Source organism: Callithrix jacchus, chromosome 2, assembly GCF_049354715.1.
Source record: "Callithrix jacchus isolate 240 chromosome 2, calJac240_pri, whole genome shotgun sequence".
In the NCBI taxonomy this organism is placed as follows: domain Eukaryota; kingdom Metazoa; phylum Chordata; class Mammalia; order Primates; family Cebidae; genus Callithrix; species Callithrix jacchus.
In genome coordinates this window covers 92020189-92092277 of record NC_133503.1, presented here as the reverse complement: position 1 = coordinate 92092277, position 72089 = coordinate 92020189, and the positions used below count along the sequence as shown (strand labels likewise).

At 35.1% G+C, this 72089-nt stretch overlaps 1 long non-coding RNA gene and 1 pseudogene across 2 annotated transcripts; one reads left to right on the top strand and one right to left on the bottom strand.

The window, feature by feature from the left end:
- Positions 1 to 16973: 16973 nt before the first annotated feature.
- Positions 16974 to 66989, top strand: LOC118148833 (uncharacterized). 2 transcript variants are annotated; one of them, XR_013532386.1, is made up of 7 exons: positions 16974 to 17190; positions 30598 to 30663; positions 41114 to 41246; positions 43261 to 43324; positions 48926 to 49132; positions 65732 to 65811; positions 66743 to 66989. It is a non-coding gene; the product is annotated as an uncharacterized LOC118148833 (long non-coding RNA). The 2 variants fall into 2 exon arrangements; XR_013532387.1 differs by lacking the exon at positions 41114 to 41246.
- On the bottom strand, positions 56924 to 58706 carry LOC100392507 (receptor-type tyrosine-protein phosphatase S pseudogene; annotated as a pseudogene).
- Positions 66990 to 72089: the final 5100 nt, after the last annotated feature.

Below are 72089 nucleotides of genomic sequence, written 5' to 3'. Positions count from 1 at the left end.
AACAGCTTATCAGCCAATGTAACTTTTTTTTTAGGGCTGAAGCATTATGTCCTTTAAACTGAGTAGATTAATGTTGATATTCATTGTAATCCTACTTTAAAATGTCAAACTAGGATCAAAAGCTAGCTCTCTCCTTTTGGAGATTCATTCATAGTAACATTTTATAGTATAATGGTGAAGTAGTTAACAAGTCATTAATTGCAAGTACTGTATATTGAAAAGACATACCAAAACATTAAACTGTTTTCTTAATAGCAAATAAATGGAAGAAAAACATTCATGCCTGGGACATTTCCTCTGCATTAAAAATCCCTCCTGTAGAACTTTGCCAGAGTAAATATATTTCATTCACATGCAGAGAAAGGTACTGTGGCTTTGTAGCTGAATCAAAATTTTGAGTAATTTCAAAACACAATTTAATTTTCTCTGCCTTTTCATTTTTGACTTTATCTCCAAATCTATTTATATCGATTGAAGCTTTAGAACGGTTTCAATCATGCTCCAGATCCTTAAATGCCTCCATCTGAATCAACGTCAACGGAAGTGAGATATAGCCCCTGTTACAAACATCGCCAAGCCAGAGCTTTTACCACGTCTTGGATTTCCTTTAGTGAAAACAGCCAAAGGAAGATTTATCCAGACCCTTTTATTCCCAGCCACTAAAACACAATTCAGGTTCTTATATTCCAAGACATTCTTTACCTCCTTCTCTCTAGTACATGACTCTTTCCTTCAAGGATGGAAACTGAAGAATTTTAGGAGCTAATTGTCACCAGCACTTAGAAGTCTAATAACAATGATAAAGAGGTATTGTTTGGCCTTTACAGTTTTCTAAAGTGCCTATACTGAAAGCATGAAATATTATCTTATGCATGCCAGAGAATTAATACATGTTTTTCATACTTGATCCAAATGAGGCCTTTTTAGATCTAATGCTTAATTGCAAGATTAATGCAAGCTATAATCAATACAGTCAAATTTCGGCACTTTCCTGATGTTAATACTGAAGGTCCAGAAGGGAAAATAATTGTACATTTAAAAATACAGAGCAGGCAATAATGCTTTTTGACAGCTTATGGTACTGATCCCTAACCATTATGGCCTGACAAAACAAATACAATTTTACTTAAAACTTGGGATCATTATCTCTCCCTATAAAGATGAAAGGTATTGTCATATGGTATTCCAGGTTCTAGCATCCACTAAAGTGGGTAGCCAATCTGTTTATAGTTGCCTGTAAAATATAACCCCATGGACATAACCCAATGTTCTATTGGTATGCTTTGTTTTCTTGCTGATTGTCATGAACCTTTCAGACTTCAGGGAAGACTGAGGCTACAAAACAAAGCTAGACGATTCTTGGGAACAAAAACAGCCAAGTTGCAAATACACTGAACTTTCAACCGAAATCTATTCACATCTGTTTATCAATGTAGAAATCCCTTTGAATCAACATGTTACACACAGACTGGTTGCTTCAGGTCAGGAGGATCTCCAATCACATGTTATGCTCAAGAAACTTTTAAATACATTTTGGGTTTATAGAAGGTCCTCAGAAAAGTAGGGACAGCAGTTCAGGTTAAAAGAAAGGAAAGGCTGGTCTTCGAAGTCCATCACCATGGTTTTATATCTTAGCTGCTATGGTCCAAGTGTGTGATCTTGGGTAACTTACTATTCTCATTGAGTTCAGTGTCTACATCTATAAAATATAAAATGAATATCTAATATAACTAAACTTTCATGAAAAGCTTGTGAATATTCAATAAGTTAAAGAGTAAAAAGCACCTGGCTTGATAAATGGTCTTATCAAAGCATCAGAATTTTCTTAGAATTGCTTCTAAATTTTAAAAACAGTTCTCTCTTCTTCCTTACATTCATCTTTCCCCACCCTACACACAAAAAATGATCATATTAGAGGCAAGACTAATAGATCGCATAGGGATGGGTAGATGTATGCTTATTTTTGGGTTCTGTGTCAGCATCTCTTATTTAAGACCCTAGATGGTCATCCCTACAAAAAAAGTAAAATTCTCAATGAGAAATAAATAAGCCTAGTTCTCCACTGAGAGCAGCAAATTCCCTGCCTGAGAGATTTCTTTGGCTTCCAGAAAAAGATGCATGCTGTACTTTTCTTACAAAAGGCCCCCATGAGATAATATTTATCATCTTTAAAGCAAAGAGGCTATGAGCAGCTGTGCCCATTCTACCACTGAGCCATGGAAAACCAAGCTTTGGAGAACACTCTAAAACCACATGCAGTCAGAGGGCACACCACAGGCTTTTAACTAACATTTTTAAAGGCTGTATGCCAAGAGCCAGTTCCAATTGATACCAAGTCATCTAAACAATTCTACACCAATATGCCCACCTGTTCTGTTATGCAATAACCATGAAAGTTTCTCTTCATTGCAGCAAAAGTAGAGTCCCATGAAGCTCTCCCAAACCATGCCTGTTTTACATCTCAGGCCAACAGAATGATGTTTTATCATTACATTCTTAATTGAATACTCACCAAATGCAATTGAATCTCTTCTTCTGGAGTGTTTCACAGCACATAGCTAAGTGGAGAAAATTCTGTTTATCTCCATTCCCTTCTTCTAAATTAAAATGTTTGCATATATATCAGTTTTAGGAATGTTCAGTATTTAAAATGTTCATTGGCTATAAACTTCAATGTGCTTTGTGAATCACTCTCATCAGGTCAATAACTGAACAAAATATGAAATGCTCTAACATTTATTTATTGCAAGAATAAGTAGAGGATTACATTTATGGTGAGAAGTTTTACAGAGTTGGTGTGGTTCTGCTATTCTGATCCAGCGAGATCCTTCCGATTGGAAGGAGCCATTTGAATTTTGAGATGATTGACACAAATTTCTAATAAGACATTCTGAAAGGAGTATTAATATTCTAAACGGCCCTGATTTCTCAGTTCAGAAACTCCCATCTGAGCCAATTAGCTGGAAATGATTGCACATATATTGGAATTAATACCCTGCATTGGTTTTCCCAATCACGGTATAACTGCAAAGGTCGATTACAGTTGGTTGCTAAATGTTCCTAATAATATAAAAATGGAAGTTAAAAATGGTATCACCTATTTGTTTTTAAAGTATTTAGTCAATCATAAAGCATTCATAATGCTTTATGAAAAAATCTTTTAATGTAAACAGTCTTTCAATATGTTAAATAACTGAAAAAATAAATAACCTTGGGATCTTGGAGGTTTTTACACTATTAAATAAAATTTACAGGAGGCCATTGGTTTGAATTGAGCTCCTGACTTTCAAAAAGTCAGATATACAATTTCAAAAAAGTCAGAGAAAGAGAATAGCCAAATTCCCAAGCAAGCCATTCTTGCAGCATGATGAGGAAATCCCTTCTGTTTAACCTTTACAAAGAAACTTTGAAAGGACCAATCCACTTTTTGTCTTCTGTTTCTGTTTCTTCAGCTCCATTTTGTCTATAAAGCTAAACATCTCTATTCAGCTCATGGAAACACTCATTTTTCTTTATAGAATGTGGTGTTGCCTGATTCTAGGATTGCAAATAAAAGCCAAATAAGATATTTAAACTAAATTTTTGTAATTTTGTCTTTGACAACACCATCAAAACGTTTTAAGTAAAACCCACTTTTGCTAAATTTTCTTGCAGAATTAAACAATGACTCCTTTATATTTTATCACAGGTAAATGTTCTAAAATTATTAAGTCCTTCCCAATTAGACTTACTTGCCTAATGAAATCTTAGTGCCATCTTAAAAGAATCATAAAATATATTTTTTTCTAAATGATTTATTCTCAGTAAATTTGCAAAATATTTAAAGCCTAGTCTTTCATCTAGTTTCAACAACTGCAGTGAAACTTATGGAGAAGTAGAAAAAGGCTATATACTGAAATTTCTACAAAGAAAAACATATTTCATGTTCTTCTGACTTAGTCAGTGGTTAAATGCAAAAATTAGCAATCACCTTAAGAAAATTATTCTTTATCAGTGTGTGGAAAGGGAAGGGGTTTATAATTGCTTGGCCTAGAATCAAGAGTTACATACACATCTTCCCTCGAAGAAAGCAAGCATTCCTAGTGCTAATAAATCAATCAATCCACAAGGAAATAACAGAAAAAAGTTTGGAAATTTACTGTTCTTTTTGAGCGTGTCTGCCAGGTGAACTGTTGCCTTACCTAGGCTGCTGAGGTGGGCAGCTGTGAGAAGGGATGGAAGCTTCTTGTGCAATTTACCCACAGTTCTTTTCAATAGAAGGCAATGAGTAACATTACATTGCAAAGACATTGACTGAATATTGGGATGCATTCAAACTTAATTTTTCTTAACTTAATCATACTGTAATAACGTACCCTGCGCTAGCATTACTGACTCTATTTTAGCTGTAAACTCTAACCTGGCTTCCCCCTCCTTACCACAGCCCCTTTGGGTGCATAACTGGGTCCTGCTGCACTTAGAAGCACTGAAGCATCTGTTCTTAACACTTGTAACCATTGTAATCACACCCTGATTGGCATACCTCCCCACTGCTATTGTAAGAAAAAAGTTTCTCTTTAATTATTGTGTAGAAGGAGCCTGATTGCCCTCCTTCTTGGTAATTGTATGGAAACCACCTGTGCCTGAAGTCCCTTCCTCTAATCTGCTTTTCTACTTCTGTAAAATTCTTCTTCAGATAGATACTCCCCTCCCCTACCTAAATCAAGGTATAAAAAATAATCAGGCCCCTTCCTTGGGGCGGAGAGAATTTTGAGTGTTAGCCGTCTCTCAGTTGCTGGCTAATTTATAAAGGACTCTTAATTTGGAACTTAGAGCGTGGCATGTTCCTCCTAACTCAGTGGGTTACAACTATACTGATCATCAAGGTATAGATTTAGTAAGATAAAGCAAGAGTTCTTTAAAAACAAAACCGAAAACCAAAGCTCTGGCAAAACCTTCATTAATATCCTTCTCTTAACCAGTTATTTTACACACACACACACACACACACACACACACACACACATACACACGCACTAGCTGTGTATACTGAAAGTCAAACCCAGGGTTTTCTTATAAAATTTACTTGGAAATGTATACACATAAATCTCAAACATAAACTAATAATTCTAACTGTGCTGTTAAACATTTAAGGATTATCTATCACAGACTCACAGACTCCCTAAATGTATACCCAGCATTTGGCAGGATACACAGTATGTAAACAATAAGTTCCTTTCTCTGATTTTTTTTTACCAGAACCAATTTTTTAAAAAGTAGTTTTGGGTTTTTTGGAGGGGCTGGGTTTTGAAAAGAGTGTCTTGTTGTTGCAATTTCAAATGTAAAAGTAGTTCATCTTCTTACCCTACAAAATACTATTGGATATATAAAGACTCGATAGTAGAGAGAAAATATGAAAGGAAATGCTTAAAATGGCCTATAGTAAATATTAAAAAACAACTGAGTTCTTACCAAAGAATAATTCAGCAGGTTAAATAATTGCTGTAACTTACATGTATCTTGGGCTTTTTGTTGGGTAAACATTCTCTTCATCCTATTACATGTAAAATGACCCCATAAAATTTTTCAGATATTACCTATTTCCAAATACCCAACCTTTATATTCATATATTTAGCTTTACATGATAGAACTCAGAATGTTAACTACAAAATTAAGGTTTGAAGATTGATTTATTAAGCATTAAAATGAAGTTATGAAAAGTATCAAAATATTTATGCATCAGAAAATTTCTGTAATATCAGTAATTTAACAGCCTATTTCTATTTTATACAAAAGAATATCAGCAATTGTCAAAGCTGATATTGGATCAAAAATCAGACATGGCTCCTGTGATTATATTTTTAGATAGAAAGAGAGAAATGCAAATTTAAACATATTTATAAACTAATATTTATTCTAATATACAGAATTTTGGTCGCCAGATTTTCATATGTTCTGTAATTGGAGTTGTCATTAGAACAGCTATGTATTTACCATGGAGTTTTATTTTCCATCTAGGAATGCAGTATTTCAGGCATGAAAATAATTTTGGATTGTGGGAATATTAACAAAGAGGGGCACTGGAGAGTCATGAAATTTCAACAAAAAAATTCAAAATAATTTTAGAGGCTGTCACAGCAAGTATCTTACTTTGGATTCTTGGGACCAGCTTATTAAAAAAGACCCCTTCTGATTCTGGGCTTCATTGAAACATTTTATTGACTACTTTTAACAAAAATAAAATAAACATTTTTATGACATATTTTAATGTAACAAAGATCATTACTTGATTGAACAAGGACTATATAAGATGGCTTTAAGTTCTTTAAGATGATCTCATGAATGTCCTTATATTCTTTCTACTAAGTGCTGCTTTTCACAATTGACCCCTTACTCTAGACATAGCCAACATAAATGTATGAATATTAGAAAGACTAGAGATCATAAAACTCTTAATGACTTATAAAAAGTTAATCAAGTGAAATAATGCAAAACCAAAGGAAAACTGAGTGTATATATGTGTATATAAATAGATAGGTGGATATATAGATACATGATTGATTGCTCAATCAAACAATATGATGATAGTTAACATAGAGATATAGTTTGTTTCACTTTCAGAGAACTTCGGACAGTGACGTCCTCTTAAAATTTCATTTCCTAGTTATTAACATAGCTGGGAAACTTTTGAAACATTTTAACACTTTTTTGTAATTAGAAAAACAAGTCCTTCTTGTTCCATAAAATCTGCTATAGTTAATGCCCTTTACAAGGTATTGAAAGATATTCCCTTCAAAAATGCTTAAGAATTGTAAAAATATGCATATATTCCTGTGTATTGGTGTGGTTTTTTATATGTTCACATAACTAAAAGAATGATGAATACCAATTTCACAACAGTAGTTACTCCTGGGAAGAAGCTGGGGGATGAACTGATGTAATTGTCATTTGCAATGTGTCTTTACACCTAAGTGGTTGAATTAATTCCTTATTAGCTAGTAAGTAGACACTGCCCCAATTCATTCGAGTGTTCCCTCTATCCAGTCTCCCTTCAGTCCATCTTCTGTGCACCACTGTCCTAGCAAGGGAGACCCAGAACTTGGCTTTAAAACTTTGGCCTGTATCAACTCCCTTTGTGCTTCTGTGCTTATCTCTGTAATGAGATAATATGCATATCTTTGTACATTTTCTGTATACTGTTTCCTGGAGTGTTAATTCTTGGTTTATGTTATGGAAATATAGATGTTTTTATATCATTAATTAAATATACAGCAAATAAAAAGGGGAGAAGTGAACAAAAGACAAGTGGATAATTCCACCAAACAATCTTCTGTTTGTGACAATTTTTTCCTAAGCTTTGTGATGTACTTCATAACAGGCTTTGGTTCCTTTTTTTTTTTTTCTGTGTTTAACTGGGGCCCAGCCAGAAAATTCATCCTGCATGCTTCCCTGGGAGATGTAATACTCACTGACATTATCAATACTGGGAACACTGCCCAGTGAGTGAGATTCAATATTAATTATTATTACTTATCGAGCACTGACTGTATACTTTGGATTACTAAAAACACAAGAGACAAGGTCTCTGGCCTGAGGGTGTGCAGAGAGCTTAAGTTAGTGAGACAGGATAATTCAGCTGATGGATAGACAACAGAATCTGAGCTCAGTTGTGTTCCCTCTGCTGGTCACCTCGCTGTTACCACTCACAATGGGAAAACAACCTGGTCATTATTAATCCTGATCGAGATCTCACCTAAAGACTTATGTTTTTTTTCTTGTTATTTTTGCCTTTTATTATTTATTGGTCTGGTTTTAATGCATTCATAGATCTTTACGTATAGGCAGTTTGTAAGGGATATAATTTGAGGAGTGCTAAATGATCCCAATGTACCGCCAATAAAAATGTTTGCTAACATTTATTTCTGGCTATGTTTCTGGAAATGTGCAATGAATGTATTATCTTATTTAATATTTGATCATAAGAAAACAAAACCTTTGGTGTAAGAGTTTGTAAGAGTAAGAACATTCAAGTAGTTTGAAATGGTAGAGTGAGAAAAAAGCAGAATCCTTTTTTGGAAGAAAACACATTTGTTAATGGTCATATTTAGATATAAAAAGTTATTTTTTTAATCTATCCAAAACACTAAGAAATGTCTCTAAGGAAAGTATGTCACTAAATTCTTCTGTCTCTGGAAGTAACAAGGACCTGAAAGATTTCTGAATCTGGAAACTCTGAGGAATCTGGAGCTAGAGGACCTAATAACTGAGGTAATTTAAACTTGGCAATAAAGAAATATAAGAGGGGGAAAAAAAGGAGAAGAGATCTCAAAAACACTGAAGCCTAGGCCTGGCTGAAGAACACATTAATTATGAATTACCTAAAGGCCAGAAACAGCCAAGTTTTTTAAGGTAATGAATCTAACATTGTAGTTTTAGCTACTCTGTGTGTTGTGTTATAGTCTTCTCTGCTAACCCAGACTTTAACTAAAAATCAATTATACACTCCTCATGCTAATGACATGTCTGCACACAAAGAGATGTGGTGGATGGAATTTCTAAAATGATCCCTCAAAGATGTCTCAGCCTCATCACTAGACTCTATTTGTATACCAATATATCACACTCAGGATTATGTTATATTATATGGTACAGTTGACCTAAGCTGGGAATTTACCAGGTAAGCTTAATCTAATCACATGGGTCCATCCATAAAAGAAGAGGGTTTTCTCTAACTAATGGCAGGAAAAAAAAGTCATAAGACATGTGGTCTTGATGCATGGTTGCTTTGTCGAGGATGAATGGGATCACGTGAGAAGACACATGGATGGCCTTAAGGAGATGAGAAAGTGCCCTGACAACCAAAAAGGAAATGGGTCCTTAGTCCTACAGCCTCAAGGAACTAAATCCTCCCAAGAACTTGAGTTAACTTATAATAACTGAGCCCAGCTGACACCTTGATTTCAACCCTGAGCATAGAACCTAGTCAAGTTCACCTGGACCTAAATAACTACCACGATAGTGGGTATTGTTTTAAGCCAGGAAATATGTAATCATTTGTTACACAACAATTGAAACTCATATCAATTATCACCATTACGAACTAAAAGCAAGTGCACAAAGGAAGGGAATCATGAAACAAGATCAAGAGCATAGAGGAGGAATAGGTCAGGGACAACAGGTGGAAAGAAACATGTAAACTCCCTGAGAAGTCTCAGCTGCATTAGGAGGACTCAAGATTTCCCACTTGGATGCTCATCAGTTTTATTTGATGTTAAACGTGTGAATCTTCCAAATGTTCTGATTTGGGAGAATATCCTGTGAAAGAAATATCAAATCACTGTTCCCATTTTATGAAAGTGTTAATGAGTAGGAAATTTTAGTGACCTGGTGCAGGAGGGATGTTAGAAAATCCCTAACTGTGGTGAATACATAAAACTGTATCCGATCTTGGATTATGTTTTCACATGGACGTTGTAAAAGTTATAAAGTGTTAAAACCATAAACTGTAGTTAACCATTGAATATTTCACAGGAAGCAGAGATCAGAGGTCTTTTGTTTGCTTCAAGGTGTTATTAATTATGTCTACAAATACAAGTATACTCTAGACTATAAGGGTATGACACTTGCAACTGGATGGCATTATACATATATTTTCTTTGTTTCTTTTTTTTTTTTTTTGACATGGAGTCTTGTTCTGTCTCCCAGGCTGGATTGCAGTGGCGCAATCTCTGCTCACAGCAACTCTGTATCCTGGGTTCAAGCCATTCTCCTGCCTCAGCCTCCCGAGTAGCTGGGATTACAGAAATACACAAATATTTTCTAAAGACTTCCGGTTAAACACAGAAAACTGATCATTCATTTTCATTGGAAATCTCACCTGAAACAGCATTAAAATATCAGTTAAAGAATTTTTTATAGGTAAAAACCTCAAAGAATAAAGAAAACAAAGGTGGGAAGTATAGCAACACATTTTTAAAAACCAGAAAACATTAGGATGAATTGTTACTGTCCTATAAATGGTTACTACCATCCAGATGCAGGCACATTTATGATATAGCACCCTGGAGAAGCTCAGGAATTGATGGTACCAGGTACATCTGATAGAGAGTAGGTAATGCTAAAAACAGATATACTGTTTGCATGTCTCTCAAATCACACCTCACACTCTATTGAATTGCTTATTCCCCTTTCTTCTTTACAACCAAAGACTGTGAGGTACTTTAAGCTCAAGAACATAGGTTCCAGCTGAGGAAGGGGAAGGGTCATCATACTGAAAAGAAAGAAATTTAGTAAAAGACAACACATTAAATGGTGAGGTCTTAAGCCCCTGTCTTCTACTAGATTCTATGCATAATGGCAGTCAAATTTACAGCTTATGGCAAGAGACTAGAGTAGGGGTTTGAAACATTGTCCTACTGCTTGTTTTTATAAAGTTTTATTGGTGCATAGCCATATCTTTTGTTTATGTATTGTTTATGACTACTTTTGTGCTACAATTGGCAGAGTTAGCCAATAAGGCATAAAATATTTTCTACTGTCTTTTACAGAGTCTTTGCTGAACCCTAGACTAGAAACTCCTTTCAAAGAAACTGGGACAAGTAAACTATCTGTAGATACTGAAAACTAGAGTTTCCAAATGAAATGGCTCAGCAAGCATATCCTGCAATAAATCTACCGCTAGACAAAACCCATCTATGCAAATAGAATTTGCAAACATCTTTGCAGTGAGTGCTTAGTTTTCCTTTAAATATAAAATAAAAACCAAGGATTACCAAACATTTAAACAAAGTCTACAACATGAACTACAAAGATTAGAAATAAAAATAGAGATTAGAGTTAAAAGAATCAATGAAGGTAGCAGAAGAAAAAAAATGAATAAATATACACATATATATGCAGTGTCCTTGGATAAATAGATGGCATCAATTAAATGAAAAAGGGTTATGCAAAAGAAGTATTCAGATACGACATTTTTAAATTAGATGTACAACAACTGAAAATAATCAGATGAAATTCTGGAAGTTCAAAGAAATTTAGGAAGTAGAAGAACAAAAAAGGAAAGTAACAAATAACTAATCTCAGAAACTTTCTACAATGAAAACACTATTGTTTCCAGATTAAGTGGTGAAATTTAGTGCTCACCACGATGTTAAGAAAATCATCTATATTTCTCCTAGGGCTCTGATACCAAATTAACTGACAAATCTCAGCTTTTGAAACTGGCAGAATTTATATTAGACTGGTGCAAAAGTAATTACTATTTTTGCCATTAAAAGTAACACATTTACTTTTGTTGGTTACATTGACCATGTAATTGTCAATTACATTACATTAATACAAATTACATTACATATAATACAAATTCATATTCTGTATTGAATTTGAGAAAAATGCTAATATATGATCAAATTAACCAGTTTTTGTTCAAGTAATCTCATTGTAGATGTTTTGTTTATCACAAGTCCAGATTCTTTTGCAAAATGATTCCAAACTACCTAGGCTGATGCTTCACAACTAACTTAATGACTCAACAATCCATATAACATTTTAGGACGTTCAATTACAGTACTGTCCCCTCTGAAGCAGTACAGTTGTTTACTCCCAATTAGTCATAGAAGTCTGACATTTTCAAAAGTCATCCAGGAGAGTCCATTTGGGGGAAAAAAAAGTGTTTTATAGGAATATCTATCTATATATTTATATATCTTTCAAAAATGCTGTGGGGGAAAAAAGCATTAATAGGAAAAGTGATTTAATGTTTTTTCTTCCTCATCTTTTTGCACCTTACAAATATGAAATTTGAAACAGATCTTTAACATCTTTATTGGACAGATTTTAATAGGCGTATCTCTCTATATTAACGGAGAACTTCTGAAAACCAAAATAGAACTATGCACTGTTTGCATAAGAGTTCAGTGCCTGGCTCTTAGAAGGTAATGAAAATTTTAGAAGATAATCAGAATTTTAAGATTTAATGTAAGAGTTTGAATTTTATTCATGTGTTTAAATTCAATAAGAAGTAAGACATATCATATGTTCACATTTTTAGCTAATAAACATAATTTAAAACTAATTTCAAAATGTCTCCAAACTTAGGTTTGGTGACTTTACCAATATAACTTTAACATATTCAAAATTAATTCATAAACATAAATATCCATTCATATCAGATTATAATCTTTGACTTCTGTCTTAATGTTATTGACTGTACATCTTCATGGGCAGAAAGACATGAAGTCTTATAATGAATCTTGGAATCTCTTTCTAAACCTTCCTTTCCATCTGTTCAATTTTTAAGTCCTGCTTAATTAAAGTATATCACACATCTATCTTCCTCTCTACAGCAATAGCTGCTACTCTAGACCAGGCTCTAGTCACTTATCACTAGGCTAATATAGTAGAAATCCAACAGGTCGCCGGGCGCTGCAGCTCTCGCCTGTAATGCCAGCGCTTAGGGAGGCTGAGGCAGTTTATTATGAGGTAAGGAGATCGAGACCATCCTGGCCAACATAGTAAAACCCCGTTTCTACTGAAATACAAAAAAGTAGCTCGGCGTGGTGGTGCATGCCTGTATTCCCAGCTACTCAGGAGGCTGAGGCAGGGGAATTGTTTGAACCCAGGAGGCGGAGGTTGCCGTGAGCCAAGATCATGCCTCTGCACTCCAGCCTGGGTGACAAAGCAAGACTCTCTCTCTCAAAAAAAAGCCTCTTGTCTAGTATTTTTCAGAGTAGTTGCAAGGAGTTACTCCTTGGCTCAAAACCTATGAGTGGATTCCAGGGCATTCAGAAAAGTTCAATATTTAGTGTAATGATAGCCAATAACCATGTGACCTGCCATCAATCTCTAATTCTTACCCTATTATAAATATAGACACAGACACACACGGATACAGAAGTATACCATCCTCTCAGTATTACTGATTTTGTCTTGTTCTTCTTCAAATCACTTTCTTTTCTAGCAAGCTCTCTCTTTTATATTTTCTTATACTAATAAACATCTTCCAAAGATCCAGATATAATACAGAGATTGCAAATAGGTGATTTGGTGATTTGCAGGTCAAAAGTGGGCTTCAAATACATTTTGTTAAACTGATTGTGTGTATATAATATGTGTAGGCATATTTGAATTTATGAAATATCAGTTTATATATTATATATAATTTTATAAAATACAAAAAGTATATAAATAATATATAATATATAAATACACTTTAAAAATTTTAAAAGGATGAAGACTGCACATAAAACTTTTGCTTTGTTGCTTCTCTTGAAAAATCAGAAGTCTTTGCCACATAAGGGTCCTTATTCCTAGAAGGTAATAATTAACTAGTGCTAAGGAAATGTCCTCTTTAAAAGGATATACACTCTCCAGTTTCCCTTGGTTCCTGCCACTCCCATTTATATTATAAATGGTTCACTCACTTTGTTCATTTATGTCACTCTCCTCTCCCCTATAGACCTTTACGTCTGTAACCTCTGGTTACTATCTCCTTCTCCATGAAAACCTGATTACTCTATTGACTTCAGATCCCTGCTTTCTCTGCAGTCCTACAGATTTTTAAAGTACTCCTTTTTCTTTTTATTAACGACAAAACAAACATATAAATACAAAAATCTATGACCAAAAGCAACATTAAATGCCTTTCTCCTCTAATACTTTTTCGACTCCTTGAGAGTTATATTCTCATTTGATGTTTTTCCTCTCAAGAAATTTAGTTCAGTAAAGAAAAAATATGTTGCAATATTCTTTTTCTTAAGAGGGTGAATGAGTAAATAATGAAGCTTCCCTAAAATAATTTTCAATAAATATAATTTGTCACTTTCACTAAAATTGCAAATAAACAGCTATAGCTCAATGAGGTCACTGACGTACATAACAATCATTAGGAGTTGCCACTTAACTGTTTCTTTTTTTGTATTTTACTTTACATGGCTAAATAAATGTGCCATTCTTTAAGCTCTGCATTTGGTAGTCTCATTTGCACATGTGTTTTTCTCATGTCTTCTACAGTTATCTTAATGGAATGCTTATTTAAACCCTCATAGATCTAGCCATATGGAAACAAGTTATTTGCTATGAACTTACATCATTACTTCAGCATCTCCGCATGCTTTTGTATCCAACGTGCAAAACCCAATCACATTAGTGGTAGGTAGAGTGATTTGTTCAAGGAGACAGGGTAATTAAATCTCACAGAGTCGAACAATTAAGGCCAAATTATTTAGAAGACTGTAAATGTAGAGGCATTACACTTCTTTTTAAGTTGGGTAAAACAGGGAGTGTGGTTCCACGGACTCTGGATCTTAGATTTGTTTGAATGATTTGATTATCTGGTTTCAGGGAATTAGAGAGTGGACTCATATTTTAAAAACTGATTAAAATGTGGCTGTTAGAATAAAAATTGACTAATGGGTTACTTGAAAATTGACAGCACAACTCCTGACAGATTAGAAACTCTAACATCTTTACTATCATTTGATCCAGGAGGAGAGAAACATAAACAATCCCTCTACTACTTAAATCTGGACCTTCATTTAACCTCTAAATTCTCTTTCATTTTGTATGTGTTGGCTCTGGAAAATGTGAATGATATGGTCATCAAGAGAATTAAAGTACAGTTGTTGCATATTAGTCTAATGGAACTGTCAGGTCTCTTTAATAATAGGAGTGTATCTTTGCAATCAATCAGCTATTCATTAATAGAAACAGCAAAGTGGTCTTCATTTTTTCAACATACCATTTAGTTAGACTGAGAGAGACTCTCCTACATGTTTTATAATTGTTTTACAAACCCTTTTAAAATTACTGTCATTTTTGCTTTATTAGCAGGGTTCATTTATGTCATCTGTATGTGATTGCAACTAAATCAGATTAAACTAAAAAAATTTAATTTGGCTCATTCATATAACACTAAGTGTTTTTTGTTTTTGTAAATCAAACAGTAATGTTATCGTTTAATATAGAGGTATTCTCTATTACTCATCAGATGTATGTATTAAGGAATAAAAAGTAAGCTGCTTAGATGACCGCATCAGCATTGCCAGACAAAAACATCGAACTTGGATTTAGTATCCCCTTTGACACTCATTTCCTTAGACTTCTGAAAATCTATGCTGAACCAGTGAGACGATGAAGCTAATCTCTTTTCTTCTGCCTGCTATCTTTCGAAGAGTGTCAAGAAATATCTTTTTTCTTCAAGTTGCTCCCTGCAGAATAGGAAAAACATACAAATTTAAATAATTAAAGATCAATTGAGTACAAAATGCTGAAAAGACTAAAATATAATTAGCTTTGATGTCTGCATGCCTGTTCTTTTAAACATGATTTTTAAAATATTTAAAGGTTATTGGCATTACTCACCATTTTGCTATGTAAATAAAAAGTGTATGGACTTGGCATCGTTTTTCAGGCTGTTTTCTAAAAAAAAATCATTAACAGTTTCTTTAATGTACAGTTAGTCGACATGATTAGAAAACGTCTCAATAATGTGCTTTTATTTTTCCTTTCAGGTAAATTTTTGTTTCAGGCAAATTTGTGCTAAATTGTAATACCAAATAAAAAGGCATATAAATTACAATTATATAACTTTTTCTGTACAATTGTAGACAGAGTGAACACAGCTATATAAACAGTACTCAGATCAAGACACAGAACATTACCAGCCTCCCTGAAACCCTCTCATATCCATTCTTTTCTTTTCTTTTCTTTTTTTTTTTTTTTGTTTTGAGACGGAATTTCGCTCTTGTTACCCAGGCTGGAGTACAATGGCGCGATCTCGGCTCACCGCAACCTCCACCTCCTGGGTTCAGGCAATTCTCCTGCCTCCGCCTCTTGAGTTGGAATTACAGGCACGCGCCACCATGCCCAGCTAATTTTTTGTATTTTTAGTAGAGACGGGGTTTCACCATGTTGACCAGGTTGGTCTCGATCTCTCGACCTCGTGATCCACCCGCCTCGGCCTCCCAAAGTGCTGGGATTACAGGCTTGAGCCACCGCGCCCGGCTCTCATATCCTTTCTTAGACACTGTCCTTCCAAAAGTAACTACTATTCTAGTTTTAACATACAGATTAATTTTTTCTGCTTCTTAAAGCACAATATATATACCCTTTTGGCTGGCTTCTGATTGAGCTCATTTTTTAATTCAACCATGTTGTTGTTTGAAGCAATAGTTTGTTCTAATGATGTAGAGTATTTCATCATGTAAATACAACAAAGAGTGTTTGGTTTGTTTCTCTTTGAGGTTTTTATGAATAGGGATGTCATAACATTATTAAACATGTCTTTCTATTGGGCAGACACCTAGGACTAGTATTGTTAGGTCAAAAGGTAGGCATATATTCAACTTGAGAGATATTGAAAAATAGTTTTCCTAAGTGAAGTTTCTCAATTTGGAGTCCTATCTCAAGTCTCATGTTAATTTAACTATGAGAATTCCATCTCTTTCAAAACCTTGCCAACACTTGGTGTTGACTGTCTTTTTCCTTTCAGGCATTCTGCTGGCAATATAGAAATATCACGTTGTAATTTAATTTGAATTTATCTAATAATGAATTAAGTCAAGAATCTCATCATATGTTTATTTGCTATGCAGACTAGTATTCTGGGAGTTTGAACAAATTCAAATTATTTCCTTATGGCTTCTTAGCATTAGTGCTTAAACTGTCATTCTGTGAGACTGAGGCTGTGTTAGTGGATCTGAGTCTACATGCCACTGGGAATAAAATCATTAAGCATAAACATTCCTCTTACACCCCTCCCATCTCATCATGCCTATACTCAATTCTTGCAAAAGTAGATCAGCTTAGGGTGAGGGATGATTAGGTAGATATAAAAGAGATGCCTAATGGAGCTAAAGATACAAAATGTCATGGCATTCATAATTTTTCTATTGTGGAGCATATATTTAACCTCAAAAATGTCAATCAATCTAACAAACCAAAAAAGGAACACTGATTACATCATAATATAGAGCACCCATGATGAAGACTGAGACTCAGATGAGGCAGCACACAAGCCTTCCCTGCATTCTGTGGTCCATATTGTAGGAAACAATCCTCTCCTGCCACCACGACTGCCCCTTCCTGCATGCGATCCATTAGATATCAGCTAACAAAGACTGTGTTAAAGGAAACTTGAAGCCAATGTACAAGCAAAGAGGATTTTCAAAAAATAGCAAGGGCCTTAAAACAAGAAAACACCAACACCAAAGGTAAGCAAGAGATAACAGTAGCAAGGGCTATACAAAACAGAAATAGAAACCGTTCCCTTGGCCACGTTAATTCTAGTTCCTCATCATATACTTAGCAAGGAGGGTTCAGAAAACTATACAGAGTGGAATCTCATAACATTTAAAAAGGGTCTTAAGTATGAAAGGAACAGAATAGACAGAGGGGGGAAAAAACTTGAAGTGATTGCATTCTTTACACAAATAATCTTTGATCTAATTTTAAATATAGGTAAATTTCTCAAATGGCCCAAGTGAAGATGTTTTTAAGACAGAGTAAATTAAGGAAGGGTGAAAGGGAAGAAAGTTAACTGGGACAGGTAATTTGGAAAGTGAAGAAGACAGAAAGAAAAAAGCCAACAAATACTGGATACCTTTTTTGTTCAGAGGTAGGAAGTGAGGTACTCATTTGAAAACAAATCTATGAACTGCGGGAGAAAAATCAGCCCAGGAGCAAGGATTTCACACTTCAGTCCTTGGAGGGACGCTGTGCTCTATGAGGACCCAATCATGGTGTCATGCAAATGTTGCCACTGTGTACTCTCTCCTTCTTAATCTTTGTCAATCCAGTCTTTTCTATGGATTTGCAATAATTGATAGGACAATCATAAAGTTGTTTTAGTTTCTTTTCTGTTTAAAACATGAGCATGTAACCCAATTTCCTGCCTTTTGTCTTATGAATGGATCGCCTCTTTTGGCATTTTGACAAGGGCAGTGTTCCCTTTGCATTCTCTTCCTTGCCGTGCTCCTCTTTGTCATACCCATCTCCTTTCCTCTTTTTAGAGAGTTATGCATCTCTCCATTTGTTTTGCAAAGGAATCTGGCTGGCTGGGAAGAAAGGGCTATTTTTCCCATTGGCATACGGTCAGGCATTTGAGGCATGTTGCTGTTGAGACTGTGTGTTTATTTTTGCATCGTATATCAGTCTAATTTAATGTGATTCCTGCATAAAACTGTCCACCCATACACACACATTTATATATTTTATTTTATAGTTAGGGAATAAGGATTTTTCACCTCTAAAAGAACAACTGGCAGGCTGTGATTGCTGCCTGCCTACTGAATAGTTTATTGAGAGCATAGTTAAATTAACATGAGACTTGTCATAACACTTTAATTTATCTTTGGAATAGGAGCAATGATTTGGCTGACACTTTTTTTTTCTTTCTTATTCTTCTATTTAATGTATTTTCATTCTATGAAGCTCAGGGTAGGCTTAACTCAGTCACTTGGACTTGACATCACACCTAACTTTTATTTTTTAAGAATTTGGGTTTGATAAATAAAATTCCAGATCTGATGAAAGACTGCATGGTGTTAAATTTGATAACTATTTCAATATAGTACATAAAATTAAAAAAGCTCCCATGTTTTCCCTGCTTGTCAGAAAGCTCGAATGGCAGGGCAGTCCACCTGCCTTTATGAGACAATGTATCTCCCATTTCTCCATCCTGGCTCTGGCAACTTTGTATTCTCATTTATTTTATTTTGCTTATTTGAGATAAAAAGGGATAGGTACAAATAAATTAAATCACTTAAGATCTCAGAATAAAATTGTACTGTAGGACATGTTAGCACTTACCAGCCTATTATCTGTATTCTACTGTGTCTCTACACTATATAATTATTAAGTTTATTTTGATACATACAAATCACTGTTCTGTGAATAATGTGACACCCTGAAAGTATTAAGTAAGAAGTTCTGCTGTCTCTGCTATTTTAAATGAGCATGTGTAGTTTCACTTCTCTTCCTCTCAGTTGACTCCTTCCAAAAGAGTATAATTAACAATAGCTTCTGGGCTACTGTATCTATTTAGGATGTCAGTAAAGACCTAGAGATCAATGGGCAACATCAAGGCAATAGTCCAGGTTTCATGAATAAATTTCCCCAACCATGAAATTCAAATCGGTTCTTCCGGATGCCACATAGCAAGCTGGAATGTGATGCCTCCCAAATAGAATCCCAGGGAGTGACTTCAGTAGGGAAATAATGGTCTGGCAGACACTGCTCTCCATGAGGGGTAAGCAACAGCATCATGAAGCTGGAATCAAGACTCATTACAGGAAACTCTGAACAGTTGCCTCAGATGCTACCACCCTGAGATCCCAGGCTTTCTGAGAGAATGAGTCCAAATGAATACATCTGGGACATAATAAGCCAAACCACAGAGATTTTGCTCTGAAAAATAAAAAGCAGTAATGCTGGAAGTGAGCCAAAGTTTACAATAAAGCTTGATCATATCATATACTATGGATTGTCCAAGATGAAATATGGATGTGCCCATGTTATGAATGACATATGGTCAAAACAGAAAACACACTTGCCCTTTGACATTAAGTTATAGGCATCCATACATGGGAGACATTTCTATAAAGGAAAATGTGCTCAAAATTGGAAGACAAAGCCATTGAGAAGTAGATGTTGATGGAAAGATGAGTTAAATAGCGACAGGTTGCCCTTATAAACAAAAAGATAGACAAAGTTATACAAGATCTTGAGGAATTTGTTCTCTATATCTAGAAGAGTTCCTGACACATGGATAGTATTCAATATATATCAGATGAATCAATGGCTTTCAAATACAAACATTACTATAAAGAAGTTGTCACTGTGCCCTATAGGAACATACAACCACAAGATATATTTAATGTTTTTCTTTAAATGCTTGAGAAGTAATTCAAATGGAGTAGATTCAGATATTCTTTCTAACCTCAAGACCAAGCTTATGTGCTCTCATAATTCACAAAGGGAAGGTGAACTTTTAAATAAAGCCAACAAGCAGCACTCTCTTGAATGTGGGACATTCCAGACCTGTGCTGGAGCCTTTACAGCTGTGCCAGCATTCATAGACAGAAGCAGAAGCTTTTCATTGATCACATATCATAGATTCTCCAGAAGAAATTGCAAACTCTAAAAGCATGCATCCCATCTGCCACCTAGTACCCTGTTCTTGCTCATATTTAGATGTATAAATGAAACTTGATAAGTTATGTTTTGCTGTATTTGAGGATTTGGGGCTTTGTCTCAGCTTTGTCTCAAATAACTTCAGCAATAGAATTATACTTTAAATCTTGGCCAAATTTTAAATAGCCAAAATATATTCATTGTATGGCTGCAAACATGTAATGTGGTATGCACTTGCTCAAATCTTTTAACAAATTGCAAGAAAAGATATATGTTTCCCATATGGGAAGTCAGAAATGAAAGGGCAGTGCTTATGATTTAACACTGCAAAGTTTAAAAAATCTTTCCTGGTAAAATTAATTCAGGATTCTAGCCCTGTAGAGGACATCAAAAGGAAAATTATAGAAACTGTTGCCATGTTTTACAGATCATCTGCAGCAAAAAAACAAAAAACAGTAACTTCTATGGGAAGATCAAGATGTGTGAGCACTGAGGCTTTATGAAAAGGTGCATTTAAGGTCTTTCTTTTAATAGAGTTTGAATGGTTTGATAATATGCATATTGCTCACAGAGCTTTGGGACATGATGACAGAGTCTATTTAGTGTCCACCCTGCTTCTTCTGGCTAATGTTAAGTATATACAGAATAAGAAATAAATGTAAGAAGATGTAAAGTGGATGACTGGAAAATAAGCATACCAACATGTGGATGGGCTTTCATGTAACTGGATCACCTCCTGCTTCTAAGTAGTTAGAGTCCTTCATGGTTACTCTTAGCCTTCTATTGGTTGAGACTATCCTTCAGTTCAATCCCAGATGAGCCCTCAAGTGCAATCTTCTCTACACTGAATACCTGTTCTATGCAAATTAATTGTTGAGGGTTAGATCGACATTAAATGCAATTGTTAATTTATGGAGATAACGTGGAAGGAATACAGCCAGGAAGAGACACATATCAGATCATTTCAAGATCCCAAAATGAAAGAACATCATGTGGGTCCTCTACTGGTTCTTTCTATCCCATTTTGTGTTCCACAGTGGGTAGGATTGCTTCAGGTCACATTGTTTTTATGTTACTCTTCTTTTTAGAAGTTGGCAATGAAGCCCTAGTCACAAACCCTGTGCATACCCTCCTTGTCCTCTGCAGAATTTATCTAGTTGTTCATTTCCCTTTTCACTGGATTCCAGGCCAACGAATTTCCCTATTCCTGCCATGTCTCTGACTCTAACTTGGGTGCTTGCTGTTCCTCTCCTTTACATTTAATGTAAATTTCCCACAAGATTTGCCTTTGGCTGTCTTTTCTTTTCCCTTCTAGAGTTGATCTTTCATTCATGCCTTCTGCTGAAGAATCCTAAATCAATAACCATGTTTTTCACTCCCCCTAATTGCAAGGGACATCAGCCAATCTCCTCATAAATGTCCTGTCAGCACCTCCAATTTGACATGCCTATAACTAATCATCTACTTTCTCCTTATATATGCTACACTACCTCTCATCATACTCTCAATGCGCAGAAGCTACTGCTCCAGTCGGACAGACTCAAAACCTTTGAGTCCTTCCTGTAGTAGGTCTGCATTATAAATTTAGTGCTAATCATGTAAGAATGTAAGGAAGTAAATTGCACTTTACTGTCTTTCACATGTATCCCTTTCCTGTCTATTATTGCTACCAATCATCTAGCTAACAACTGTTTCTCTCTCATAAACAATATCCATAAGAGGATTTGTCCTACTGCAATTTATTCCTTGAACTTAGACTTCTGTTTATCACACAAGCATTACGATTCCCATTACCATTATGTAGAATGGTAAGGAAAGTATTACTGAAGCAGAACTCTCGTCCAGGTATCCCCAATTATGTAGCTTTCAATGGTTTCCAAGTACTTCCTAAAAAGTATAGTACAAGAAAAAGTACAAGGGAGACTAATTCTAAAGCAGAAAGTCATTGGATTATATGAAAGGAAGACTGAAAGTAGGAGCAAAGGTAATACCAAATATTTGTTATGCATAAGCTGAAGAACTGTGGATATGTGGTGAGTTATCACTAAATTATGCAAAGAACTATAATTTGCTTGTTCAGATAATTACTCTCTTAGACAACTTCCTTTCCTAGACTCCTTAGTATTATTCTATAGGTGTACGTGTATAAAATAAATGTACTTCCCAAGGATGTATTATGGAATATGATCAGTCTTATGGTTGTAGATATGGGGCTAGGAAGACAAGTGAGGAGCATGTGGGATGAGGCTTGTGGCTTGGGGTGTGACCTGTGAAAGGCTGAACAACTCTGAATTGTGCCAAGTCTAGAGACATGCTGCTCTGATACATCTCTAAATATCGCCAGGTCTCTTTTCTGTCAATGACTAGCTGTGACACCCAGAAGGGAGGAAATGATACTAAGAGTTAACAGCTCTCCCCTATCTGTACCAATCATATTTATTTCTGAAGAAACTCTTTGCTGTTCTGAAAGCTCTAGAACAAAAAAATTACTTTCTAAAAGGTTCCATTATAACTAACTGAAAATCACAAATAATCCTTCAAATCCAAATACAAGTTCGTTTTCCATAAAGCCTTTCTAGTTGTTAGAAAGGTTTTGGTCCTCTGTATTTTATAGCTATTTGTCTGAATCTCAGTTATACTCTATTAAGTCAAGTATTAAATATATTAGAAATATAATCTCAATGTCTGGAATGCTCTGCTTTAAACCCCCCCTTTTTTTTTTGAGACGGAGTTTCGCTCTTCTTCCCCAGGCTGGAGTGCAATGGCACAATCTCAGCTCACCGCCACCTCCGCCTCCTGGATTCAGGCAATTCTTCTGCTTCAGCCTCCTGAGTAACTGGGATTACAGACATGTGCCACTATGCCCAGCTAATTTTTTGTATTTTTAGTGGAGGCGGGGTTTCACCATGTTGACCAGGATGGTCTCGATCGGTTGACCTCGTGATCCACCCACCTCGGCCTCCCGAAGTGCTGGGATTACAGACTTGAGCCACCGCGCCCGGCCTTAATGTCTTATCTCTTAATGTGCTCTATATTCCTCAATGGCTACAATGGAAGGAGAGACTATGAAATATAAGTTCAAAAAAACAAACAAACAAACAAACGTGTGTTCAAGGACCATCTCTGGGATATATGAGTTTTGTGATGGACTTTGAATGAGGTCCATAACCTTTTTCATACCCACTTTCATAATCTGCAGAACAGAAACAATAATAATATTTTCTCAAACAAGTGGTATACAACTCTGCTGATTAATCTACAGGTACTTTGTAAATGATAATGTGCTCTGCAAATATTACTTACTATGCACATCCTACTCAGTGCCTAACCAGAATTGTTAATATATGAGGCACTCAATAAATGCTAAATGCCTGTAGAATCAAATTGAATTTCAACCCTTCAAGGTGAAATAGAAAATATTAAAACAAAATTTAGAAAATATACTTTATATACACAGATTATTTTTATAGATTAATGATTTCCCAAATGAATACCAACAAACAGGAAATTGTATTGGCGGTAGCTCAATGTCTGGAATGCTCTGCTTTAAACCAGCGTGTATCTTTATCATTTTTATTTGGCATTATCTAGAAAACAGAATGTAGTCAGGCTTGATAGCATTGCCTTAAGATCTCAAAGACAGAAACAGCCCATTTATAAAGGAGAGACAAATAGAAAGTGAATGAGAAAAAGGGAGATTAATCATGGGGGAGAGACAGGGAATATGTAAGTTCAGTCTAATGAATGCTATGATTGCACTTCCCTGCTTTCACATCAGTGGGGCAAGTGAACATCCAGAATAACAAGGAATCACTTTGCTTTATAAAACTTATGATCTTTACATGAAGCATGAATGTTTTCTGAAATCTGGTCAGACCTGTATATACCTTAAGTTTGAGGAGAAGACATGAGTTTGTTTTAGATGCTAGATACTCCAAATTCACCATAGAATGAAGGTCTTTCAACCCCTATTTTACAACTGAGAAATCTAAAACACAAAGAAGAGATTTCCAGTGATGCTTAATGATAATTTAAGAGAGTCCAGAGTTATACTGCCTTTGAGCCTAGGAGACAGAGTGAGTGCTGCCGATTATAAGATCCATATTCTGTGCAGAAACCAGTGTGTTCCAATTCATCAATGTCAATCACCACTTAAGGCCTTAATGACATTCACCTCTTAGGGACTGGAGGGTAACATCTTGGTTACAGATAGTGTTTAATGGAGGAACCCACCATGGCTTTCTAGAGGCCTGTGATTCTTAGATGGCTCCTCAGGAAGATGTCCTTAACTAGAGAGTCAGAGAAAGCAGAAAAAAAGCAATAAGGCAGGCCTAACAGCAATCATAACGATAGCTAGCATTCTCTGAATGTTTACTATGTGCCAGGAATTATGGTGCATTATAGCTAGTTCCTTGCTGATTCCTCACAATGACCCTGTGAGGCAGATACTCTTATTATTCCATTTTACAGGTCCAGAAATGGAGGTAGAAATAGCCACTTGGCTCCAAACACTTTGCTCTTAACAACTGAAAGTGCCTTCGTGCTACACCAACCATGTGAGACAACTGAAGCCAGCAGAGTGTTTTTGAACGGTTGTGTCAGATAATTCACTTGGGAGGAGCTATAAACAATAGGATGAGTTTGAGAAGGGAATTAAGGAACTATGTGAATGAGTGGGGACCTAATCCTCATGGATTTTCACTGCTAAAGAAATCTAAGTTTTCCAGACCTTAGTAGACTGAAAATTACAGCTAGAGTTGTAGTATTCTGGATACTTGCAAGATGCTCATGGGACTCACTCCTTTCAGAAAATTTCCCTCAATTTTCTGGGATCTTTGGATAGTGGAAAAAAAGTATTTCTCTGATGCTGTTTTATTCTAGTTTCCCGGTTTGTATCTTATCAAAGCTACTCTTACCACTGTAAATCTTTTGGTTCAATCGTAGTGTATTTTGTTAGTCCCATGGACAACTGGATGATCAAAATATGTATCAGAGAGAAGGAAGTGGAGGCTAAACATGTAAGGTGGAGAAGAAAGGCTGACCTTACAGTGTGTGTCTAAAGCTGCTTCTTTGTAATGCTTTGGGGGCCCTTCTTTGTGGAAAATGTAAACATACAGAACTGTGTGTTTTGATGACCCCAATTCATCAGAACCTTGTTCCTCCTGAATAAATTCTCTCTAAAATCACACACATGAACTACCTTTTCTGCTAGTGAAAATTATTTCTAGATCTTTCCTGCATACTGTGTGAAAATTATATAAATAATAACAATATAACTAGTAAAAATGAAATTCATAATAGCAATTTAAAGAAATGGTTCTCAAACCTAACCTTTTTGTGTTTATGCATCACTTTAGCAGTATGATCATACATACAGAACTCCTTCTCACAATAGTGAGAAGTGGAATTTTTAAATGCATGAAATATTTTAAAGTGCAAAAAGAAATCATTTTTGCTAAAATATAATTACCAAAATATTAAACAACAAATTTGTAATATAATAAGCCGTTTTTCTTAGCATACTAAATAAAAGTTCTTAGCAGCAAGTGTAGTAATTACTGTGATTTCCAAATAGTCATGAGGGTCAACAATATTTTACCACATTTCCAACAACTGTAATACGATATGAAAATAGCTATGATTTCCATGGGGGATGAAGTCACTGTCACTGCTCTTATTACTGTGCATGTTGCATAGGAAGGTTAGCAATAACAGGGTATAGAAAATTTTAGTTAAAGATTAATGAAAATACAGTCTCCATGTTTGGGTCCCCTTCCATGAACACTCTCTCGTGGAAGCCTGCCTTCCTCTCCTAAACTCCCTTTTTCTCTCTCTATTCCCTTCCACTCAGTGTGGAAGCTGCTTTCATCTCCTGGATTCCATCTTTCTGGATTCTCTCACTCAGTGTGAGAGGAGCTTTCCTTCTCCGGTTCTCCCCGTGTGGAAACCCTTCCCACTCAGTGTCAGAGTGGCTTTTCTGTCTCTCACTCAGTGTGAGAGCTAGCTGTTTATCTCTCCTTCTTCTTTTTCTCTCTCTAAATAAATTACTTTCTACCAACAAACAAACTAAAGATTAATGAAAATAAACGTGTATTTTTTTTCATCTTTGATTGCCATTCATGATAGTCTTGGAGATTCTGTGGACTCAAGGTTTAGAAGGCTGAATTAAATTCGTGTTCTCTCCAGAAATTCTTCTTCTGTTTTTGGGGGTTTTTTTTTTGTTTGTTTATATACTTTTTTGTAACAGAGTGTCACTCTGTCACCCAGGCTGGAAGACAGTGGCGCAGTCTTACTGCAACCTCTACCTCCCGGGTTCGAGTGATTCTCCTGTCTCAGGATTCCCAAGTAGCTGGGACTACAGGTGTGCGCCACCACATCCAGCTAATTTTTGTATTTTTATTTTTTTGGTAGAGACGGGGTTTCACCATGTTGGTTAGGATGGTCTCGATACCTTGACTTTGTGATGGGCCTGCCCTGGCCTCCCAAAGTGCTGGGATAACAGGCATGAGCAAATGTAACTGTAGCTGGCCTCTCCTTCTGGGATTTAAGCTTATGAATGATAAACTGTTGAATTTTAAATATGAGTTATTGTATAAGAGAGAATATGCTTCTTCTCATTCCTAAAACCATGCCTAAACTAGAGTACCTGGTGTACTGACATTTCTGAAATTCTCTTATTTATCTCCATTTGCCATTGAAGACAGCATCAAGAGCTACAATTGCTATGTGGGTGAGGTAATGCAATTAACACTTTTATCTCTTGTCTAAATTAATAGTCTATTGTCTATCTAGTTGTATGCCAAAAGGACTAAAAAGGAAGTCACAGGCCAGGTAATTTTGAAGTAGAGCTATCTGTGCATGCAATTACTTATAAGGATAATTCACAAAGCACATGTATTCTACAGAGCTAAATTGCAGTTTAACCACCCTGGATATCTAAAAGACTAGTGAATGGAAATGAACATAGGGAAGAATTATTGGAGATGGATAAGTAGGTACTCCAAACAAAATTTTCCTACGTATTGCCTGCCCAGTGTATAGTCCAGAAATCAGTTTGTCTGCTTCTGAATGTGAAATTCTGCATTCCATAGATTTGTTTTTTTTTTTTTTGTAAAATTTACCTTAAACTAGAACTTTATAAATTATTTTAATTGCATATTTGATACATTTGACACCAATGTACTGTTCTATAATATTAGCTATTGCAGATAAAGCCAAAGTGCCCTTTACGTCACCCCCGCCCCACAATCCAACTGCTTCTCTAGATGTGGTTATGTCTATTAATGAGTACATTTCCAAACATTTTTATTACATTGGTTCATAAGTTTATTTTTATATCATATACATATTTTTATAGTTTTTTCAACAATATAATTTTGACATCTTTACATGTTAGTAAACACATGTGTACTCTTCTTAGCCATTGAATATGGATACACTGGAGTTTATGTAACCATTCCCTTTTTATCCAGCAATATTCCCCCAATATATTTATATTAGAAGCAGTGAAGCAACAAACATCTTTTTACAAACTTCCTTGAGCTCACATGATTGTATTTCCATCATGAATAAACTGATAAGTAGACTTACTGGGTCTTTTGAATGTGTATGTGATTGTATATACACATAAGAGTGTATATAGCTGTAAGTGACACTGCCATATTACTCTCCACAATGTATAGATTTATACTTTTGTCACTGCTGAATATTTCCAACTATATGTACCCTTGCTAACACTTGACTTTATGTATAAAAGGAAACTAAATGTTTATTTCCTTAGTCATAATTGGAAGAGATGAAGCTAGGTTAAAGTGAATTCTAAACAGAAATTTCAGGATCTTCTTTGTCCAGGTGGACAAGCTCTTATAAGTTTCTTAATCAAAATGAGAAAAGCTAAAGACTCTACTCACAATATCATATATAATCCAGAAACTCAAATATGATAGTATAATCTTTAGTTTTCAGCGTGAGAAGAAAGATGGGGGAGAGAGATAGAGAGGAAGACATTAAAGGACAGTTATGGGAATGCTCTGGTAGGTGGACAAAGGGTTCCCTAAAGAAACTCCCAATCTAGAGAGAGAGAGGAAGTAATGGACAATTATATTCAAGTGTAATATGTGTTAGGATAGAGATGTTGTGTGAACATGAGAAGAGACACCTGACCCCACCATGGCTCCAGGCCTCCTGACATGGTGAGGAAGGCCAGCTGAGAGAGCTGCTGTGTTTCCCAAAGCAGCCACTAGGCTGGACTTTGGTGTTTACAGTGGAGTCTGGATACAGACAACTAAAGAGGCTCTTCTCATACATAACCCATATAAAGGAAGGAGGCTCTCCTCATAACCCATATAAAGGAATAGCCTTATAACTCAGACAACTTCTAATTTACTTCCATAGCAATTTGGATGGAATTCAACATGGCTCTGCTTCCTGATGATTTCATATTCAAAAGATCCTAATGTCCTTAAAACTTTGAAAAAGGAAAAATGGTTCTTAGATGTAAGTACCAAAATGACAAAAGAGGAGAACAAAAATATTTAAAGTGTCTTTCTTTTTCTATTTTTTAGTCTTCGATTTTTAATTGTTTCCATTTTCTTTTTTTTCCTTTCTTTTATTTTCTTTCTTTTGGGGGTTTTGTTGTATGCATAAGACTAATTCTTAGAAAATGTACAGAATGGCAGGCATGTAACTTGTTGGAATGCTGTATGTGAAAGTGGACTGAAAATAAAACTTTGTACTCATGGAGAGATGACAAAAGAGAAGCAGAATGGAGGTGTACATATTGAAATTGATGTACACTTATGGTTATATAAAGCATTGGTCCATTGCCAGAGTCTCTAGGTTTATTTGCACAATTAAAAACAAAAACATACCTGGTGTGGTAGAAAAACATCAATAACTAGGTAGTGCCCCAAACAAACTCCTCTGAACATTCTCTAGGGAATACACGTTGCTAGTGAGCCCCATCAGACAAGCTGAGCAAAGTATTGAGACATATTCAGTGCCCTGAAGGTCACTTTCTTTGAACAAGTATATATGTGGCATTTTATAGTATGAGAGCTCTGCCTAGAAATATCTTTTCAAATATAGAACTTCCCTCTAGTGATCTCTAAATTCAGCAGGGCTCTTAAGAAAATAAGTGGCTTGTTTAGCTGGTAGAATAAAACAATACTTTCCAATGGCTGTTTCGTTCCTGTTGTGTTTGTGAGGCATCCATGCTGGGGGATGGAGCGAGACCACCTCTCATATTTTCTCTCTCTCTGTCTCTCTCTCTCTCTTTCTTACCTTCTCTCTCCTTTCTTTCTTACTTTCTCTCTCTCTCAGTATCCTCTCTTGGAAGACTATAGGATCTCTGGAGGGTTTTCTTTTCTAGCTCTAAGATACGTATAGAGAGAAGCTTATTTCCAGGTTCTACAGCTCTCAGTCATGTTCGAAGTCCCAAATGTCTTGGTTTATTTCATAGCTCTATTCAAGTACAAGTGCTGGTGAAATTAATGAATCACTGATGGAGAAAAGATGACAAGGACAAAGTATGTTCCCCCCATTCCCAGTTTCATACTCCTGTGAGAGAGGTGCGCCACAGGGTAAACAGGGCGTATGTGCCCCTTGAGTTTTCTGAGATAATAAAGACCCCTTTCCTCTCTATGTGGGAAGAGGACTAACTTTGTGTCCATGCTTTTTGTGGACAGTAAGTGGAAAATATATTCTCTTGCAACAAGATTCATCATGTCACATTTACTTTCTTTAATGGTTGAAAAACAGTCTGGGACCTGGCTGAGTCAGAAGGCAGGAATTTTTAGATGCAAAATAATTTCCTTGTCACTTTATTAAATCTTTATGAAGTTCTGTCTTAATAAATTAACATGTAAAGGATTAACATTTTCCAGCCTTGGTGAATATAGACTGCTTGTTTTTAATTAAAAACATTGATTGCTCCAGAAACAGAATTTGGTGCCCAGAGTGAGAGCTTCCCTACTGGAGCCCTGGAACTTGGAGACAATTGTTGGCTTGGTGCTGTCAGTTCTCTTTTCTCCCATCTCTCTGTAGAATGTCATTTATCCCAAGAGAGCCTAATGTCATACATCTGCAGTGCAATAAGCATAGCTACATAAAACTGTGGATTGAGAAAGGATTGAAACTGAGTTCAAAATATATTTAAAGATTTAAAGGACACTCCTTTCTTTATAATTGTCTTTTAGGAAATAATTTTAATTACCATTCATTCCAATTTCCATAGCTTCGTTTTTGGCATCACTTTGAAGAGTGTGAGAAATTCACAGACTGAATGGGAAGTGTTCGAACTTATAACCTTGAGGATGGTTACCATCAAGTTTAGCTTCAACTCAATACTTGTCCCCGTTCTTCTGTATATTCTCCTTTATGCTGTTTGTGTACGTGCCTCTATTTTCTGCTTAATGTTAAGCTTCTGTTAAAACCTAGATAATATTTTATTCAACTTTATGTATTTTTCAACTTATCTTCTAACACAGTGTGTCATCAGAAGAAGTTCAATAAATATTTGTTAGAGGGAGAAATAAAGGACAGTGTTTCAAAAAGTGAGTACTTACCATGATTACAGACAATAAAAAAAATCTTTTCATGTTAATAGCAGTATAATTGTTTTATGCTTATTATTAGAAATCACATAGCTTGTTATCAGATCTATAACTTCAATGATATTTTTATAAGTCAAAATGAAGACAAATATTCAAAGAATAAATATTAACAATATTAAATACTAAATAGGTTTTATGGGAATATTAGAAAAACTATGACACTGGTATTTTTTTTGTTTTTTGTTTTTTTTTTTCATTTTTTTGAGTCAGAGTCTCACTCTGTTGTCCAGGCTGGAGTCCAATGGCATGATCTTGGCTCACTGCAACCTCCACCTCCTGCATTCAAATGATTCTCCTGCCTCAGCCTCCTGAGTAGCTGTGATTACAGGCATATGCCACCAAGCCTGGAGAATTTTTGTATTTTTAGTGGAGATGGGGTTTCACCATGGTGGTCAGGCTGGTCTCAAACTTCTGACCTCATGATTCACCTGCCTTGGCCTTCCAAAGTGTTGGGATTACAGGCGTGAGCAATCTTGCACTGCTGACCCTGGTATGTTTGAATAGGAATAACATGAGAAAATTCAAGGTACATAACTTACCAGTAGTTGTTATTATGTGTGAGTTTTTTAGCAAAGACAAAATGCTGAAGTCAATTTCAGAACCAGGAGTAGAACCCAGGACTCAAATTATATTGGGATGTTGGTCTTCTAGCTTCTCTAAGTCTTGACTTTCTCATCTAGAAGAGAAGCTGATTGTACTAAACTGGATAGTCGCTCCTATTCCTGTAATAAGTCCAAAAATAAGAACCAAATGATAGTATTCAATGGTGTTCATAGGTACTTTAGAGAGCTATTTATTTGTTGCATTGTTATGTTTTTTTCTAAGTAACTTCTCTTCGTTCATCCTCAATTTATACAGCATGGCTCTGATCCAATTTGCTGCCAACCACTATACGATCTATCTCTTTATTATATAGGCCAGAATGTGAGGATAAACTTAATTTGGGGCTCTGGCAAGTCAGATCTTGATATGCTATGACTCCCCTGGTAGTAATTTAAACAAGTTTCAATGTCCTTTCAGAGTATAAGAATGTAGGTGCTTTTTTACATTTTTTTTTTTCACCTGCAGAAATAGAAGTTTTAGGTAACACTTTTCTCTTGGTAAATAACACATTTTATATAACCAGTTTATACTCCCATATGTTTCTCATGATGATGTCTTTCTATTAAGGACTTTTTGAGGACTTACAGGCCTGTTTCATCAATAAAACTAGATTTTTATTGCATTCATGAGTTCTAAAGTAGTAAATGCTTTAAACAAGGCTTATGGTAAATGTAATTGAATTATAGATCCAAAGTACATGTTGGTAGCATTATGATGTTACTGGAAGCCTATAGAAAATGTAGTTGATGATAACTGACAGAATACTTCACATTAGGTACAACCACACCAACCTGTAATCCTGCTTGTTCTTAATGTCCATATTCTCTTTCATTTCTACATGTATTTTTTAGAAATAGAAACATTTTGAAAGAAATTGCATGTATTTTTCTTAGATTTTCTTCTCTTTCTCTGACTTTAACTTTCTTAACATGTCACTCAGTGGGATCTGTTAGAACGGCGGACAATAAGAAGGTTCCCTTTTGCTACATTTCAAGTCTGTTTAAACTTAAAAGTCAATAGATAGTTTTACTTTATTCCTTGCATGAAATGACATGAATTAGAACAGTCTAATATGAAATTTTAGACTTGATTGCTCTAGTAATCCTTGAAACTGGCCTCTGAGGAATAGTGTTTGAAGATCTCGATGGGACATTAATTCAGCTGAGATTGTAGTGTCCCTCAGGTCAGCCCCAACCTCCCAATTTTTCTTTAGTGATATAGTAGGACACTGTAGAAGTATGTTCACAATCAAATTTACTCCTTTAAGCAGATGATACAGCAACTATTTCATTCACCTAGGTCAGTTGGCATGATCTAAGCAAAATGCCTTATTAGATGAAATGTTCCCAATTACTCACTGGATTAATACAAATCCGTTTATCTGAATCTACAGCTGGCAGTGCAAACCTTTTTGTGAGTTCATTGCTAACACTCTAAAAAAGAAGGTCACATTGCTGAAGTGGGAGAAAAGAAAGAAGACATGGGAGCAATACCATTCTTTCAGACAAGTAGGACACACTTTTGAACAACCCAGAAAAGCAATTGACTAGAGACCGTACATCCCAAAAGGACAAGAAAGCATGATTGTATCACTTGTATCCTTGAGAATCCAAAATGTCAATTCCCCTCTAAAAACTTTAGACCAGCAGCTCCGAGTTCCAAAATAGTCCTTTTTAATTCCTTTAATTGTCTTAATTTTCTATTTCACTTTGGAAGCAAAGCATACATGTTTGCATGGTATACCATGAACCACTCATTAAGCATAATTGCATATATTTTCTTATTGCATCTACTTAGTAACAATATGAATAAACTATTATTATCCATGTTTTCCAAGTAAGACAACTGAGATTCAAGGAGACAGACTAATTTTTTCCAAGGTCACGGTACTATAAGGTAGAAATATTGGGGTTTTAACATGGACTCATGTGGCTCTAAGGCCTGTGTTCTCTATACTGTATTAACCTTCTCAAAAAAATGCTATTTTTATTAGTCACAAACAATAGAACCTAAGCAACTTCATATGATTCAACCTAATAAGTTTGCAGTTGTCAAACTTCAGGTGGTGCACAGAACACATTTATTTCATGTGATTACTGGCAACATAAGAGGGGCTCAGTTTGGGGGACCACAAAACCTCAATTAGTAGCTTTGGATGATTTTAAAAGAGTGTTTTGTATAATAACCTATATTACTTTTGAATAAGGTTTAGACCAATGTTTCCCAAGTTTTATGTGCATACAATCACCTGGGGAAATCTTACTAACATACAGATTCGATTCAGTAGGTCTATGGTGGAGTCTGAAATTCTGCAATTCTAACAAGCTCTCAGGCGATGCCAATGTAGCTACTCTGGGAACCACACTTTGAGTAGCAAGAGATTAGGCCACTATTCTTAAAAATAAGGATTCATTCTTTAAGAATAGTCTGGCACCAATAGCAGCTGTCTCTGGCCTGCAAATTTGCTAAGTGACATTTGTGCCGTCCCTTGCTTTCTGAAGCCAAGAAATTAAGAACCAGAACCTAAGGATTCTGTGCAAAATGCACTATAACACACATCCTGGCTCTGATCTCTTCCTCGCAGGAAGTTCTTCCAGGCTTAAATAAGTAGAAACTATTTAGAGAAATACTCCCATCATCCAAGGTGGTTACCACCAACTCTGATAGTTTATGTTAGTTGTAAACAGTGAGAGAAAAAAATCAGATTAAAAATTTCTGGCTATAAGGTAAGCACATGAATTAATCAGTTAGTAATCTTGAAAAGTTATATTATTAATTCAACATGAAGACATGAAAACTAAGACTACTTATGATTATTATTACTTTGTAAAGACTATAGGTTACTACTTATTTATCTTTTGCTGAATACCTCACCACCTTAAAATTTAATGGCTTAAAATAATAAATATTAAATATTGCTTAGAATTCATGAGGATGTCTAGACTGGGTCAGTTAGGGCTGAGTGGAATAGGATGGCCTCAGTTACAAGATTGAGATGTTAACTGAGACTGCTCTGTCATTTTGGAGCTGTGACCTCTCTCTTTGTGATCCCTCATCCTCAGGAAGATATACTGGATTCATTTTTCATTCTTCTATTTTTATTTATTTTTCTAATCTTACTGAACTAGAACTTTAAGTAAAATGCTGAATACGAATATTAATAGTACAGTCCTTGTCTTTTTCCTGATTTAAAGGGTAGTTTTTCAACATTTTCCATTGAGAATATTTTTTGTAGAGACTATCAAGTTAAAAGAAGTCTTTAGTTTGTTTTCTAAGATGTTTTTTCCTTATTTATCTATTTATTTCAAAAACTGTATGTTCTACTTACGTGTACCCAATGTTACAAAACTAAACACTGGGTACTATCATCATAAAAATGCGATTCTTCATAGGGTGACTGCAGGGTTCCCAGCAGCAAAAGAGTGGAGGTGCCAGTGTGAAGGCTGATTTTCAAGCATCTTCTTCCATCGTGTTTGCTTATATCCCATCATCAAAGCAAGTTACGATGCCAAGCTAAAATTCAAGTGATGGAGGCAGAGACTTCACTTGCTGGGAGGGGCTGTGAAATATTAAGAGCATCTTTTCAATGTAATACACTTTGCTCTCTGACTACAATGAGTGATACTCCATCCACAGTTAAAATATGCGTATACCCATCTTGGGATCCCTCAAAGTCTTATCCAATGTTGTCATCAGGCCTTAATGTAGATGAAGCCCCTTGGATGGAGTTCTTCTTGATTCAGAAACCTGAGAACTAAAATTACAAGATAACTGCTTTCCATCTAACCCACATGCAATGTTGGTCAGGGACTGAGTAACTGCAATAGATACTCCCACTCAAAAAGATGAAGAAATGGAAGGGCACTGATTCATAGCAATTCTAAAATCCAGCCAGGCTTATATTAGCAGGTCTCATTATTTTGGGGGCAAAGGATGATTTCTGATTAGGGCCCAGTTCTGATCTTCATGACTGTCTCCCTAATGCTGCAGCTCCATATGGCTTTTGGATCCACTCTGGGTTTTTCACTCTGCTCATGGAGAACTCTTTCTTTTTCCACAATAAATGATTCCTATTTGCAGCTGAGTAATTTTCACCTTTCTTCTTACAGTAGAATATGCAAAGACCACTGATCTTCTTTTAAATATAAATTATCTTTGTTCCTTTTAGTCTAAGGAACTTTGTTCCTTTTAGTTTAAGGAAACTTTGTTTCCTATTAATCAATTCATGTTCACTCCCATGCCCTGTAAGCCACATTCCTTTTTTGTTTGCTTGTTTAAGACCAGCTTCTATTTGGTGCCGTGAGTCAAATTGGCATGACACACTGTCTTATGTTCCTAGACCTTTAATCCAGCTATGTCTTCAAGGGAACTCTAACAACAGATCTTATAGTCATTTCCTTGACTTCACTTTTGGCTCTGCACCTTGTTTCACATTGTAATACAATTATTTCTATAAGATAGACCATTTTATTTTCCTACCATGCAAGTCCTGGCCTCTCTCTGAATTCTGCCTGAAAGTTGAGTAGGTTTTTTCTGTAGTTCATTGACAACCTCCTCAATTTTATTATTCACAGCCATAAACAACATCCATTGACACTTTCAGCATTCTAGTTGCAGATTTCCTTAGCCAAAATCCAAAAGTTTACTAGGTACACTCTCAATCTTTCAAATGATCACAAGCAACAATTTTTCCAATTTGTTTTGCTGCTATATTATGAGTTGCTATATATATATATATATATATATATATTTTTTTTTTTTTTGAGACAGAGTTTCGCTCTCGTTACCCAGGCTGGAGTGCAATGGCGCAATCTCGGCTCACTGCAACCTCCGCCTCCTGGGTTCAGGCAATTCTTCTGCTCCAGCCTCCAGAGTAGCTGGGATTACAGGCACACGTCACCATGCCCAGCTAATTGTTTGTATTTTTAGTAGAGATGGTGTTTCACCATGTTGACCAGGATGGTCTCGATCTCCTGACCTCGTGATCCACCCTCCTCGGCCTCCCAAAGTTCTGGGATTACAGGAGTGAGTCACCGTGCCTGGCCCGAGTTGCTATTTTTTTTTTTAGTGTTCTTTAGAAATATCCATGCCATTTTTCCAGGCTGCACTGAGTTTACTACCCATTTTTCTAGATTTTTATTAATGATTTATTCACAGTTTTCCCTTCTTTTCCTGTTTCGTGGTATAAAATTCAATGCCACACATTTTAGATTTGTGTTTAATACCACCCTACTTCTAGTATCAATTTATTCCTTAGTTGTTGCCGTAAAACAAATCACTCTAATACCTAGCAGCTTAAAGCAGTATATATTTATTCTTTTTCAAAATTCTGTGGATTTTCTGGACAGCTCTTAAGGTCTGAGTCTTAGGTGGAATGGTTGCGAGTTTATGAATGCTTGGAACTCTTCTTGGCCGGGTGTGGTGGCTCACGCCTCCCAGCACTTTGGGAGGCCGAGGCAGGTAGATCACGAGGTCAAGAGATCGAGACCATCCTGGTGAACAAGGTGAAACACCGTCTCTACTAAAAATACAAAAATTAGCTGGGCATGGTGGCGAGCGCCTGTAGTCCCAGCTACTCAGGAGGCTAAGGCAGGAGAATTGCTTGAACCCAGGAGGCGGAGGGTGTGGTGAGCCGAGATTGCGCCATTGCACTCCAGCCTGGGTAACAAGAGCGAAACTCCGTCTCAAAAAAAAAAAAAAAAAGAATGCTTGGAACTCTTTCCACAAGATTTCTAACCCATGGAAGGTTTGTCTTGGCTTCTGTCATTATGGTTTCAGGGATCCTAGTAGCAAGAAAGGGCAAGCCCCAAGGTAGTATCATATGTTTTAAACACTGCTTGGATCACATTTGCTAATATATTATTGACAAATTAAGGTCACATGGACAACGAGAGATCCAAGAAGAAGAGACACAGACTCTGTGTGTTGATGAATAGAGCTGTAAAATATTGTGGGTATTTTTCTCCTATTATTCAAGATTGCAAAGAAATATATTCTTATTCTACTGGAAAACTATTTAAACAAATAAAACCTGATTTTTAACATAGAATAAAATATTAGAATTGGCATTTCATGAAACATACACAAATATATATAGACATATAGTTAGCTATAGATATACAAATATATATACATAGTATATATACATATATACATTTATACACACGCATAAGTATGTGGGTACATGTGTGTATATTTCTAAAGCAGATGTCTCGCTTCTAAATAAAAAGCATGAGATTCTTATCTTCTTCTAGAATTTTTGTGTAATTTTTTCTTCATTCTATTTTACAATTACGCTTTACTTTAATTCATTTTATTTAGCTAAGAAATTTTTAAGATGGGAGTTTAGTAACTCAAAACCATATTACTTATATATACAATTTAGCATCTATATTTGTATGCATTCTGAAGGTCAAATTATGAATAATTTTATGCCTAGTTACATAATACATTCTACTTGGTAACTATTTTTTTAAGAACACCATTCCTACAATCAGTACTATATTTGCTTTCTACATGTAAATTTAAGTTAGGTAGAATGTTAACAAATGTAGAACTGAATTGAATTCTTCAGTTACCAGAATTTGTTTTGATTGTTCTAATTTAAATTATATATTTCAATCTTTCCAAGCAAAACAAATAATAATTTTTACATAATTGGAATTTATTTTCACATAAAAATAGCCAATTGCTTCATAGAGAAAATTTAATTTATTTAGAAAGAAGAGTATACCTGTAATCATAAAGTTTATCCATTACTCTGCTCACATTTGGAATACTTGAAAATGGAAATCTTTTGACAATATAATCACAAAGAAATAGGGTGGTTTTTATTCATCCATGACATCTTGAATTTATTGAATGTTATAGTTTTGCAGGAAGACTCTGATAAAAGGAAAATGACATGAGAAAACTGGAAATATTGGAAAGAAAATATTGATGAAGTATTATACCAAAGATTCTAAGCTGATAAGGAAAGTGAATTGTAGAAGTTGACTGAGACAGAGAAAGTACACGGGACAAAAGAACTCAGAAATGGTCTTAAAAAGAATAAGAAAGAAAACAGGAGCAGAGAATGTGTAAATGAGACAATTATAGTTGCATTTCTCAGAATATCCCTCTGTTAATGTTTCCCATTAGACTCCAGCTCTGTTTTCAATTTTAAAATGTAGTAGAATATATTTATCTCCATTAAGAAAGTTTTCACAAAATGTTTATAAAGCAAAATTTTTATTTATGCTCTTGTAACAGTATATAACATTTAAAATATATTGATCTTTGTTTAATTCCTATTCTTATCATCTACATCTGAGAAGTGAAAAAAGAACCAAATGATTAAAAAATGTTTGTTTTAAATTCAACAATGTCCCCTCATCTCTTATTTCCCACTCTCACTTCTTTGGCCATAGAGGATAAAAATTCTGTTGTTTTCTTCATGTTTAAGCATTATCTATTGACCACCCACTGTGGATGAGAATTTGCTCTTTTATCCCTTCTTAATTGCCAGCACACACATGTGCCCTTTTCATACTTCCATACTTGCTAAATATTGTAAATTAGATTAGATCGTCTTGCAGTATTTACATTAACTCATATTATTACCATGACTACATAGGATCTCTATTCACCATCATCTGGGGAAAATATCCTTTGTCTCTCTTTTTGTATTGTGTCTCTTGCTTCTTGTCTCCCACGATTTCTTCCTCTCTTGGTTTATTCTCATTGTGGGAGATCATAGCCTATGATAACTTCCTGAAAAAATACACATGGGATTATGGGAGCTTTTCTTACATGATGATATTTTTTTCTAGGCAAAGAATACTCTATTGGAAATAATTTCTCTACAGTTTTGAAGACATTGGCTCACTATTTTCTAGTTTCAGATTTTGTTATTCGAAAGGCCCAAGAAATTCTAATAGCCTGATTCCTGTGGAAATCTAAATCCTCTCCTCTCTCTAGCCCCTGTGGAAGCTTGTAAAAAGATCCTTAGTTCTCTGAAACTTTATAGTGATTTAGCTTTGTATGATTTATTTTAGCCATGTGTGTAGGTAATTAGCAAGGCCTTTCAATATGATAATTAAAGTTCCTTAGTTCGTGAAACTTTTGAATTGTTTCATAAATTATTTTCTCCATTTGCTTTGCTCTTGTCATTCTTTCTAAAGCCTCTTGTATTTAGATGTTGAACTTTTTGAATTATTTGTTTAATTTTGTAACATTTTCTCATATATTTTTCCATGTATGATTTTTTTCAGCTGTACTTCATGGGATTTTTTAAATTAAGTTTTTAGCATTCTATGAGTTTTCCTTTCTGTTATCACATTTTACAAATAATTCAAAAGCTCCTTTGGATCACTGAGTGTTCTTTATACACACACACACCCACACACACACATACTACACATTTATATATAATTACCTGTATTCTGAAATTTCTTTGTATATATGTGTTCTTGCTTCATGGATGCAATATATTCTCTTATCTAAAGATATTAATAGTTTATTTGAAAACATTGTTAGATTTGCATAATTTATTTTATGTTGCTTTTGTTTCAAGTGTGTGTTTGTGTGTGTGTGCACCCTTGTCTCTGTAAATTTTATACTAGGAATTTCTCAGATATTGTTTTTCACTTATTTTGGTCTTTGATTTTTTATTATAGGCTTTCTTGAGATAGTGAATAATCCATAAATTTCTACTCATATTGTAGTGTGGAACACTGAAAAGATAATTGGAATCCCATGGACTTGCTGACTGAATTTCGCTATTGAGTGCTCTGCCTGAGCTTTTCTTTCAGTAGATATAAGATGCCCATCACTTTGTGCCTTTTCTTTGTAAGTCTAATTCACTAGAGAAGGTGTGTCAAGGTTCTTGCTAGCATTCTGTAAGCCGACTGGCAAAAGGAGGGTTCAGGAGCCTCAGGAATTGATATGCAAATATCCACTTAACCCCACCTTCTCCTCCCTCATTTTCAGTAGATTATCCCCATCCACAACTATGCCTAATTTCTTCTACTCCGGGGACTCTGCTTTTTGCCCTCTGGAGAGAACAAACCTCCAGAGTTCTGCTGAAGTAAAGAAGGATTTGTTTCTTGGCTAATGGAACTGAGGGTGGGGACTGGATCAGAGATATGCAAAGCCCATTAGGATCTCCTTGGTTTCAACTAAACATTCAGCTTCATAACACTGCAGTAGGCCAAACTGGGACCAAGCTACTCAGAGTTATATAAGCGGGAAACACAGCTTGGCAGGAGGGCTACATCAGGTGTTCTTTCAAAAAGAGTCCTTCCAGCAGCCCACATGGCAGTTCACATCCAGTAGCCATTTGTTATTCCAGATCACAACTGGAGGGCTAGGAGGTAAGTTCGTGTTAGGAGGTGCAAGAGTCACTTTGGCTTAAAATACTCATGACCCATAGCATAGCTTCCAGAGTTACATGAAAAATTTACCAGCCATTACACTCAGAATAGCTCAAAGCTACATCCAATCCAGATGTAGTTTATCAGGAGTCATTGCATTCTAAGCAATGTTGCCTGATAACATAGTTAATATACTATTTTTACAAAGGTTCCAGAGGATCAGAGTTAGAGAATTAAATAAAGTTTAAATTCTGAGGCTCAAAGGAATAGCTTTTATTAAGCCTTTATCCACACAATCGAATTGCTTCTTATACTTCTTTATTTTTTAATGAAACAAGAAGGAAAAGAGAAAGTATGAATGAAAATGTGGGGATAGAGGTAAATTAACATAGTGTGAAGATAAGGACATTTCTGTCTATTTCTTCATTTTCCAGGAAATATGAGATAAGAACACCATGATAGGGAAAGGGTGGATAAGAAGGTGGATCATTTGTGGGAAGAGGAAGTATGAAGTAGCATTTTGGTAAAGTACATAAGAGGACCCTAATTCTCCCAAAATATATTATGGTCAGTAATATTTTATTTAAGTGTATTAACAGATGAAATGCAATAATATGTATAATGGTCTGAACACAATAGAAGTCAATTTTATGCTCATATAATTATATTAGGCAGGAAGACAAGGTGGAGGCAGGACCCTACTCCATGTCACCAAGCTGGGACTCAGACTGGCAGAGCCACTGCCATCTTCAAAACTTAACTTCCAAAATTACGGGGTCTTCTTTATTTTGCCAGAATGGAAGAATGCAAATGAGAGTTTTGTTTGAGTTAGGCCTGGAATGGCAGCTGTCCCTGCAAATGAACACACCTAATTGCAAGCATGACCGAGAAATGTCCAGCTATATGCCCAAGAAATGTCCAGCTATATGCCCACTATAAAGGAGAGCATGGATTTTGTTATACAGTTAGTGAGCATTTAGATTTTTTAAGTATTTGTATTGAATGCATAAAAATATCCATGTTAGAATCAAAGGATATATGATAGTTGTTTTTAAAGACAACTTTATGTTTCAAGATTATTTGAAACATCTGATTTCTTAAAGCTATTATGTCAATAAAATGCTGTTTAATCATTTAATAGCAATGATTTCAAATGCATGACCTTAAGAGTTATTATTATCTCATTTTAGTAGAGTTTTACATGTATATAAAAATATATAGTGTTCTGTTAAAAACCATTCCACTAGATTTTCCAAAACTGCCCATTGATCAATTACCTTCACCATAAACGAAGAAGTCATCTTTAATTAAAAAAAAATAAATAATGGCTTAGTTTTTATCTCCATGTCTTATTTTCATAAATATTTATTTTTAAAAATTCAGGTACCCCCATATTTTGCTCAACTGTACATGGCACCAATTTACTATGTTACAGTGGATATGTCTTTTTATAAGCTCAAAAGAGGCCAAATATGGAAGTAGGAATATCTGATTTATTGAAATCCTTCTGTTACTCTTTCTGATATTAACTGAGCTCTTCTTTTTGGTTGTCTTACATTTCTTAATGTAATATGGGAAATACAGGGGAGCTGAATATGTATTTTCATCTAAAAATATGCTTTAAGACATTAACAAATTAACTGAAGGATACATCCTTTTAACTTATAATTAAGATTAAATATTAAAATAGGTATTATCCCCTTAGTTCATACATATGAATTGTCAGTAATATTATCCCAGTTTTATATACTTCTGAAATGCCTTTTGTTTTACTGATGGTGGTCTAAAACATATCTATATTTTTTCTTTTTGAAAATGCAACTTCACAAAAAAGAGAGAAAAAAAATGGGTAAACCCACCATTTGACAGCCGGTTTCTATTCATTCACATCTTTCTGTAACATTATCCTTTTGATCTATTGGGTTCCAGGAAAAGATGAAAGTTTCATGGTACCTGAGCCACACTTGCATTACTGTTTTTCAGTTACAGAGGGATGAAAGGAAAATGCTGTCCCTACTCTTTGATTATTTTTGCATATGTGTACCTTAGAAAGTGACTGTAAAAACTGAAACTATCCATCAGTCTAGTTTGCAAAATGAAAGCTTCTCACAGCCAATGTGGAAGAATAAACATCCAAGTTCTGAGGTTTGAAAAATTACTCCCAGGCTAATTCTGTAGGATTTAAAACATTTAAACTTGCCTACATCAATGATAGTCTTTCCATTACTAAGGAGATTCACATGTGCTACATAATTATTTCATATCTACCCAGAAGTGGAATCTTTGGAAGCTCCTTCTTTTATTCTCCATTGGAGAAATAATCATGAACCAAGCAACCAAATCACCTCTCAGTTTCAACACCACTGTTTTGTACAATATCGGTGTGTCTGTAATCCTCAACTTCAGGAAAAAAGATAAAATTACAAAGGAGAGCAAGTCTGGATATATTGTTTAGACATATTTCCTACAGTTAAGAAAAAAACAACAATATACATTTGCTAAGAACCTAAAAACTATCAGGAAATATATTTCTAGCCAGAGGTTACAACACAACATATTCACATATGTAATTTTATTTCAGGAAATGGAAGAAAACTTGTTGTGATGCTGATTTAGCATTCTAAGCCCTATGAACACAAAGACTGGTAAGATGTCTCATTGCTAAATGATGCTTTTTCAGAAATTAATGCTGAAAGTAATATTAATTAAAGAATTAAAATTGTAGACTATCTTCTAAAAAGTCCCTCCTTTTATCAATAACTGAAGTAAAACAAACGGATATTATGCATTGATGGAGATGAAAATCAAAGGTTTTCTTTCAGTATAATAATCAAAATTACCTGATGCAAGGTGATATGTCGTGTTCTATATCAGGCTGGGTTTACGATATCACACCTTGACAGGCATATAATCTGAACATTACTTCTCTGAAAGTGTGAGCAGACTGGCAGAAGACCTAGATTTTTGCTCATTTTCTTTTGGGTGAGAGTTGCATGCTTATATATTGTAGAAATGATATACTTCTAAAACACTGTTCCCTTAAAATGTAGTGTTGTGTGATATCCCCAATCCTATGATTATCTTTGATCTTGGATAAATGATAAATGAACATGACAAAGGAGCTCTTGGGGATTATATACAATTCAAAGTAATCTAGGCACATACGATCTAAGGAAACAAATTTTTTTTTTAAATCTGCTTAGTCCTTATCCCACTTCTTTCTTTATGCATCAATTTGTCAAGATTTTTTTAAGCATATACTTTTTTCCCTCTTCTGGGCAATTTTCCTTTCCTCATGGAGCTTAGAAACAAGTAGTAGGAGATTCATAGAAAACAAACAAAAAATAAGTGAATTTCAAAAGTGATATTACCAGCGAAGAATATATAAGAATACGATTGTGGGCCGGGCTCAGTGGCTCACGCCTGTAATTTCAGCACTTTGGGAGGCCGACGCGGGTGGTTCACGAGGTCAAGAGATTGAGGCCATCCTGGTCAACATGGTGAAACCCCGTCTCTTCTAAAAATACAAAAAATTAGCTGGGCATGGTGGTGCGTGCCTGTAATCCCAGCTACTCAGGAGGCTGAGGCAGGAGAATTGCCTGAACCCAGGAGGCGGAGGTTGCGGTGAGCCGAGATCGCGCCATTGCACTCCAGCCTGGGTAACAAGAGCGAAACTCCATCTCAAAAAAAAAAAAAAAAATATATATATATATATATATATATATGATCGTGTTTGGGAGGGATCATATTTCACAAAACGACCAAGGAAGGACTCTTTAAGGAGGAGAGTTGAAAGACAATCTAAAAGATAAGAAGAAGAATCTAACCATGAGCAACTTAGTAGAAGAATGTTTCCAAACAGAGGGTTAAGCAGGTACACAATGATGGAAAAATCAGAGCCTGTATTGTTGAGGGGGGGAAATAGAGTCCATGTAAATAGACCACAAGGAATGAGGATAAATAAGATTAGTATGTAACAAAACGGAAAAGTTGGCAGGGTAGATTATGAAGCACTTATGGGCTATAATAAGAAGTATAGATTTATTGCACTTCAAAGTTAAAAGAAACAAAAAAGTACAACACAAACTGTCCGTTAAGGCAAAAATAATATTAATGTTCTTTATTTCCTTAGTTCTTATCAGAGTGTGTGATAGGTAGTAGACAATCAGTAGGTATGTGTTTCGGTAAACATATAAAATTTGTTGGTAGGAAATGACTGATATTGTTAGTATGAGCAGTGTGTTTTTAAGAACCTCACATTTTCATTTCATATCCAATTCTTTAATAATACGCATATGAAGAACGATGTGAGCAGGGGTGGGGAGCACACACAAGACAAATGTTTAGTGCATTTCTGTTGGGGAGTCTCCAAAGTATCTACTTCACGATAAAATAAAAGCTTTTAATTTGAGAACGAAACTTTTAAAATGTAGCCCAGACTGGACCACCCCAAACTGCCTGGGATTTCCTGGCAGGGTTCATTTGCATGTATTTTTCAACATTTAAGTAAACTTTCCTTTCTTTCATTATAATTTTAACATTTTTTTAAAGATATCACCAGAAAGGATTCTGTGATGAAGAGCATTACAACACTCAGAAGGGCATCCACATATGCACGACAAAGATTTCAAACTGAATGGACAACTTTCAACAATACATCTGTATTATTATAGCATCGCTCTGGGATAGTCTTGATTCCTGATGTATACAATTATAGGGGCCTAAACAAACCTCAAATATTTAGCATGTCCCTGGCCTGTACAACCATTACCTAGACTTAGCTTTGGCTGAGGAGGAAAGTACTTTACCGCAGCACTCCTGCTTTAATTTTGTAATCTCTTTCAGAGTCAAATTTACCATGATCCTTCAAAATACAGAGTAGACTTTGAGTGCAAAGTAAAATGCCTGCTTTGTATGTCCAGTAAGCTCCATGGTTCAAACCCACTCATGCTTTTTTTTCTTTGCTGAATCATATTTGCTTTTGAAGAAATGAAGTGTCACCATACAAATTATAACTCTAGAGTACATTGGACATATGGGGAATGCAATGACTTTCAGGCACCTTTGATGCCATGGGGCACATTCAGGTCGTTTAGCAATTGACTGATTGCTTCCACCAACTGATATTTAAGCAGCTTGAGGGTTAATATAGAGATCCATGGTTGCAATACTAAAAGGAAAAAAGTGTTTGACTATATCTGAGTCATATATTCTCATTACTCTTAGAAAAAAGGATTTACATATGACAGATCTTTTCCGTTGCACACTATAAAAGAAGAAAATGTTTTGTTCATTCTGGCAGAAACAATATTTTCCCTTTAGATTTATTTTTAAAATAATTTGCTGATTGAAGTCACACAGGTAAATCATTTTTTTTTTTTTAACAGAAGTAATGACATTCCCAGGCCAGCAGACTTCAGTTCAAAATGTTAAACCAGGCACCGTCTGGAATATTCATTTTCAAACTTGATGCCAATGGGATCAAACCCTGGCATGCTCAACCTACATTTAACATTCTTTTAAAATAGAACTGGCAAATCAAAACCCCTTTAGATTCCTGACCTTTGCTCAGAGATATAATGACAAGCCTGAGATAGACTTTACTATTTAATACACAAAGCATCAACACCTGGCTGCATGGGGACCATAGAATGGAAGAAGGTGATATTTAATTATTAGAAAAGTCACAAAACTGTCTGGAAACAAAGTCTTTGAATTAAATGTATATTGGAGAGCTTAGAAATGTCACTTAAATGTTCCTAGTCAAAATTATCCTGCTTATTAATCTCACTGAGACATTATCTTGCATGAGTTATTTCACTATTCAATGTGCTGAGAGTTTTGGTTTCTTAATTGCATCGTAAGTTCTGTAAGGATAAGGGAAGGTCCACCCATGATATTATTTCTTATATAGCCTCCATCTTGTTTTTAGTAGTTCAGTGATTTTAAGTGCCTTCTGTTTTCCAAGCAGCAATACTGAAGGTTGCAAATATTAATATTAGTGTTCCCTGCTCTTGAGAACTTCAATCTAATGGAAAAGACAGCTATGAAAACAATTAATTATAATGTATTGGGAAAAGTAGTATACTATAGGCATATAACGAATGTTATAGGACAAGAAAGGGAACAACCACATTGGCCTGGGGAGTTAGAGAAAGCTTCTCAGAGATTACTTGGGACTTGGCCTTGAAAGCAAGTGGGATTTAAACCACAGTAAGAAGAGGAATACCATTTTAGGCAATGGCAAAGGCCTGAAAGCCCACAGGGCAGTGTAGAAACATTAGTCCTTTTCCTATTTAGCTTTTGCTGGAAGAAAACACCTTCCCTAGAAATGTTGCTATAATTACATGATTTCTGTAAGAGTAATAGGAACATAATAGGAATGTAAATTCTGAGCAATATAATATGGCAGAAGTATGTGGTTTAAGGCAAGTAATTTGAAGCCAGACTGCCTGAGTACAGATTCCAGCCTGAACACATGAATGGTATATTACTTTTAGCAAGTTACATAAGTGTTATAAACTTCAATGTCGTGGCCTGTAAATTAAGGATGATATTAGTAACTACCTCACATAAGTTATTATCCAGATTAAATAATTATTTTAAAATTACTGGAAAAGTGATGGATTTGTGAAAACTTTTTATAAAAATTAGCTACAAATGTTTGAATTAATTGCTTTTTAATAGCTTTATATATGTTAAAATTCACCCATTTAACGTATATAAGTCAATGAGTTTTAGTAAATTCATAGGGTTTTGTAACCATCACCTCAACCTAATGTTAGGACTATTTTTCCCTAATACATATCAAAAAGAAACCTCATACATATTAGAATTCAATCCTTATTTCCACCCAATCTACTTCTCGGGTCTAACTAAACAATAATCTTTCTGTCTCTACTGATTTGCCTATTATGAACATTTCATATAAATGTAAGTATATATATTTGTTCTTTGTGTCTGACTTCTTTCACTTAGCACAATGTTTTCAAGGTTTGTCCATGTTGTGGCATGTGACAGAACTTCATTCACTTTTATGGCTAAATACTAGACTGTATGAATATGCTACATTGAATTTATTTATTTTTCTGTTGGTGAATATTTTAATGTGCAATTTGGCTATTATAAAAAATAATACGGCCAGGCGCGGTGGCTCAAGCCTGTAATCCCAGCACTTTGGGAGGCCGAGGCCGGTGGATCACGAGGTCAAGAGATTGAGACCATCCTGGTCAACATGGTGAAACCCTGTCTCTACTAAAAATACAAAAAATTAGCTGAGCATGGTGGCAGGTGCCTGTAATCCCAGGTACTCAGGAGGCTGAGGCAGGAGAATTGCTTGAACCCAGGAGGCGGAGGTTGAGGTGAGCTGAGATCAGGCCATTGCACTCCAGCCTGGGTAACAAGAGAGGAAGTCCATCTCAAAAAAATAATAATAATAATATGAGAATTTTTTATGAGGATGTGTAAGTTTTTGTATGGATATATGTTTTTGTGTATCTTGGCCATATACATACTGCAATTGCTAGGTTTTATAGTAACCATACCTTTTTTTTTTTTTTTTTTGAGACAGAGTCTTGCCCTGTCACCCAGGCTGGAGTGCAATGGCATACTTAGTGCAACCTCCACTTCCTGGGTTCAAACGATTCTCCTGCCTCAGCCTCCTGAGTAGCTGGGATTCCAGGTGCCCATCACCACGCCCAGTGAATTTTTATATTTTTAGTAGATACAGCATTTCACCTTATTGACCAGGCTGGGGTAACTATACCTTTAAGATTTTGAAAAACTACCAACTGTTTGCCAAAGCAGTTGTACAATTTTACATTTCCAAATCTTTTACCCATTTTAACAGTTGAGTTGTCTCTTCAGTTATTAGAGAGTTTTAGATTCTTGATTAACTATTTATTAGATAAATGATTACAAATACTTTCTCTCATTCTGTGGGTTGTCTTTCTTTGAAACCCAAATATTTTTCATGTTGATGATGTCCAGTTCATCTTTCTGATATATAATAAAGAATTAGTTTCACTACCATGGAAGTCCCCTATGGTTTATCTATGTCCTTCCCTTCACATCTGCAAAACCCTAGCAACTACCCATCTTCTGGACTATTTTACCTTTTCAAAAATGTTGGAAATATGTAGCAAGTAGCTTTTCAGACTGGCTTCTTTCACTTAGAAATTTGCTTCTATGATTTCTCTATTAAAAAAATTTTTTTTCACGTCTTATTTCTTTTTATTGCTGAACAGCAAGCACAGTTTGCTTATCAATTCAGCTACTGATGGACAGCTTGGTTGACTCCAAGTTCTGGCAATTATGAAAAAGGCTGCTATAGACGTGCAGGTTTTGTACAGCCAAAATTTTCAATTTATTTGAGTATTTCTCAAGAAGCACAATGGCTGGATCACATGGCCCAAAGTGACCACACAGTTCTGCATTCTCATCAGCAATAAATGGTAAGTCCTGTTGCCCTACATCCTCACCAGCATTTGATGTTTCAGTTTTGAGTTTTAGCCATTCTAATAGGTAATGTTTGTTGTTGTTTTAATTTGCAGTTCCCTAATGACATATGATGCTGAGCATCTTTTTATATCTTTGTATGCCATTCACCATCTGTGTATCTTCTTTGGTAAAATATCTGCTCATATGTTTTTTTCATTTTAAAATTGAATTGTTTGGCATTTTTGTTTTACTTTTTTTTTGTGTTTAAGTGTTTTGCATGTGTTTGGCTGCCAGTCCTTTATCACGTTTTTGCAAATATTGTCTTCCAGTCAGTGGTTTGTTTTCTCATTCTCTTAACAGTGTCCTTCACAGAGCAGAAGTTTTCTAATACACCTAGATTTTATTTTATGTTATCTTTTACAAATTTTATAGTCTCACCTCTAACATTTAGGTCTATGATCTCTGAGTTATGTTTTGTGAAAGTTACAAGGTAAGTATCTTAGTTATTTTCTTTGTATAAGGATGTCAAACTGTTCCATTAACTATCCTTTATTTATTGAACTATCTTGGATTCTTTGCCAAAGATAAATTGACTATGTTTGTGTGAGTGGATCTATTTTGGGATTTCCTATTCTTTCCTACTGCTTATTTTTTGGCAAGTGTATTATTTTGCCAATATCATGCTGTATTGGTATTGGTAAGAAACCATTTTATAACTGTAACTTTATTTTTTTTTATTTTGCATGTTTTTTTTTATTATCGCATTTTAGGTCTTGGGGTACATGTGAAGAAGGTACAAGATAGTTGCATAGGTACACACGTGGCAGTGTAATTTGCTGCCTTCCTCCCCTTCACCTATATCTGGCATTTCTCCCCATGCTATCCCTCCCCAACTCCCCACCCCCTGCTGTCCCTCCCCTATTTCCCCCCAACAGACCCCAGAGTGTAGTGCTCCCCTCCCTGTGTCCATGTGTTCTCATTGTTCAACACCCGCCTATGAGTGAGAACATGCGGTGTTTGCTTTTCTGTTCTTGTGTCAGTTTGCTGAAGTAGGTCTTAAAATTAGCTAATGTCAATATTCCAAATTTGTCCTTCCTTTCCAGTAGTGTGTTGGCCATTTTAATGTCCTTTGCCTTTCCCTATAAACATTATAATCAATTTGTTGATTAGCTGCGTGTTATGTTACTAGGAGTGAAATTGTGGTGAATCTAGAGATCAAGTAGCAGAGAATTTACATCTTAACAATATTGAGTCTTCTACATATATATGAGGATGAAATAACTCTTCATTTACTTGGATCTTTTAACATTTTCTTTAGTTTTGCAATTTTCCTCGTATAAGTACTGTACGTATTTTGTTACATTTGTAAATAATTTGGTTTGTTGGTTATGCCAATAGTATTGTTTTTAATTTTTTATTTCAATTATCAATTTCTGGTATATAGGCAAGACATTAACTTTTATACATTAATCATGTAACTAGCAACCTTGTTATAATTGCTTATTACTTCCAAGGGGTTTTCTTGATTAATTATTGAAGACTGTACACAGAAAATCATGTCACCTGTGAACACAAATACCTTCCCCCACAACCTTTCTACCTTTCGTTGCCTATTCTTGTCTTATTGTATTAGTTTTGACTTTCCATAAAATTGTGAGTAGGAGTGGTTAAGAGGGGATGCACCTTTGGCAGGAAGCAACTTGAGCAGAAAGCACAACATTTACTATAATGTTAGGTGTAAGTTTTTAGTAGTTATTACTTATCAGAAAGCCGAACTCCCTCTCTATTACTAGTTTTTTAGCATATTTTGTTGAAGAATTTTTCTCTATTTTTATAATATGATCATCTAAAATAGCTTGTTGATTGGATGAATTATATTAATTGATTTTCAAATATTGAACCAGTATTGCATACTTAGATTTTTAAAATATATTGGGCCGGGCGCAGTGGCTCATGCCTGTAATCCCAGCACTTTGGGAGACAGAGGCAGGTGGATCATGAGGTCGATTGAGACCATCCTGGTCAACATGGGGAAACCCCGACTCTACTAAAAATACAAAAAATTAGCTGGGCATGGTGGTGCGTGCCTGTAATCCTAGCTACTCAGGAGGCTGAGGCAGGAGAATTGCCTGAACCCAGGAGGCGGAGGTTGCAGTGAGCCGAGATCGCGCCATTGCACTCCAGCCTGGGTGACGAGATAGAAACTCCGTCTCAAAAAATATATATAATATATATTTATATATATTTCATATATTTTATGTATATAATATATACATTTTATATATTTTATGTATATATATAATATACATAAAATATATATATAGTTGGGTTCCATTTGGTAATATATTTTGAGAATTTTTTGCATTGTTGTTCATGATATATATTTGAGGTTTTGATTTCTTTCAAAATTTTTATCTGGTTTTGATATTTAAGTAATGCTGTTTTCATAGAATAAATTTGGAAGTGCTTCCTATACTTTTATTTTGAAGATATCTAAACAACTGAAGGGTACACACTTTTAAAAGAGAATGTAGAGAACTGGAATTATTTGTTTCTTAAATATTGGGTAGAATTCACCAGTAAAATCATCTGAACTTAGCGCTTACTTTTTGGATGTTGGACGTTATATCAATTTCATGTTCAATTTCTTTAATATGGGCTATTCAGATAAAGTAGTTCTCCTTGTGCACATTTTTAGTTTCTCTTTTTCATTGAATGGGTCAATTTTATGTAGGTTATCAAATTTGTATAAGTATAGTTGTTCATAATATTCCCTTTCTAATCTTAAAATATCCACGGGATTATCTCTCATTTTTGATATTAGTAATTTATGTCTTCTCTCTTTTTGCCTTGATTTGTATGCCTAGAAGTTTATTCCTTCATTGAACTTTTTAAAGCAGCAGATTTGGTTTTGTTTATTTTCCCTATTGACTTCATGTTTGAAACTTTAATAATTTTCCCTCTAAATTTTATTATTTCTATCCTTTGGTTTTGTTCTTCCATTGCTCTTCTATAGTTTTTTAAGTTCAGATGATGAATTTTAGATCTTTCATCTTTCCTAGTATATGCATTTCATGCTACAAATTTTCCTCTAAGTACTGTTTTTGCTACATCTCACAAATTTTGTTTCATTTCTATTTTATTTGCTCAAAATATTTAAAGATTTTTCAAGCCTTTTTTTAATGAAAAACTTTATTTTAGGTTCAGGGGTACATGTGTAGGCTTGTTACATAGGTAAACTTATGTTATGGGTGTCTGGTGTACAAGTTATTTCATCAACCAGTTACTAAATGTAGTACCTGATAGTTATTTTTCTGATCTCTCCCTACTCCCATTTTCCTCCTTCAAGTAGGTTCCAGTGTCTGTTATTCCTCTCTTGTGCCCATTGGTTTTTATTATTTAGCTTCCACTTAAAAATGAGAACATGTGGTATTAGATTTTCTGTTCCTGCATTAGTTTACTAAAAATAATCACCTCCTGCTCCATCTATGTTGCTGCAGAGGACATAATCTCATTCGTTTTATGGCTGCATAGTATTTCATGGTGTATATGTACCACCTACATTTTCTTCACCCAGTCAAAAAGGTAGCCCATAGAGCCAAGGTACTCCTAAGCGAAAAGAAGAAAACTGGAAGCATTATGTTACCCAACTTTATACTACACAGCTACTGTAACCAAAACAACATGGACAGGATAGAGAACCCCAAAATAAGACCACACATCAACATCTGATCTTTGACAAACCTGATGAAAACAAGCAATCAGGAAAAGATTACTTTTTCAATAAATGGTGCTGGAATAACTGGTTAGCCATATGCAAAAGATTGAAACTGGATTCTTTCCTTACACCATATACAAAAATCAACTGAAGATAAATTAAAGACTTAAATGTAAAACTTCCAACTATAAAAGCCCTGGAAGATGATCTAGGAAATACCATTCTGGATATAGAAACTGCCAGAGACTTCTTGTTTGACCCACATCTTAATTGGCAGTGCTATTTTATTCTTCAAATATTTGGGAATTTTTTAGCCATCTTTATCTTGCTGATTTTGACTTGTTTATATGTTTTCTGACTTAACATACAGATTGTCTTACTGTATGGTTCATGTAAGCTTGAGATGAATGTATATACCACATTTATTGAATGAAACATTAAATAGATCTAGATAATTAATGGTTTTATTCTGTAAATTGGATGAATTAATTAGATATCAAGCATAGTAGCTGTAGGTGCCAGAGACTTCATGTTTTTTGTGTGCTAGTTATTGTTTGTTCTCCCTCTTTTTTTTGGTTTTCCCTAGATACTCTCTCTTAATTAGAAACTGTATTAGAGACTTAATTAGAAACTGTATATTACAGCTCTCCTAGCTAACCACTGGTTGATGTGGTTGTAAGGTGTTGGGGAGGGAAGCATTCTGTAATCTTATAATTAAATCCCATTCTTTTAGTGGTTATGAGTCATTGGGCTATGATCTTTGAGATCATTTTGTAGCTTTTTAAATCTTTTCTTATGTGAGACAGGAAGACTAGGGGAGTCTGGAGTTGTTTAACATTTTCCTAAGTCAGAAAGGTTCTATAGTGTAGGCCTTTGTTGTGGAGAAGTCTCTAGAAATATTTCAAAATGATTACTTCCTCCCAGGTTTATTTCAAAATAGTGACTGTTACTCCTGCCTGAAACAAGAAAACTTGTTCTCAACTTTCATTGTGGAAATACTTTTGGTCTTGTTGATTTTCCCTATTGACTTCATGTATGCATGTATGTATTGCATTGTGCTTTCTCAATGAAAGTTGAGAACAATTTCTCTTGTTTCAGGCAGGAGTAACAAAACAACAGATGATGGGGCTACAGGAGGTTAAAATCATGAGCGTTCTACCACAAGATTGGGACCCCAGGAGTTTTTAATTCTCAAGATTAAGCTTCCTTTTGCCAATATGATTTAATTCCTTATTATTGGATATCTTGGAGCCACTATCCAATTGAAGTTTATATTTTTTGCTCATTTTCATTTAGGGATAATTTGCTAGCAAATTTCCTCCCTAGTTGATTTTAAGAGGGCACACAGCACAGCCACCATAGATATGCATTCCTTCCTTGAGACTGCCAGGGAAATGTAATTTTTTTTAATCCTGGCATTCTGAGAATTATCCTTAGGACAGAGTAGCTCACTGTATAGTCAATTGTGTTTAATCTCTTTATGCCAGTGTACTTCACTGTGTTGAATGGTCTGTGTATGCTTAAGAAATGTTTTTTAGTCTTCTTGATTTCTTGATCTGATTGCTTCTGAATGGGTATAGCTTAGCTCACACTCACAGCCTTCTTAACCCCCAGAATGAATTGTGATGCCAGGAGGGCTCCTCTTGGGAGTCTTTCTATAGTTTTCTTTATTTTACCTGTATCATAGAACTGCCAGCCTCCTCTTAATTGTTCTCCACAAAAATCTCGAATGCCCGTAGGCATGCAGTTCTCTATGCTCTTTTCAAATAAATTCAGTCCTGTCAAGTCTTATCACCTGCCTTTACCCTTGGCAGATCTCAGAGCTACTGCACTAGAATCGGGGCCTGGTGGTGGTTGGGGAGGTGCCTAGCTTTTCCTGAAGTGATGCCCTCATGTCATGACTGATCGTGGAGGATGGTCAAACTGAGAAGACTAGACCACACCTTGTGATTACTCTTGGATTGCTATATGTAGAGATGGGGAGAAGGCAGAGGTGGGGAGACATCTGTTTCTTTCAGCTATGCTTGCATGAAATAGAACACCTGCAACATGGGGTGACAAGGGATTAGAAACAGCCTGGACTACCCAGGGTGAAACCATAGCCCAAGGGCAGAAAATGGAGAAGGGAGAGAGGCCCCATTTTCTAGGTCTCACTTGCCAGTTATAGACTACCCAGGGCAAATCTTCTGTTATAGAGAACTTGGGGGAGCAGTGGGGGTGGTAAAGGATTGGGTAATGGCTCAAATGCCACAAAATCTTGGTGTTCTTATTGAGATTTAGTACATTTTCTTGACGAAGGTTTCTCCTTTTGCTGTATCCCTTTGGAAAATTTCTGAAGACTAGATAATTGTTAGAAAACTGCCTCAATTGATTTTAATTATGGTTAAATATATATAACATAAAGTTTACTATTATAACCACTTTTAAGTGCACAGTTCAGTGTTATTAAATATAACCATGACGTTGTGCAGGCTTTGCTACTATTCATCATCAGAACCTTCATCACCTTGTAAAAATGGAACATTATACCCAACAAACAACAGTTTTCCATTCCTCTCTTCTCTTACAACCCTGAAAAATCGCCATTTTACTTTTTATCTCTGTGGTATTTGACTACTCAAAGGACCTCACATAAGTAGAATCATAGAATATTTATCTTTTTGTAATTGGCCTACTTCCCTTAGCTTAATGTCTGCAAGACTCATCCATGTTGTATCACATGTCAGAATTTCCTTCCTTCATCAGGCTGAACAGTGTTCTTTGCATGTATATATTGCATCTTATCCCTCCAGCCCAGATGAATGCTTGGGTTGCCTTTGCATTTTAGCTGTTGTGAATAACACTGCTATGAAAACAAGTGTGCAAATACCTCCTTGACACTTTCTTTTCAGTTTTTTGAATATTGAATATATACCTAGAATTGCTGGATAATATGATAATTCTATTTTTGATTTCTCTACAGAAGCTGTGCCATTTCACGTTCCCAACAACAAGGCGCAAGGGTTTTAATCCATTAGTCTTTGACACTATCTTGTCAACATTTGTTATTTTGTAACATTTTGGTAGTAGCTATGTTAATGGATATAAGAGAGTAGTTTTTCATCGTTGTTTTGATTTGCATTTCTCAGATGCTTAGTGGTGTTGAGCATCTTTCCATCTGCTTACTGGCCATTTGCCTATCTTCTTTGGATAAATGTATATTAAAATTTTTTGCCGATTTCAATTTATACTTTTTAAATTTTCTGTGGTGAACTATTTAATAGAAAACTATTTAATAGAAAAGAATAACAGATATGAAAAACTAATGGAAATATGAACCAAAAGCTAAAAAGAAATGCTATTAAAATAGGCATCAATTGTAATAGACTCTAAATGCAAAATTAAAACAAAGAAAAAACCCCGAAAAACAAATTGCAGCTCTTCCCAGGAATGCTGCTTGCCACAAAATGTTTCTTACTAAGCTGAGTAACGTGAGTTTGGCTTTGCCTGTGGTATATATCATAAATGCAAATTTCATAGTGCACACTAGAGACAATATTTCATTGAACACTTTTATAACCACCATGGTACATGTATACCTGTGTAACAAACCTGCACACTCTGCACATGTATCCCGGAAATTAAAGTACAATAATAAATAAATAACAACTTAATAGCTGATATATTACAACATTCCCCCCTTCTAAAGGGATGTTCAGGAACTTTCTTTTGAAACATTCCCACAGCCTTTAGATTTCACCTAAAATCTTTTGAGCAGTATGGCCGGAAGGGGTGATGTCAAAGGAGAGTTCATTTCATTCTAAGAAGCCACACCAGGACACATCTTGCAGCACCCAGGCAATTTCTCTTGATGCCTATCAAGCAAACCTGAAAAAGATGGTGGTTCATTACTGTGATTTCTTCTGTCCTTGATTTTGAATCCTTGAGGTATCAGTAAATAAAAACTTTCAGATGCCTGATCAGTCAGGATTCAAGTTAGGTTGTTAAACTGTGAAATCTTACTCCACTGGAATAATTTGTTTTAATTTTGTGCATGTGTGTCCTAGTCCCCCTAAGTAGTTGTTATTTAAAAGTTAAGAAGGACTTCTCAAGTGTTGCAGGGCTCAGAAGAGACTTCATAGATATTGAAGGACCATAGTAAAAATTCAGAATGGGTCAGGGATTTCTGCATTGTGTATTGATCAAAGCTGCCGAGCTACTCTAGGAAAGCTCAATAGTAAAACCAATACTCATTCTCTGTTTGTACCATGGCTGGCCACTGTGTTCTTAATGTTTTGATGTCTGGAAGATATCTACAACTCCTTTGTATCTCATTATTTCCAAAACAATGCTTAGTGTTATGAAGATTTTACTCCTTCAAAGCTCATATTACGATGAATGGAAATGGGTCTATCTTGCCCATAATACTCTTTTGTTTTATGCACTTGGCTGAAGTCAATAAATCTTTTTCCAGATTTTGGCACTTTTTACTCTGGCCAGTGAGTGAACTGGAACTGTCTCACTGTTCAGGACTGGCTGTCCTTGGCATCTGTGACTTTGAATTCCCTTGAGAAAAGCTATGTCATGTTGTACTCAGCCATAGGAGCTATAACAAAGTACTGGTATCTTGTGTATTATTCTGCTGGGTAGAATTGGTGACGTTTTTCTCTGGCCATTTCACACAGCTTGGTGAAATTGTGTTTCCAGAGCATCCACCAGAAGTCCTCAGTGATCTTTTTCAAGGATCCTTAATGAAAGCTTTCTGTTGTCTTTATTCATCAATAAAATTGGCATTGATGTAACCAGATCCTTCTACTCCACAGATAGGCTGCAAGTACAACCTTGTGGATTCATGTGGTGTAATATTAACAGGGCAATTTTTGAAATTATTATATGGAAGATTGGCACTGGTTAATACTGAGATGTGAGCCTTTGAGCTGGTTAGATGCCTAAATTTGAGCACCACCCCATGACATTCTGTCCTGTCTCCATTTGTATGAGCTTCAAATATAAGCACACAAGTTTCTAACTGACACTTTTGTATTTGCACAAGTAATGGCTTCTAACAGTGCATCATGGACAAAGATACATTGGTCTCCTGCTTGAACCTTGTAATTTCTCTGGGGTCTCATTAAAATTGCATGGGCATAATTATCTACAGTTTTTTCATGCTTGATTCTTTCTAAAATGGCATCTATGACAATGAAACAAGATTCTGCAGGCCGTGCAAGAATGGCACCAGCATCTGCTTCTCTTCTGGCGAAGACTCCGGAAGTTTTATGTGTGGTGGAAGGTAAAGAGGGAGTAGGTGTGTTATGTGGTGAAAAAGGGAGCAAGAGAGGCCAATTTTTAAATCAAGTTGTTGGGATTTTTTGATTGTTGAGTTTTAGTTCTCTACATATTCATGATAATAATCCTTTATAAATTATATAATTTGAAAATATTTTCTCTCATCCTATGGGTTGCTTTTGTCACACTCACTGACAGTGTGTTTTGATTCACAAACTTATTCATTTTTACTTTTAGTGGAAGTCTCCCTATTTTGCCCAGGCTGGACTTAAATTCCTAGGCTCAAGCAACTCCTGTCTCAGCCTTCTGGGTAATTGAGACTACCGATGCATACCATTACATTCTAATTTTTAAAACTCTATGAATTCCTATTTGTCTATTTTTTTTTTGTTTTATGTGCCTTTGGTGTCATATCCAAGAAAGCATTGCCAAATCAATGTCATGAACGTTTTCCTTATGTTTCTTATAGGAATGTTAGAGTTTTAGTTTACCTTTATGTCTTTGGTACATTTTGAATTAATTTTTGTGTAAAGGGCCCAACTTCAGTATTTTGCATGCGGATATCCAGTTTTCCCTGTACCATTTGTAGAAAAGATAGTCATTTCCCGATTGAATGGTTTGGTACCCTTGTTAAAAATCGTTTGATAATATGTGAGGTTCTATTTCTGTATTTTATCCCACTGTTCTATATGTTCTTCTTCATGCTAGTACTTTATGGTTTTGATTATTGTTGCTTTGTAGCAAGTTTTAAAATTAGGGAGTGTGTGTCTTTCAGGTTTGCCCTTTTTCAGGATTACTTTGACCATTCAATGTCCCTTGAAATCCTATATAAATGTTAGGATGGATTTTTCTATTTCTGAAAAGTACGTCACTGGTATTTTGATTGGTATTGCATTGAATTGGTAGCTCACTTTGGGTAGTACTAACACCATAATAATATTAATTTTTCCAATTCATGAACATAGAATGTCTTTCCATTTATTTATGTCTTCTTTAATTTCTTTAAGCAACATTTTGTCATTTTTATTGTACAAGTCTTTAACTTTCTTGACTAATTCCTAAGTATTGATTCTATCGTAAATGGAATGATGTTTAGTTTCCTTTTCAGATTGTTCAGTCTATGAAAATGTAACTGATTTTTGTATGCTAACTTTGTATCTTTCTCCTTTTTGAATATATTATTTATGTTTTTTGGTAAAATTTTCAAGGTTTTCAATATATATGATTGTGTCATCTGCAGGGTTAATATTACCTCTTCCTTTTCCATTTATATGTGTTGTATTTCTTTCCCTTAACTCATTCTTCTGGCTAGAAATTCTAACACTATATTGAATAGAAATGGCAAAATTAGTCACCATTGCCTTGTTCTTGATATTAGAATAAAAGCTTTTAGTTTTTATAATTGAGTATGATATTCACTGTAGGTTTTCATATATGGCTTTTATTATGTTGAGTTGTTTCCCTCTATTAGTTTGTTGAGTGTTTTATCATGAAAGGGTGTTAAATTTTGTCAAATGCTTTTTTTTGCATCAATTATGATGATAATGTGTGCTTTCTTTAAAAAAAAAAAAACTTCTTTCTGTTAATGTGTGTCTTGCATGGATTGATTTTTGCATGTTGAATCATCTTTTGAAAGCCTACCAGAAATAAATCCCATTTAGTCATAGTGTGTAATTCTTTTAGTATGGCACTAAATTTAACTTGTGAGTATTTTCTTACAGATTGTTATATCAATATTTCTCAGAAATTTTGGTCTGTAGTTTGTTGTTATTGTTGTTGTTTTTCTTGTGATGTCTGACTTTAGTAAAAAGGTGATACTGGCCTGATAGAAGAAATAGAAAGTGTTCTCGTCTCTTTCATGTTTTGAATAATTTGAGAAAGATTTGTGTAATCCTTGAGTCTTTTTTAAATGTTGGTAGAATCAACCAGTGAAGCCATCAGGTGCAGGGATTTTCCTTGCTGGGAGATTTTTGAGTACTGATTTAATCTCCTTAGTGGTTATAAATCTATTTAGCTTTTCTATTTCTTCAAACTTTAGTCTTGGCAGGTTTGCCATTTTTTTGTAATTTCTCCATTTCACCTAGATTAGCAGATTTGTTAGTATACAATAATGAATGTTTAATTTTAATTTCTCTGGAATCACTAGTATTGTCCCTGTGTTAATTTCTGAATTAAGTATTTGAGTCTTCTTTTTTCATAGCTGTTCTATTTGAAGTTTTGTAAATTATGTTGATCATTTCAACAAAATCAACTTTTGTTTTCTCTAATTTTCTCTATTTCCATTCCGGGCTTCATTTATCTCTGCTATAGTCTATTATTTCCTTTCTTCTAGCTTTGGCTTTAAATTGTTCTCTTTTTCTGGTTTCTTACGTTGCTAAGTTAGGTTGTTGACTTCTTTGTTGATTTGAAGCATGTTTATAGCTATACACTTTTCCCATTAGCACTATTTTCGCTCTGTCCCATAAGTTTTGGCATATTGTGTTTTTGTTTTAATTTAGTTCAAATTATTTTCTAACTTTTCCTTGTTATTTTTCCTTTGATCTACTGGCTGATTTGGAGTTTGTTTTTTAACTTCCACAGATGTGTTCATTTTCCCATTTTATCTGTGTTACTGACTTCTAACCGTATCTCATTGTGTACAGAGAAGATACTTTGTATAATATCTATATTTTATATCTATTAAGACTTAATTTGTGGCCTAACATGGTCTGTCCTGGAAAATGTCTTATCTGCCTTGAAAAGCAGATGCATGTAGTTGCTGCTGAGTAAAGTGTTCTGTGGATGTCTGCTAGATCTAGTTGGTTTATTGTGTTAAGTCCTCTGTTTCATAACTTATCTTCTGACTGGTTGTTCCATGGATTATTGGGAATGAGACATTGAAGGCTCAAACTATTAGTGTATAATTTTTTATTTCTTCCTTCAACTTTTTCAGGTTTTGCTTCATATATATTTATAATCTGTTATTAGGTATGAAAATATTTATAATTTTTATATCTTTTTGCTGTATTGAAACTTTTATTAATATATAATATCTTTGTTTCTTGCAAACTTTTCTGATTTATAGGTTTTTGGGTCTGATTTTATATAGCTACCTCTGCTCTCTTTTATGGTGTATAAAAATAACAATAAAAAATATACGTATTTTTTTCTTCAATTTATTTGTCTTTGGATCTCAAGTGAGTTTCTTATAGACCACATATAAGCTGAGTTTTTGAAAAATTCATTTTACTAATTTTTGTCTTTTGATTGGTGAGTTTGAGCCACCTTTGATGTCTTAGCTTTCTTGGATCTCATTTTTCTGCATTACTGTCTTATTTTTTACATCTAGTTGATTTTTAATGAAACATTTAAATTACTTTTTGATTTCCTTTTGTATATTCTATAGCTATTTTCTTTGTGGTTACCATGGGAATTACATTTAATATCTAAAGTTATATAATACTTTAATTTTAATTTATACCAGCCTAACTTCAAAACCATACAAAAACTCTACTTCTAGACAGCTCCATCCCCACCCCTTCTGATTTCACAACATTATATATTTAAACATTGTGTGACCCCCCAAATCAATCAATAATCCTTTGAAATACATTGCTATCTTAAATTATGTTTAAATATGTGGTGTTGCAAACTTTTTTTACAACAATGTGAGTTTTATCATTGCCTATGTATTTTCTTCTATTGAGACATTTATTTCTACATGTGGCTTTCAGTTACTGTCTTGTATTCTTTTCTTTCACTTTGTTGGACTCCCAAGAAGGTCTAGTGGTAATAAAATCTCCCAGCTTGTATCTCAGAATGTCTTAATTTCTCCTTACTTTTAAGGAACAGTTTTGCTGAATTTAGGATACATAAATGTTTTTTTTTTTTTCCTTCTTTCAGCACTTTTCATATAGTGGCCCACTGCCTCCTAGTATCCAAAGTTTCTTATAATAAATCTGCTGATAATTTCATTGAGGACCCCTTGACAAAAGTCACTTTTCCTCGCTGCCTTCAAGGTCCCCTCTTTGCCTTTTTTTTTTTTTAACTTTGATTATAATTTGCCTTAATGTGACTTTCTTTGAGTTCATCTTACATGGAATTTGTTGAGCTTCTTGGATTTTTTTTTTTTTTTTTGCCCATTGTCAAATATGGGAAGTTTTCAACCATTATTTTTCCAAATATACCCTTTTTTCTTTCTCAATTTTTTTTTCTCCCAGGACTCTCCCAGTGCATATCTTGATGGTGTCCCACAGGTCCCTTAGACTCTGATAATGTTTTTGCAGTGTTTTTATTTCTGTCACTTAGACATGAAAATTTTCATTGTCCTATCTTCATTGATTCTCTTTTTCTTTCTGCTCAAATCGTTCTTGAATGCCTCTAGTTATTATGCTTTCAGTTACTATACATTCAGTTCCAGAGTTTCCTTTTCTTTTTCCAACTCTTTATTGATATTCTTCTTTGTTCACACATTATTTCCTTGACTTTCTCTATATTTTCCTTCAGTTCATTTAGCATCAATAAGACAATTGTTTTACAATCTTTGTCTAGGATATCTACCATCAGAACTTTTAAAGAAATAGTTTCTTTTATTTTTATTTCCCTTGAATGAGTTGTATTTTCCTATTTCTTTGTGTGTCTTGTGATTTTGTTGTTATTGTTGAAAACTGGACATTTAAATCTAATAATGTGGCATCTCTGGAAATCTGATTTCCCATGTCCGTAGGGTTTTTCTTTGCTTTTTGTTATTTTATTTGTTTATTGATTTAGAATTTTATTTTAATTGCTGTAGGTTGTCTCTGTGCCATGCATCAGTTGGAGATGTAAACTTAAGTTCTCAGCATTTCTGAGCCAATCGCATCTGCAGTCACTTTCGAGTATGAAGTTTTTTTTTTAACGTCCTAGTCTTTAAAGTCTAGCTCCCAAAAGGAGAAAAACTGATAACTGAAAATGGGAGTAAAAGGTGTGCCAGCCTTTTAAGTGTCCAGAAAGTTCTTTCAGCCTGAGTGGGAGTGAAACAACCGGTGGAGGTGCAACAGTGAAGTTCCTTCCTCATTGTCTGTACTTCTGTAATCAGAAGCAGTAGTCAGAGATGAGAGCATAGATCCTCTAAATTTGGAGAACAGAGTGCTTTTTGCCCACTTGACCTTCTAAAAACTGAGTGCAAAGCACTCTTGGATTAAATATACAGTTGTGTGTCACCAGGATTGGGGATAGGGGATAGTTAGCTGCTACTGTGATAAAAGCTGAAATGACCAAATTGATGACAACTTATTGTCCAAGGCTTCAATGAACTAGGGCTCCAAAATAGTCACATCAGACAGATTCTCTCAGCACAAGTTATTATCTAAGTCAAGAGATAGATTCCTGGTCTTTCATACTCTTCCATCTCCCCAGAATCCTCTTTTTTTTTTTTTTTTTTTTTCAAAAATAACTGCACAAGTTAAATTGTTGTTTCATTGAGGAAAGGTTTTACCAAGTTTTTTACTCTACCATTTAGGAAGTCTTATCTTCTTAAATTATTCACTTTTCTCAGCACATTATCATTTTATCTATTTTGATAATATACTCATTATTTTTCCTATAATTATACATTATGCCATTTATTTTTATAAGTAGCAGCATATACCCAAGTCTGATAAAAACCTCTATAGTTAAAAACAAAAGTGAAGTAGTTATATGTTTTGAATGTATCTTACAGAACCCTGCTGGATAATCAAATTTCTCATTAGAATATTAAACAATCTAAGCAATCTTACATGGAGGAAAATGGACTCTGTTGATTCATGGAGGTGTGGATACGAAATAAGAGTCTAGAAACAAGATAAGAACAGAAAAATGTATGTGCTCTGAATTTTGGAGTCCATGGTGAAACTACCTATGCCAGAAATAGATGCCAGAACACAACCAAGATCATGTGCAGAAATACCTATTTCAACAGAAGTTAGTGGAAGTATATTTCTACCATTATGACATGAAACATGTGCATTCCCACCCCTCACCTCTGCCTGCACTTTTATGTCACCTAGGGATAGAAAGGCAGGGTGAGTAGAAAACCCTTACCTGAGCATGTATTTACAGCCTAAGTGACCAGGTTTTACACTAAAATTGACCGAGTTGACTTGAGTTTGCAAGGTTAAATTTCCCCTTCAAACATAATGATTAAACCAGATCAATGGTCAGTTTAATTATTGAAATAAAGGAAATTACATATTTGAACACTTAAGATTTATACTTAAAAAGTTATACCTGACACACTCTATTGTACTATTCCTATATAAATGTCACTTAAAGAATAGATAAGAATAAATGCCAAGTGAAAAGGACAATTCAAATAATATTATAAAGAATGAAGACTTTCACTCAATGTCTTAACAAACACTAATATATTGTGATAAAATTTTAAATATAAAAGATGCCCTCCTAAGGCATAGATGCATGTGTGGATGCCTGAACACACACACACACTACCTAGTTTAAATGTATTCATAAGAAGTTGACTTTTAAACTTCCTTTGCTATCCCAGGCTGATGATCATAATACACTAATTTTAAATGATTAAAATTATACATAACAGTTTATAACTCTCATTAGTTAACTTTACAACTTGGATAGATACTGAACAAAATTCTTCTTCCAAGCAATCCATGAAGTTGGAACGTGGTTAATAAAAGTGACACATACTCAGTTCACAAAAGCAGCAACTACAGACTTCTTTACTTCTTCCAAGGAACCTCCCAACTGAGATTCTATCAGAGCTCTTGTTGGCCTGTCTGACATGCACTTAAAAACACAAGTGATGATGCTCAAATCTTCCTGCTGGATGATAACAGCAACATTCTGCAAAGTTCTCCAGGGGCCTATGGCAGTCAGCAGAAGTATTTTGCTTTATGAGCTATCAATAATGTGTTATCCTCTAAAGTCAAATCTCTGGAGGACAGAATCACACCTATTTCTCTTACACAAACTTCACTGCAAGTAACAACACTAAAACTTATTCATACATGTCCAATGTTCACATTATTAATATGAGTTTAGGAGCCCTGAAAGAAGGAGTTTCATCATTTAACTTGGATGTGTTTTCTATTTCTTTGCAAGTCTTTTAAGGTTGTTTGCTGGTAATTCCTTTCTGGGAACCATTTCATAGTTCTTGAATGTTAAATGATACATATTCTGGGTAAATTAAAGTTTGAAAAATGTTTCTCGCATATATTTTTTTCCTTTATTAGTGCCAAGTTCTTCTAAGCCAACTACCCTAAAATATAGATGACTTTATGTATCAAGTGACTAATGTGATCATCAGCATAAATAATGGAGTCTCCATATGTTCTGAACCTCGAGGGAGCTGTACAGATTGATGCTGTCAAGTGCTATTTGGCTATTTTCTGTTTTCATACACTGTACAGAGCCTATACTGAATAATCAGAAAAATTTTAGATAAAGTCCCAATATAATAATGAGTGATATATTCAAGACCCCCCAGAAAATCAACTTTCACACCAATACAGTAAATATTGTTTTTAAAAATGAAGTTTTAAGCCAATTTGAATGTGCTTAGAAGCTCCTATTAAGAGACTCTGCAAAAAAAAAAAAATTTTGTCATTGGAAAAACTGAATATTTGACAGCCTTGTCTTCTGTTTCCTGAAGCCCACAGGAATCGCTGAAACTTCACCAATCAAACATGAAAACTATTTTGGAGGAGAGTATAAGACATACCCAATTTGGAGGTAAGAGTATCTTTAGAAGATGCACAACTTTTGTATCATTAAAAGGTGGAATCAAATACTTTATTTTTCAGGATTTTGGATAAGTTAAAAATAAGAAACCTAGATAATTAGAAGTGTATATCTGTAACGTGGTATGGTAATGCATCATATACTGCTGTGCATATTTCAGCTAATTGTCACAGTAGCTTTATAGCATTCAGAGATCATTCTAATAAGTTTGGGGACACTTAGCTCATCATCACTTAAGCTTATTTTTAAAAGGTCAACATGAAAGTTGAATAAGTCCTGTTAAGTCCTTATTGAGGACTTGAAGGACAGTTATCAGTGTACATGAGTGTCGACCCAAACACACTTTATTGTGCATATGTAAAGAAAAGGTACATCCTCCTCACATAAAGCCAAGACATGCACTTAGAAGACTTTTTTGTCTTCTAAGTGCATGTCTTGGCTTTATGTGAGGAGGATAAAGCCAAGACTTAGAAGACATGCACTTAAAATTTTTTGGATGTATAGGGCGAAACCTAATATTTGTCGTGATCTAAAGGTAAAAGGCTATGGATAGTTTACCAGTTTGGGGTGGGGCCTGGGTGTAGAAAGTTAGCGAGAAGAGACAGAGCTGCATTGGTAGCAAGCTGACCTTCCATTGACATCAGAGAAAAGTGTGTAGTTACAGTGAACAAGATTTCCACCTTGTATAAGAGGGCCATGATAGTTTTCATCAGTAGACATATCTTTTTATATATTCTTCTACAGTAAAAAAGTGGAATCCTTTTCCTCTTTCCTTGAATTTGAGTGGTTCATCACTCCTTTTATTCAAAGGGTTTGGCAGAAGTGAAGTTATATGACTTTCCAGGCTAGATTATAAGTGTAATGCAGCTTCCAGCTTCTTCTAAAATGCTTGTGTTTTTTGTTTTTGTTTTTGTTTTTTGAGCTCTGAACTTCAAACAATTGCTCAGTTGTCAAGCCATGTGGAGCAGCCACACGTAGCCATGGTTCTCAAGAGCCACAGCTGAGCACTCAGCAAATAGTCAGTCATGCGAATGAGCCATCTGGGACATCCAGCCCAGATGAGCCTTCAGATGATTGCAGCACCAGCCAGCATAAGAGCACAATTGTGGAAGGAATCTAGGTAAAAACTGCCTGGATAAGCCCTTCCCAAATTCTTGAGGCATAAAGCAATGAGCAAAATAAAATGTCTGTTTTAGACACACATTGCAGTTTTAAAGTTATTTATTATGTGGCAATAGTAACTGGACCAAAAGTCAGCCCCTAGTTGTGTGAAAACTCAAGAGAGAAGTTTTAAAATGGATGATAGTTTGGACTTTTAATATTATACTAGACTGGTGTTTATATTATTTCAAAAAACAAACCATTCTCTCATATGTGAAAACTAAAGAGTGTTGATCTCATAGAAGTAAAAAGGACAGAATATACTAGAGGCTGGGAAATGTAGGGTAAAGAGAAGGATAGTAAGAACATTGTTAAATGATACTAAACTAAAGCTAAATAGGAGGGAAAAGTTCTAGTATTCTATGCCACTGTAGGATCACTATAGTTAACAAAAATGTTATATAGTTTCAAATAGCTAGGAGGAAGATAATGAATGGTCCCAACCCAAAGAAATGATAAGTGTTTGAGATGATGGATATGCTAACTATTCTTACCTGATCTATGCATTACATGTACCGAATCATCATTATGTGCCCCACCAATATGCACAATTATTATTTGTCAATTAAAAAGTAAATTAAAAAATAAAGACCATTAATACGTTATTTGAGGATGTCAAACATCAATGAAATTGTCTTAGATTTAAAATAGGAGGAAAGGTATAAGCCCATGGAGCTGATTAAAAATAGCAGTTATAGACCAAGCGTGGTGGCTTATGCCTGTAATCCCAGCACTTTGGGAGGCCGAGGCCAATGGATCACCTGAGGTTGATCGTTCAAAACCAGCCTGACCAACATGGAGAAACCCCGTCTCTACTAAAAATATAAATTTAGCCAGTTGTGGTGATGCACGTCTGTAATCTTACCTCCTCTGGAGGCTAAGGCAGGAGAATCACTTGAACCCAGGAGGTGGAGCTTGTAGTGAGCTGAGATTGCACCATTGCACTCCAGCCTGGGCAACAAGAGCAAAACTCCATCTCTAAAACATATATATATATATATATATATTAGTTGTAAAGCTTATTAAACATTATTGTTACTTCTTTCCCACATCATTCTGAGTCCAGTTTATTTAATAAATCAGGTTCCCATCTCAATAGATACAGTAGACACCACCAGCTCCATCATCACCATTACCATTATAAGAAATTGATGTGGCCTGAAAAAATTGTCAAAGGTTTCTGTTAAGACATATTTATTTTGGCAGACAGATAGGAGAAATCTTTATTTGCCCTTCTTAACTCATTTTAGTGATTAATTATTGTCAAGTCAATCACAGTTGATTCAATAAAAGACAAATCTTTTTGAAGCAGTGTCATTTTCCAGGCAAAAAGACTAGACTTGGTCTCAGAAAATAATAGAAGAAGAAATACAAATAATTAAAAGAAAAGAAAAAACATAAAAGACAATTATTCAGTATTTTTCTAATGGCATTTATATACTGAAATTTCATTTTACTTTATCTTCTGTTTTTTTGATGTGTTTGTGTGTGTGTGTGTGTGTGTGTGAGTGAGTGATTCATCATTCTTCCTAGACTACAAATGCAATTGACGTTTTCATTATGAGTGACCCACAGTACTAGAATATTCTTAGCCATAATTCTTTTCTAATATTCTCTTACAGCATTAGAAAAACTCTAAATGCACTTTTGCATTGTCTCTAAATGAATTTAAAGATAAAAATAATCTTTTTCTCTAATATTCTCTATCTGTGATGCAATGTAGTAGTCCAAATACCAACATCACTCACAGTGACTCATATCTTTGTACAATCCTCTCCATCTTGAGTGGGTAGGACTTCTAAATATATTGAGATATCCACTCCTATGATAAGGTTTCTGAATTAGGATTATGATTAGATTACCTAATTAGGGGAGCCCTTAAAGGGACAAACTACATGAAAAATTCCATATGAGAAGAACTTGTTTCTGCTTTGAAGAGAGATTGGAGGAATGTAGCAAAAATACAAGCCATCTCTTAAGACCTAAGAGCAGTTCTCTAACAAAACCCAGCAAGAAATTGGGTACCTCAGTTCCTCGGTCATAAAAAAGTGGATCTTCCAATAACTTTGTATTAGTCTGTTTTCATGGTGCTGATAAAGACATACCTAAGACTGGGAAGAAAAAGAAGTTTAATTGGATTTACAGTTCCACATGCCTGGGGAGATCTCAGAATCATGGCAGGGGGCAAATGGTGAATTCCTGCAGCCAGCTTGAATTTCTTCTCAAAAAATAGGCTTTTTTCTTTTCTTTTGCCTTGTCAGGCTGCAAACTTTCTGAACTTTTATGTTCTGTTTCCCATTTAAAATGGAATACTTTTAACAGCACCCAAATCACCTTTTGAATGCTTTGCTGCTTAGAAATTTATTCCACCAGATACCCTAAATCATCTCTCTCAAGTTCAAAGTTCCATAAAGCTCTATGTCAGGGACAAAACGCCACCCATCTCTTTGCTAAAGAGTCACCTCTGCTCCAGTTCCCAACAAGTTCCTTATTAACGTTTCAGACCACCTCAGCCTGGACCTTATTGTTCATATCACTATCACCATTTTTGTAGAGCCATTCAACAGGTCTCTAGAAGGTTCCGAACTTTCCCACATTTTCCTATCTTTTTCTGAGCCCTCCAAACTGTTCTAGCCTCTTCCTGTTACCTCATTCCAAAATCACTTCCACATTTCTGGGAATCTTTTCAGCAATGTCCCACTCTACTGGTACCGATTTACTTTTTTTTTTTATGCTGCTGATAAAGACATGCCTGAATCTGGGAACAGAAATAAGTTTAATAGGATTTACAGTTCCACATAGCTGGGAAGGCCTCAGAATCATGGCGGGATGTGAAAGGCACTTCTTACATTGTGGCAACAAGAGAAAATGAGGAGGAAGGAAAAGTGGAAACACCTGATAAATCCATCAGATCTGGTGAGACTTATTCACTATCATGAGAATAGCATGGGAAAGACCAGCTCTCATGATTCAATTACCTCCCCCTGGACCTGAGCCCCTCCTACAATGCAGGGGGATTCTGGGAAATAAAGTTGAAGTTGAGATTTGGGTGGAGACACAGTCAAAACATGTAAGACCTCAAAGAGTTTTTAAGTAGAATCTTCCCCAGAACCTCTAGGAAAGAAAATGCAAACCTGCTAACAACCTAATTTCAGCTTGTGAGACCCTAAGCAGTTGACTTGGCTAAATCATGCTTAGCCTTGTGACCTACAAAACTGTGAACTAACAAATGGGTGCTGCTTTAAACTATTTGAGGAAGTTCACTGGCAGCAATAGAAAAATAATGCAGGCAACTGATTATAATGTTACTATATTAAATGAAGTTCCAGAAACATAAAGTTAATTGTCTTAACGTTTTTAGCATTAGACATCATTTCATTACTAGAGTTAGTGAATTGAAATAAAAGCGTAATATATATTGGTAAAATGTTTAGCATATATATTTGGAAATTATTAGCATTTAATAGATTTGTCATATCTGTAAACATTTTTCTACTCTAAGAAATATACGATATTTCTTTAGTGTCCTCCTTTACAAAACTCAATATGTCAGCAAATAGCCTTCTTCAAAGAATACCAATTATAACTCTGGCTAATTTAGCCAAAATATGCTGGTCATTCCTTCAAGTAGAACTTTTATTTCAGCTAACACTTCAGTGGCATGTGAGTCTTACCCCTTCCTGTCTGCTGTAATTTTCTCCCAAATGTTGTTTGCTTTTAGAATCGTACATGATATGTACATATCTCTTTGAGTTTCCCTTTGGTGATCTAAAAGCATTCTGACTCTATAGTCCACTTAGATGCTCCAAATGATACCACCCCTTCTGTGGGCTTCCATATGTCTCTCAACCATGATGACAGGAAGCAGTTAGAGAGCTTAGCATGTTCCTGCTGGTGCCAGCCCCTGTTACTGTGGATGCAAGAGGATGCACAGGGCTCAGGTGCTCCAGATACCACTTGCTCTCAGCCAGCCTCCATGCTGCTACTGGCTGCATAGGGCATAGTACAGGCCCTTCAATAACCCCACTAAAAAATGACTTAATAAGGGTCTCAGGGAACTCCTTTTCCTCTTGAGATCATATGCCTCTCTTCCCCCTCTCATTGAGCTCCTCTCTTTCTTATTGATTTACTTTGGCTTTTCTAGAAAACATAGTCTGAGGCAAAAGCTTGCGTGCTAACTTTCTATTGAAGAGTGAAATTCCAGAGAATATGGACTGAGGGGCAAAGGGAAAGCTTGTGAGGAAGAGGGAGGGCATGAGGATACTTGCCAAGCTAGTATCAGGACAAACTGTGCCTTAGCTCCTAGTTTACACATTGAACACAGGAAATAAAAGACATCCAGTGGTCATTTGCTGGAGTCTCACTTTCATGTTTCTGCTATATTTTTAAATTCAAATCAAACAAGCACTTCTCTTCAGACTTTTCCATAGTGACCTGTAGAATTTATGATGTGTTGTCTAATTCTTAAATGTCCTCAGTTTCTTTTCTGAATGAACCTTAACCAAATCCTCCCAACTTATCCAAAAAAATGACTTGAAATTCACTACAGAAGTAAATAAATTTGAAAGGTACTACTACAACATTAAAAAACAAAGATAAAATGACCTTAGAATCGACAAAACAGCTTTAGATATAAATAATTAAAAATTGACTTGATAAAATTATCAGTTTTATTATTTAGGAGACACTGTTACATGAATGGACAACAAGCTAAAAGCTGGAAGAAAATAATTGTACCTTACGTATGTCACCACAGATTTGTATCTGGAATAAAGAACCCTAAAACTTCAATAAACTTTCTTTTATGACAGTGACATATTATAAAGAATACACCTTCTTTTGCTAAGTTTTTCAATTTATTTTTGTCAAATATTTCCTCATTAGTAAATTAAGGTTATGAATTCTCAGCCAAAATATTAGATAGATGAAGTTATGTCCTTTGTCGAACATCAGGCTAGTGTCACCATCTGTCCCTTGTTATGTTAATTTTGATCACCTACTCAATGTTATCAGATTTATTTACTCAATAATTACTGTTTCTTTCCCTTGCAACTAATAAGCAACCTGTGGGGAGATACTTAAAGATCATGTAAATATCCTTCTCATTA